This window comes from Simochromis diagramma, unplaced genomic scaffold (genome assembly GCF_900408965.1).
Source record: "Simochromis diagramma unplaced genomic scaffold, fSimDia1.1 OVJJ01000456.1, whole genome shotgun sequence".
NCBI lineage: Eukaryota > Metazoa > Chordata > Actinopteri > Cichliformes > Cichlidae > Simochromis > Simochromis diagramma.
The window spans coordinates 1,027,257-1,094,785 of record NW_024387186.1 but is presented as its reverse complement, the minus strand read 5'-3'; the positions used below and the strand labels follow the sequence as shown (position 1 = coordinate 1,094,785).

Genomic DNA, 67,529 nt, shown 5'->3' with positions numbered 1-67,529 from the left:
CCCACTGTCGCCAAAGTGCTTGCTCATAGGGGGTCATATGATTCTTGGGTTTTTCTCTGTATGTATTATTATACGATCTACTGTACAATATAAAGCGCCTCGAGGCGACTGCTGTTGTGATTTGGCGCCATATAAATAACATTGAACTGAGCTCAGTTTTTCTCTTACTGTGCTCATGTTTTCTTTTATTGAGCTAAGGTGCATGAAGCTGTTTGTCAGTCAGACTGGTTCTGTAACTGCAGAGTCCTCGAGCTGACGACCAATCATACATGTGGGAGCGTTTAATAAAAAAGGAGGTTCTGATTTGGACTCAGGACTGAACAGCTGTGGGAGACGAGGCTCTTAGGTGGTCTGCAGACCTGCAGATGAAATCTGACAGCAGGCGATGAAGAACGAGGTAATGAAAAGCTGTTTCCATCAGACCCGCGGCGCTCGTCTTCTGATTGTGATCTTCTGTGTCCGAAGACTTAGAATAGAATAGAATAGAATAATCCTTTAATTGTCCCACAAGGGGAAATTTGGTTGTAACAGCAGCAAGAAAAACACATACAAACAAACAGGACACAGAACAGAAACATACACAATTTTTTTTAACATATTTACATCAAGGACAATAGTTACCAAAAACAGAGTACTGTACAGTTATTAAATTAATAAGCCGCCCGACCGGAGATATCGCTAGCCCCGGGACGTCAGGCTAGCGATTTTGCGAGCCCTGCTGTGTGTTTGTTCCAGATTCTGCTATAATAACAGTAACAATAATAATAATCATCATTTACCTTATTTTACATTTACACTCATGAGTTAATACTTAGTTAACCAAATACACCAAATTTAAACTCATGGTTTAGTTACAGGGGAATGTGCCTGACCCACATGGAGTCCATGCAACTTTGGCTGAGAAGCCCCACACATGCAACATTGTCACTAGTGGTGTCCCATTGATTAATGCCCCACAACAACAGTGACATGTGGAACCTTGCTGTTAAAAAAAATCAGTTTAAATAATAAATAAATTCATTGTTCACTGCAACTCACTCAATACAGTAAACTTCAGCTCCAATAAGAGTGGGTTATCCCACAGCGCTCATCAGAGAGTTGGGGGACAAACTGGTTTCAGTAAACATTGCTCTGTAGCGCCTCCTGAAGGCAGCGGTGAGAGCAGCAGTGTGCCTGGGGCTAATCCACCCCGGGCCGGTTTCCTGCAGGACAACTTTCTGCAGAACTCATCAAAACTTTGGGGTTAGGGCAAGAACGGGGGGGGGGGCTCCTGTAAACGGTGGAAACAGAAAAAGTGAACGTACAGCAAACCCCCCCCCCCCCCACACACACACAGTTGTTTTCATATCTTAGTGAGGACATCGAATAGACATACCCTAACCATCAAAAACAAATTCATAACCATAACCATAGCCTAACCCAGTGGTTCCCAACTTTTTTCGCTGGGCCCCCCTTTGTTTTACAGAAAAATGTTCGCGCGCGCGCACGCACGAACACATCCTCCAACCACACACACCCATATTTTGCTCAATTGCGGTTTATTTCACACCTCAAACATTTAGTAAACAATTAAGCAAATACAAGTAATCTGCAGGTAGTAAGAAAATAAACTACTAACTCGCTGCGTCCGCACCTAAACGGGTAGTTTTGAACACGCAGCTGTGTCGTCCACACGTAAACGGCGTTTCGAATCACCGAAAACGGAGATTTTTTTTAAACTCATTTTTTGCGTTTCCGTGTGGACGAGGAATACAGAGTTCATCACGCAACGTCAAAGGTATGTGCCTTTTTTCACGTCAGCTGTGCACCACGTTATTGCTTACATGAGAGGAATTGCAGAATAGCAGATAAACAGTATTTTGTCTCTGTCTGCAGGTTTTACAGCTTACATAAACACACAGTTACTGTCCCTCCATTTACAAAGGCAGAGGCGTCACGCTGTGATTATTTTACTGTAGTTGTTTTTTTATGTGTAATAATATTCAACATTGCATCAATACATTTTTCAAAAAATGCCTCTCTGTGCAAAATGGGTTTAAAAACATAAACAGCTGTGGGATCCTGTTTGTCTGTGATTTAGACAGAGGGAACAAATCGTGGCAGGATCAGCCTGATGTTATTTGTAACCTGCTGTAACTTTACTGTATAAAGAGCTAAATGTCAGGAGTAGTTAGTCATTACAACAAGTGTTTGTGAACTAAAAATCAAGAATGTGGGATCCTGTTTGTCCGTGATTTGAACAGCCCAGCGCTGCTCCTGACCAGTGTTGGTCAAGCTACTTGAAAAAAGTAATCAGTAACTAATTACTGATTACTTCCCCAAAAAAGTAATCCCGTTACTTTACTGATTACTTATTTTCAAAAGTAATTAATTACTTAGTTACTTAGTTACTTTTTAAAAACATGATTTACAACCTGAATAGGTGATAAAGCGATAGATCTTTCAGCCCAATTCTACTTTTTCTACATAATCCATCATACAAAATGTAATCAAATGGAAAAGTCTCTTTTTAAAACTTGTTTTATTAGTTTTAATCTTTTAACTTTATGCATCAAGCAAAATTTAAATTATATGTAACATTCTCTGACTGGAAGAAATTTGTTTAACATTTAAACCTAATTTCTACACATTCCAGCACATAATTTTTTTTGTGTTTACACTCAGTCTTTCAAATAAATGCAAGTAAAACACAGCAGAAAATAAATAAAATCAAAGACTAGCGGTCCTGTTGCTCTATTTTCACCTGTAAAGCAGGAGTTGGGTAGGCGGAGGTTTACCCTGGTGCAGGTGTGCCGCAGCGGTCAGTGGAAGAATCCGCGAGTTTCTCTGTGAGTTTCCCATTACGTGGTAGCTACTCGGTGCTTGCTTGGAAGTTTAGGGGGTTTTTTCGCTGTAAAAAGAAGTTTTCTTCCCACGCACAACGGACGCTAATGTTTTTGTCACTTTTTATGGAATCAAACTCAAAGTAAGGTCAGTACTTCCACGCTTTAAACGCTGCACGCTCATACTCTCTCCCGCACTGATATATGATCCATTGTTGATCTGCACACAGCTGTTGTCACGAACGTCGCACTCGCTTACGTCACTGTCATGAGACATTCTCGCAAAACGCAGTAACGCAGTAACGCTGCGTTCCTACGGGAAAGTAACGGTAATCTAATTACCGTTTTTGCAATAGTAATCCCTTACTTTACTCGTTACTTGAAAAAAGTAATCAGATTACTGGGCAGTAACTCGTAACACGTTACTGCCCATCTCTGCTCCTGACGCAGGGAAAACCAATCATGCAGGGAGACCTACCTCAGCACTTGTGCAGGTGAAGCCAAAGGGAAGATTTGCTTCACCATATTTTCTAGTCTTTGTCTTAGAATGAAGTTGGTTTGGAAACATATTCAGCGATGCTTCATCTCCTGCTTTGCGTTTGTGTGGGCGTCCCGTGCTAGCAGTGTCCAAGCGTTGTTTTTTTTCCCTTTTCAGGCCGTGCCCCCCCCCCTACAATGGCTCTGCGCCCCCCTACGGGGCGGGCCCCACACTGTAACCCTGACACTGAACTGAAGCATTTTGTCCCCATAGGTGCTGATGGTCCCCACAAGTATAGTATAATTTTAAGTTTTGGTCCTCACAAAGATATGTAAACGTGGTACACACAAATGTGAGTCTGTAAGTCTTACAGACTGACATTACTCTGCCTGTGTCAGGGCACCTGATCCTTAGGGTGGACAACTGTTTAGGGTTTAAGCCACAGAGACGCGGTGTTTAGAGGAAAAAGCGTTTCAGCTGGCACGTACGGGATCACTGAGGGTTTTCACTCAGGCAGCACTTGTCCTTCTCTCCTGGATAAACACATTTACTCAGGGCCTTCTGGATGTGATGTTCTCCTGCTTCCCTGGCCGCTGTCTCTGTGGGGGCTGTGATCCGCTGGATGTTTAGTGTATGAGCCTGTCAGACAAACCTGCCGTCTGAGGGACCCGTGAAGGACCAGTCTGTAATTTTATTCACACAAATCCAACTGATCCTTTTGTAAATAAAGTTTAAAGAGACAAATGTTCTTTTCTGTAAACGAGGAAACTACTTTGATGCAGCGGTTTCCAGTCAGTGGGTCATGACCCTCAGAGGGTTGCTGGATGAATCCAAGGGGCCTGGGAAGAAGAGAAGATCATTCATGATATTTACCTTAACGTGTGTGATTAAAATCAAGTTTCATGGAAGAAAAGTGGAAATAATTTGGGACAAATTAAAAAAGAGCTTTAAACTTTGGCAAAAAGATCCATGACCCCAATCTGACCTCGGAGATGACGACAAAATAGAAATAACAGAAATAATTGTTGATTTTAAATCGTAAGACATGTTCAGACTGAAGTGAGTCAGACAAACTTTAATACAGACATGGAGATACGGGGTTCCCACCTGACAGCAGTGTGTGGGGTGGAGGCCCCCCCTCCCACCACTGCCTGGTTACCACAGTGACAGGAGACCACTCGTGGTCGTCTTGGGTGGTTTTAATCCGTCGGCCGTTAATCTGCTTGTTCTGAAGAAAGACTCAGTTTGTTGGAGCTCCAACTTCTGACGCCACCCGGGAGAGAGAGAGAGGGTGTGGGTGTGGGTGTGCATGTGTGTGAAAAAATGTAATTTTACTACTTTACTACTTGTGGGGAACAACAGTCCCATCCCCACAAGTTTGAAGGGATTATTAAAATGTAGTTTTAGTGTCAGGTTTACAGTTAGGTTAAGGTTGGGTTATGGTTATGTTTAGGCAGGGTTAGGCATTCAGTTTTGATGGTTAGGGGAAGCAGCTCGGGAAAGGGTTATGTCAATTTCCTATGTCCTCACTAAGACATGAAACGTGTGTGTGTGGTCTCGATCTCTCTCATCTCGTGTTAACTCGGTTCTCTGAGGTCCACCTCCCACAGAGAATCCTGCTCTCTGATTGGCTGTTGGCTCTCTAAACTCCCTTCCTGTTTGTGCGGCAAGTAGAAGTTGGGCGTGTGCTGCAGTTGAACTCGTCAGTAAAGTTTTGATTAGAAGCCTAGTCATCTCTGTGCTGATGCAGAGACTCTGGGTGGATGTGACTGATCAAAGTGTTTGTAGGTGAGGGTGTGGTTACAGCAGGGTGGAAGCACTCCACAGCGCTCTAGCTCAAGGACTGCAGTTCACATACCGTTAGCCAAACGCCACACAGAGACCCTCTCACTCGGAGAAACCAATCACAGAGCTCCAGGTGAAGCCATCACAGGTGTGCAGCAGAGAAGCACCAAACCTGCAGTTCCTCCTCCGTCCAGCAGAGGCTTCACTACTGAGTCGGTCTAGAGCAGGGGTGTCCAACTCCAGGCCTCAAGGGCCGGTGTCCTGCAGGTTTTAGATGTGTCCTTGATCCAACACAGCTGATTTAAATGGCTAAATGACCTCCTCAACATGTCTTGCAGTTCTCCAGAGGCCTGGTAATGAACGAGTCATGTGATTCAGGTGTGTTGACCCTGGGTGATATCTAAAACCTGCAGGACACCGGCCCTCGAGGCCTGAAGTTGCCCACCCCTGGTCTAGAGGGTGAAGCGCAGACATTGTGACGTTATGTCTGCATCGCACACACACCTGCTGATCTGGAGGATCCAATCAAAATCCTTGATTTCAGCCCCTAAACCTGGAGCAGAGACTGGTTGGATGTTTGGGAACGGTAACCTCAGAGCAGCCATGCTATTGGTCAAATAAATGAAAATGCTCCAGCAGCACAAAGCCACAGCCACCTGGAAGTCTAAAAAGCCACGCCCCAACTGCAGATTTTGGGTTCGACTTTCCACCCTGCAGTTTTCTGATTGGTGGGTACTGTTTTAGGAAGATTTCTGTCAGCCAGTCAGGAACAAGCACAAAATGTCTGTGACTTCCTGCATCAACATGCACCTCTGAAGCGGCCTGCAGCTCTGCTGCAGCAACATGGTGATGCAACGATGAGCTGATGCACCTCTTCTTTCAGAATAAAAGCAGACGAGCCCGTTGCCACAGGTGCTTCTGTCTGTGATTGGCTCTGAGCTGGACCCCCCACCGCACACCTCTGCAACCGCCTTACATCCAACTGTGCTGGTTGCAGCAACTTGTGATCAGCCAGTTTCCGTGTGGTGAGACTGTGGACGCCGTCTCTGCATCAGTCGTGTCACTGATCAAATTTATTGATCTAATATAACTGTCCAATCACTGAAATCATCAGTTCACCACTGATCGATCAATAACCAATCAATAGTTGGTTGCTGCTGGCCTGATGATCCACAACCATGTTCATGTTGTTATGTTTAGTTTATGGCGGTTGGGCCTCGGCCCCCTCTCACTGACTCGCGAGCAGTTTGAAGTTTTTACACGATCAATAACAGCTCGATCAGCTGAGTGTTTGAATATTCCAATCAGTGACAGAGATTACTGTATTGATTGATCAGAGGAAGCTGATCTCATGTTTCAGCAGCTGAAACTTTGCTGCTCAGTGATCCGGTTTGAGCTGAACGACCATGAAATCTCTGCCAATTACCCCGCGCCTCCTCCCCCTCCCTCCATCATCTGTAACCCCCCCGCAGGACCACCAACCTCCCGGCTGATCCATATTAGGCCCTCAAAGCTCTAATAAACTTCCTCCGTATCGTTTTAATGGAGAGGCAGCTGCTCTCTCTCTCCCCGCTTTGATCGCCCTCGCCTCCTTTCTTCTTCTATGGTTTTGGAGGGGATTTCTTTGCTCTTTTCGTGGCCCGGCACAATTGTGTTATTGGAGATAATTAATTCTAATCCCCATCAAAAGGCATTAGTGGCCCCGGGGCCCCTGTTCGCGCTTTTCTAGCGGGCGAATGAAAGGCAAGGGGAAGAAAAGGGCCGAAGGCCGCCGCATTGTGGCCGCCATCTCCCTCCATAAGGCGTGAGTGGAGAGAAAAGGAGCGAGAGCTTTAGAGAAATGAGGCCGGGGGCCTCAGGGCCGGGCCCGCCGCCGCCGGAGGGCCCCCCTCCACCCTGCCGAGAACATATGGCCCGTATTACAGCGAGGATTCCGCTCCATCAGGAGACGCGACGGCCTCAGTCTTCACCTCCATCATCACCTCCTCCCACAGTCCTCGGCCAGAGTCGCATCAGCTAAGCGGACAGTCCGAGGATCAGCCCGAGAAAATAAAAGCCCCGACATCTGACCTCTGAAAAATAAACTTTTACTGTGAAATACCTGCAGAAGACCCACTAGTATTTCATTTCATTTAATGTAATTTTACTGCTTATTTTGCATCATCATGATTATTATTATAAATCTTTGTTTAGTGTTTTATTGTGTTTGATTCTCGGGGATGAATACCGATGTTCAGTCTGAATGTTTGCTGTGTCGCCTCAGAGACGACACTCGCCGTTTTCATGTTTGAAATCAAGAGTTTTCAACGTGTTGTTTAAACTCACACATGCTTGGAACATGTTTAAAATCATTAATATTCACGTCACAGTCAGAGGACAGCTGCTCGCGTTTGTTTAAAGATTTATTGCCGATAATCGTTCAGTTTGAAACGATCAGCAGGACGACTTTTGCTCATAATTTTTGATTTATGCCACAAACACGGAAAAAACAAACAAACGTTCACACGACGTTTACACATCATCCTGCTGAGGATGTTCAACATGATCGATAATCAATAATCACGTGTTATAAACTGATGGTGCACGTTTGATTGATCAAATTAATTTTATTAAGTCCAGAAAAAAAGGATTCAAGATAATTGTTATTGATTATTTTGGCCTAAAGAATTCATGATCAATGATTTTTGAATCAAAGGTCTTTGATTTATTTATTTCTGAATAAATCAGATTCTGAGCTCATCCATCAGGTAACTGATCAATAATTAATATTTGATGTGTGACCGCCAGCTTTTAATCTTAAAAAGGTTTCACTTTTAATGTTTCATCACATAAAAATGAACTCGTTTTTAATTTATCTTTTCAAACTCTTATGTTTGATCCCCACGCAGCATGTGCGTGTTTTATTCCAGGTAACACACGTTAATTTAAACGGTTTGTGTTTCTGTCTCATCTCTCTTCATTCTCTCACCGCCTTTGTTTCCTTTCTTGTTTCTGTAAATCACTGTGTTAACACAACAGCTCCTGTCCACTGCACGACAGGGACCTGACACAAGGACCGGTCCTGGTTTTAGGTCAGGTCTCTGCGTACAGGTGTGTGTGTGTGTGTGTGTGTTAACGAACATATAAACTGGTCTACAGTCAGCTCTGATCCTCCACAATAAAAGTCTGTGTTAAATCATGACACATGAAGGTCAGTGTTTGAAAAACGGCAGCAAATGAAATGCCCCCCCCCCCCCACACACACACACACACACACACACACACACACACAGAGCGCTGTTCTTCATATCAGAAGTCAGACTTTTCTGATGCTCAAAAACAAAGAAACAATCAAAGAGCTCCACTGTAAACAAGCTCAAATCATTTAATTGCTTTGATTTGTTTGTGGATTAAAAATAAAAACTGAATAAAAATAAGATAAATTCTCTGTCACCATTTTGAATTTTGTTTTACTTTCAACATAAATGTTTTTCATTATTTTTAGAAGTTTTATTTTGAAAGACGTGCGTCCTCCTCTCTGTGTTTTTATTTCTTGTTTTTATTTATTCCTACTTTTCATTTCTAATTTCTTACGTTTATTGTTTCGTCGTTTGTTTGTTTGTCCTTCCGAAGCGGCCTTCGGCTCCTCTCGGCCCAGCTCGACTGTCCGGGCTCTGTGCGCGTCTCCGCTGCGGGTTCATGTCTGCGGATAATTGGCGGGTAATTCCGGGATCACTGGAGACATTTTGCGGCAAAAAGGGGAAAAAGCTTGAGATCAAAGTGAAATCTGTCGGCTCGTGTTCAGGTTCACGGCCCGCAAACAGCCGCGAAATCCGCACCGCGAGACCGCGGGAGGCGGACCGAGGCCGGCCTGAGCCCGAGACACGAGCCGAGCGGAGCCGAAACACCGGGGGCACAACAATAATAACACATAAAGAAACTAAAACAAAGCGGTGAAAATAAACCGGGAATAAAACCAAAATTAAAAAATAAATAAAGGAGAATTAAATAAAAATAATTAAAGAAACACAAACACGGCGACAGAAAGACGTGAAGATAAAATCAACAAACAAATAAACAATAAAAAACATTAAAACTGTAAATGAAACAAAAACAGGACAAAATAAAAGAAACGAAATATAAAAACGGAAAAAATAATAAATCAGCTGTTTCCGGTGTTTACACTAAAAACAAACAAACAAACAAAAACGCGGTCACAGAGACGCCTGGAGATACGAGCTTTCTGTCCACCAGAACTAACAAAAAAATAAAATAAAACAAATACACATTTTATTTTAATCGTTTATTTTATGTATCTATTTATTTGATTGTACTTTTTCAGTGAGTCTTGAAGAATCACAGCGAGTGACGGACGAGTTTTCGAGTCACTCGTGCTCTTTGTTTTTGCTGAAATTGACGATTATTGGAAACAATTTTCTCGATTAAATGAAATCAAAGAGACAAAATTAAAACCAGTAAAAATCAGATCGTTCTTCTCAATGTTCTCAATGAAAATGTTCTTTTGTCCTCAGCTTATCGAAGATAAATGAATTTACTGATACTTGATCGATCAGTTCTGATTATTCTGCTGTTATCAGCTGACTGCTGCATGTGATTGATTAGTCATAAGTGATCAGTAATTTTGTTCTCCTGATAAATAAATTAGTTCTCTGAGCGAGATACGTGGTTTTCACAGGGCAGCAGAGACATTTATTGATCGGTTATCAGCTGATTCCAACATCGGTCTGTTTGTTTTGTAATCAGTAACGTAAATGGTCGATAAATGAAACACGTCTGAATCGATCAACAATCAATAACCCGATCAGCCTGCAGCGTTCCATGTTTTTATTTGAAAATGACAGAATAAGTTAAAACATGCATCAAAACCAACGAAGGACAAACTCACAACGAGGACGCGACAGAAGGAGAAGAAGAAGACCTCCCACTTCATTCATGCACATGGTAATAATCAATAATTAATAATTGTGATGGGTTAAATACACAGACAGGAAGTGATGTTGCTTCTACACACAGAGTCACCGATCGATCAGATCATCGATCGACTGATTGGAGGATGAACCCAACGCTCGATCCGTTGTTGATTATTGAGTCTCTCTGCTTCCTGTTTATGTGTCAGAGGTCATGTGAAGTCATGCTCTGCTGCAGGTGCTGTCAAGTGGTTAAACTCGCGAGCAGGAAGTGACCGGCACACCTCAGCGACAGAACGCCACGCCCTTCATCCCAGGCTGTGATGTTACAACTGCTCTCCTCACAGTCTGGCATGGAGGGCACCGCTGGCAGACTTCCTGCGGCCTCGTGTCTCCGGTCACGTCGGGGGGAGCGCTAAAACACAGGTCAGGCCAAGAAAGAGCTACAGAGCATGCTCAGAAGCAGGAAGTGCTCCAACACTCCACGCTCCTATTTTGAAGCTTCTTGCAATGAACTAATTTTGAAAGTTTAACTCCAGTTTGAAACTAAGTGAAAGACGATGAACTGGCAATGAATTAAAATTTAATAAAGGTTATTCCACCCCAAACACACCTTTAAATAACAATAATGATGAGTTATGATGTAATTCAGGTTTATGTGGTTAGTTTGTGATTGGATAAAATGGATCAGGTGCTTTTCTGCCAGTCACGTGACTCAGGTGCTTTAACCCTGTGAGAAGAAGTTTACTGTCATTAACGATTCTTTTTTTTCATTCAGCTCGAACTCGTTTGATTTTATATCTGAAAATCATAACCGGTTTGAGTTACACTGAATACTAACAGTAATCAGAGTAAAAATACTCTCTAATTATTGATATATATCATCGGGTTTGTTTCTTGTTTCTGTCGAGCTTGTTTTAAAGTGCTGCTGTTGTTTGGTTTTTAAAATAGTTCCTCAAACGTAAAAAGAAAAGCAGCAAACATTTTTCAGTGAAAAACATAAATCATCAAATCACTGATCGATCGTCTCAGCTGCACGTCTATAAATTGTTAGATCAATAAAAAAAAAGTTCCAGTAACAAACTGCAGCAGCATATAAACGTCTGAAGTTTGTCAAGTAAAAGTACTCAGAATGAAGTTACTTGAGTAAAAGTACTGAAACCCTGAAAGCAGCTTCAGCCTCACCTGTGTGTGAATGCTGAGTGTTGTGTCAATGTTGTGTGACCCTCACTCTGGTTCTGCGATCTCGAAGTTTCAGCTTCACAGGAAGTCAAATGAACTTGTTTGCATTCGATTTGAAAATCAGACATGTCCTCGTGCTGTTCCTGCTCCGTGACCCTGTTAAGATGAATCTTTCTTTTAAAACAGAAGCTGCTGTATCAGGACATTTATTTATCTTTATAAACTTTTAATGACTACAAATATTTTAATTTTCTCTGTTAGTAACAGCTACGTCAGAGTACTTTAACTTCAATATTCTGAACACTTTTCCTGACTGAGTGCTTCCTCCAGCCCAAACGGCGGCGAGGAACGTGTGGTGAGAATGGCAGAGCGGGACTGTTTTTGGGGTGAAATGATCCTTTAAATGAAAAGCCTTTCATCTGAGCGGCAGGTTCTCATGCTGGGCCGCGCGACCCTGCCAGAGGTCAGCAGAGGAGCAGACAAGGTCGTGGGAGAAATAAATCCTGATCAGAAAGACGAGTCCTGATCATCAATGTGTTTGTAAACATCTGCAGTGTGACCTTTGACCTTGCTCTAAGCAGGACTCCAAACCACTGTGGCTCAACCTGCGGCTCATGGCCCTCTGAGGGACACCAACAGTTTCACAGATGCCTGAGCCGAAAGAGCCATGCTCGGTCACACTTGAGGGTGAAAGGTCAATGTTAATGTGTGCTGCTGGCCAGGATCTCAGAGACAGCAGAGAGTTCTGACCGAGTCCTTAAAGAACCGAGTCTCTGACCTGGATCAGAGAAACCTAAAGGTCTTCACACTTTAAACTTACAGAACTGTTTGGTGTTTTATAAGTTAGCTAATGCAGCTTTACCTGCAACAGCCACTGATTCAAACCACACGTCTGTGTGTTAAATTCACTGATATTTGAATGGAGTTTGGTCACAACTCATGCTACATGCAGACTAATGTTAAACTAGCCGCAGTACCCACACTAACTGCGGATATTCATGCTTACATACAGAGCTTGTCTTGGATTTGCCTACATGAAAACTAACATTAAATTACTTAAAACTTGAATGAAGTTTGGTATGGCTTTGCCTACATGCAGACTGACATTGCTGAAGGGAGTCTGGTTACACCGGTGGGAACTGAGTATTGAACGGGTCCGATGACACTGGTTTTGCAGTACTGGGTTTCTCTGTGTCCCCAACCAAAGCAGGATCAGACTCAGAACCAGGACTCCCAGGCTCCACCTCCTAGCAGAACCCTGTGGTTTACCTTCCAGGGTTCTTCAGGTGGATCACAATCTGGACTCTGGTTCAAGTCTGACCCGGTTGTTGTTTTTGTACCTCAGATCATTTGTGACTCGTGTGTAAAAGCAGATCACAGACCTGGGGTCAGTCTCATCATGTCTGTTGGCGTCCCGGTTCGGTCACAGTGCAGGAGTTCAGAAGTCCGTCTCAGTCCAACAGGATGTCTATGACAGCTGCATGCAGAGAGTCCAGCAGGAGGCGCAGCAGCTACTATGAGGTGTTGAGGAGTGGTCTGGGGTAGACCCCTTGGTAGTAGGAAGCCTCCAGCGGCTCCATGGTCCTCCCCCCGAGGCCGGACCCCACCCCGGTGTTGTAGGAGGAATACTGCAGGGCCTCGTAGGCCTTCAGGTCCAGTTTGTGCTGCTGCTCCGAGGACGACATCAGGTTGTTGATGGAGAACGGGTGGTTGAAGGAGTAGTGCGGGTCTCCTTTGATATGGAGCTGCGACTCGTGAGCCATGGAGTGGGGGGGCAGTGACAGCGAGGAAAGGAGCTGGGCACTGGACACCTTCAGGTCGGATGGCCCGCCCACGCCTCCCCGCAGGTCCAGCCCGGGGGGCGAAGCAGCCTGGCTGGAGGAGGGCAGCGAGGAGTCTAGGAGTCCTGGAGTTTTGAGAGCATCCCCTGTGGGAGACGCAGCCCCGCCTCCGCTGCTGCCCACCTGCTCTTTCCTGCCGTCTGACTTGGTCGACATCTTCTTCTCGCACTTGAACCTCTTCTGGCGACGTAGGTAGCAGCCGTTCTCAAACATGTTCCCGGAGTCCGGGTGCAGGGTCCAGTACGAGCCCTTCCCCGGTTTGTCCGGCGAGCGCGACACTTTCACGAAGCAGTCGTTGAAGGACAGCGAGTGGCGGATGGAGTTCTGCCAACGCTGCTGGTTCTGTCGGTAGTATGGGAACAGGTCCATGATCCACTGGTAGATTTCGCTTAGCGTCAGCATCTTACTGGGCGCCTGCTGGATCGCCATGGTGATGAGGGAGATGTAGGAGTATGGTGGCTTGGCATGTGGGTAACTCCGTCTGAACGCTTTGTTGTCCCGGGCTCGGTTTAGTCCGCCTCCGCCATACGCCATGCCGGGACTCATGCTGGGGCTCATGGGGCCGTACGGGTTTAGGCCCATCGAGGCCTGCTGGGCCGACACCGAACCCATCCCGGATGGGCTCAAGGCCCCGCCCATCGATGCCACTCCCCCACCCAGCCCCGTCATGGCCGCCGGAGCAGAGCTCGCCATTGCTCCTACGGGGGCAGGGCTGAGACCAGTGCCGCTATAGGACATGTTGAAGGAACCTGACGTGGTCCCAGTGCTCGACATGTAGCCGGACATGGAGCCCATCCCCAGACCAGAACCCATCCCAGCGCTGGCCATTGGGGAGTACACCTGCAGAGAGAGACCAGAACCAGTCAGAACCAGGACCAAGACGCTGACCAATCGGACTAAATACAGAAAAGTTTGAAACCAGAACCAGGTCTAAGACCCAGTTTGTTCTGTTGGACTGTCCTTTTGCAGTGCCCCCTGCTGGTTGTTTGCCTGTAAAAATGTGAAACTTGATTAAGTCTCCTCAGATTTTATTCCAGAATCATGTGGACAGTCAGGTCTGCAGAGGAGGGTTAAGCCTGGTCCAGAGATCTTAGCCCAGGACCGGAGGAGGAGGAAGACCGGGTCGCCGACCAAAGGAAAAGTCAGCGGCGCGATGCCCAGCTCCTCCAATCTTGAAGTGTATGTGTGTGAGCGCTCAGTAAGAAATAAAGAGCAGTCCATTAATGATACATGCCTGGGAACCTGGTTTAAAAACCATTTAAAGAACGTTTTCTGTGTATTTGATGAACAGTTTGAAGTGACAGGATCTGATTTTCATTCTTAAAGCGTCCTATTATTGATAACAATGATGATACTTTATACTTGTATGTAGGGTCCGAGTTTCTCCTCCACATTCACATTTTAAAAGTTTTAATTAGCTGAGGAGAACTAATTTAATTTAATTTAATTTTTTTATTTTGCAGTTTATTTTGAGATTATTAAACTTTATTGTTTCTGACTGAGGCTCGGTCAGCAGCGGCCTCCTGCTCTTTGTTCCAACTTCAGTTTGATTTTCATTTTCAGATTTTTTATTATACGGGTTTAAAATAAATAAATTAAAAAAATAAAAATAAAACCACAGCTTCGTTTTTCCCATTAAATAAAATGATTGATTATCAGTTTATTATCGGAAGATTTTCATCCTCATTCAGAATCTAATTTAAAATATTCATGATTTTTTTTTTGTTCTGGTTTATTTTGATTGTTTATTTTGATTGTTTTTCTTGACGGAGTAACGATTAAATAAAGTTAAAATAAATCAGTTTATTTAAACTTTCACGTCGTGAAGGTGAAATAAACGCAGTTTGTTTAGATTTCACTGAAACATTAAAAACGTTACTGCTGTCTGTGATTATTATTGTTTATATTTCTTTAATATAATTGTGACTTTCTGCGGTGAAACAGAACTGAGATAATTAAAAATGAAACGGATGAAATGAATCAATGATTAAATAAAAGTTTTCACATCAGAGAGATTAACAAATAGTTTCTGTTACAATCCTTGGAAAATTAACTCGGGTTTATCCGGTAATAGCGGCTCTTCTTCTTATTATTATTATTATTATTATTATTATTATTATTATTTCCGATAATCAGTGATCAATACCCGCAGCGAAGGAGCGGATTCGTGTCTGCGCCAGAGTCAGTTTGAAAAAGACCCGATTTTAGAGTCTCAGCTTCTTTGTTCTGATTTTCTCTGAAACTCTGAAACTTTTTTTTATCTTTGTTATTTTAATTTGAATAAAATCGCCGCAGATTTTTTTTCTGTTATATTAAGTGTATTTATTTAATATTAAATATTATAGAGTTAATATAAGATATATTATCCGGAACCAAACGCTCTGATTTTGCTGCTCGTGTTTGAAGAAAGATTTAAAGCTGATTAAACAGATTTTTAAATCTCTCGCTTTCTCTCTGATAAAGTTCATTTTTACTTGCTTTGGATTTTCTGATAAATAAAAGATAAATAAAAAAACACAGTTTTAAAACCAAACCGGAACCCGAACTTTAACCGGAGAACTTTCGCGCAGTTTTCCCGTTAAACGCTTTAATCCGGCCGGGCTCTTATCCCGGCTCTTGGCCCGGGTCTAACGCCGTGGGCGCGGCAGTGACCGACCTCCTCGCTGTAGTATCCGCTCCAGTCCGGAGCTTCGTGGCCTTCCATCTTCACCGTGCCCAGCATGTCGGGAGCCCGCGGCCGGATCGCGGATCCTGCAGGTCCCGCTCCGGGTCTCCTGGCCTCCCGGTCCTGTTCCCGTCTGAGTGTCTGCGCGCTGCTCCAGGTGGAAGCGTGCCGTGCCGAGCCGAGAGTTAGTGAGGAGGAGGAGGAGGTGATGGTGACCTGCGGACTGATGTGAGCCTCCTCCTCCTCCCCGTGCAGGTCCGGCCCTCCGCTGCTCCCCCCCCCCTCCTCCTCCAGTCATTCCTCCACTCAGCCTCCACCTGCGGCTTCACCGAACCGGAGCCGGGCCCGTTTCTTTATAAACTTTTGAAAATGTTTGATTTTTGTTTTTGTTTAAACTCCCCATATAATAAAAACTAAATATTATATATTTTTTTAACATTTTAAAAATATTTCAATAGACAAACATAAAAGTGCACGTGCCGCGCATACAAAGGTCCGTCTAAAAAGGATTTTTCGCTCCATTTCTGCTGAAGACTGATATTAAATCACCTGTCCAGGATTATTTCAAAACGTCATGAAATAATCCTGCACACGCGGATTAAGGTGAAAGATTCATTATTTCTCATTATCCTCAAAACACAGTTCGAGTTTTATTTAATGCCGTCTCAGGCTTTCACACTTCTGTACAAACGTCCCTTTAAAAACAGTTTTTAGTCTCACATTGAACACCTCGTTAAAGAGTTCACATTGTGTCTAAATAAAAGAGGCATCGTCCTTCACAATAAGAGTTTCAATTATAGTCAAACCCTAAAAAATAAGCACGAGCTTTTAATGTGAAAAACCATAGGAGCTGATTGGGTTTCTTGAAGGCAGGCTTGCTGTTTAAAGTTTAATAAGCACAAATCATCTTTAACGTGTTTGAAATGCAGGAAACACATCAGTGTTAAACAGCTGGTTTGTGGCTTCATGAAGCTCCAGATGTTTCAGCACTGATGGTCTGACTGCACTCAGGTCAGTGAATGAGACCTGCACACGCACAGAGGCAGACCCACAGCAAAGCCCTAAAAAGGACTTCTCCTCCATACAAAAGAGACCCGACAGCCACAAAGAAACATATTCATGGTGATTATTATTATTATTATTATTAATATTATTATTATTATTATTATTATTATTATACTGGCTGGTCCCAGATCAGCCTCTGCTCCAGCTGACGGCCCGGTATGGAGCTTTAATGAGTGAGCGCAGCGGCAGATTATCGGACTGGATTAAGAGGACGAGCTGCTGGATTTAAGGACACTTACACCAAACACTGAGCGGAGACACAGAGGGGGAGGCCCGGGAGGACACCTCCTCACTGAGGTGCAGCTAAGGTGAGGATGGAAGTCCAGGTAAGACCCTCAGACCTGTGCAGCACCTGTTTGTATGGAAGAGCCAGATTTTGTGATGCTTTCAGAGCCGCTAAGCACAGATGAAACGTTCCAGAGGTGAAAGCACACCTTTAACTTCTGATAGAAACTGCACCCAGATGTTACCCCACTGCAGGGGTCAGGGGTCACAGTCTGCAGGTAAACCTGACTTCAGGTGTGATAATCAGGACAGGTGAGAGCGGGTCTCCTTTTACCTGCATTTAGAGACCAGATCATCTTCGTGTGTGCGTCCCGCAGGGTCAGAGCAAGTTCATGCAGTAGCAGACGGGGTCATGTGACTCACGCAGTACCTGCTCCTCCTCCTACCTGCCGGCGTGGCTGTGTGAACTGTGAACACACCTGTGTGACATGAGGTATGAATATTTCATGCAGAGAATTTTCAGCCTCTGATGTCACGCTGCACCTTTCGCTCCTGTTTCCAGTTTTTTATTCACTCCTGCCTTGTGTTTCACATGGCGCCGATGACAGCGTGGAGATCGGCGCCGAGGAGGCTTCGTTGTGACTCACGAGGCTGTAAATCTCACTAAAAGCTCCTCACTAACTCACCTGTCACCTGCACGCCTACGCACAGACACAGCGGCTCCAGGAGCGGCGGAGCCAAAGACCCGGACCTCACCGCTTTGTGGGACCCACTGAGGAGGACGAGGGTCTCCAGCTTCATCTTCATATCACGCTAACACCAAACATCCACCAATCAAAAGACTGCTGTAGACCACACACATTAACAGTAAGTGTGTGTGTGTGTGTGTGTGTGTGTTTATTACTGTGTGTGTGTGTGTTGCTGTGTGTGTGTGTGTTACTGTGTTTGTGTTACTGTGTGTGTGTGTTTGTGTTACTGTGTGTGTGTGTGTGTGTGTTACTGTGTGTGTGTGTTTGTGTGTGTGTGTGTGTGTTACAGTGTGTGTGTGTGTGTGTTACTTTGTGTTACTGTGTGTGTGTGTGTGTGTGTGTGTGTGTTACTGTGTGTGCGTGTGTGTTTGTGTTACTGTGTGTGTGTGTGTTACTGTGTGTGTGTGTGTGTTTATTACTGTGTGTGTGTGTGTGTGTGTTACTGTGTGTGTGTGTGTGTGTGTGTGTTACTGTGTGTGTGTGTGTGTTTGTGTTACTGTGTGTGTGTGTTTGTGTTACTGTGTGTGTGTTACTGTGTGTGCGCGCGTGTGTGTGTGTTTGTGTTACTGTGTGTGTGTTACTGTGTGTGCGCGCGTGTGTGTGTGTTTGTGTTACTGTGTGTGTGTGTGTGTGTGTGTGTGTGTGTGTGTTACTGTGTGTGTGTGTGTGTGTGTTTGTGTTACTGTGTGTGTGTGTGTGTGTGTGTGTGTGTGTGTGTGTGTGTGTTTGTGTTACTGTGTGTGTGTTTGTTTCTGTGTGTGTGTTTGTGTTACTGTGTCTGTGTGTGTTACTGTGTGTGTGTTTGTGTTGCTGTGTGTGTGTTTGTGTTGCTGTGTGTGTGTGTGTGTGTGTTACTGTGTGTGTGTGTGTGTGTGTTACTGTGTGTGTGTGTGTGTGTGTGTTACTGTGTGTGTGTGTGCGTGTGTGTGTGTGTTTACTCTGTGTGTGTTTTACTGTGTGTTGTGGTGTGTGTTTTGTGTGTGTGTGTGTGTGTGTGTGTGTGTGTGTGTGTGTTTCTGTGTGTGTGTTTGTGTTACTGTGTGTGTGTGTGTTACTGTGTGTGTGTTTTTGTGTTACTGTGTCTGTGTGTGTTTTACTGTGTGTGTGTGTGTGTCTGTGTGTGTGTGTGTGTGTGTTACTGTGTGTGTGTGTGTGTGTGTGTGTGTGTGTTTATTACTGTGTGTGTGTTACAGTGTGTGTGTGTTACAGTGTGTGTGTCTGTGTGTGTTTATTACTGTGTCTGTGTGTGTGTGTGTATGTTACTGTTTGTGTGTGTGTGTGTTACTGTGTGTGTATGTGTTACTGTTTCTGTGTGTGTTACTGTGTGTGTGTGTGTGTCACAGGCTGTTATTAAAGCCCTGTTGTTGCCGTGGTTTCCTGTAAACTCCTCCTCTCTGTGTGGGGGAAATATCTCTCGGCTGTGAGTCATGGCCGAGGATGTCAGGTGAGTTCATCTGCAGGTCAAACAGACAGTGTTGTGCTCACATGAACACCATGTGACCTCTCACCTCCACGCTCACCTGAACTCTCTCTCACACAGGTGTTCTCTCTCCTTTCAGCAGGTTTAGTGTTGTGGAATTATCTTCCTGGCGCTCCTCTGATTGAGCAGAATCAAAACAGCCAATCAGAAGCTGGAGTCTGACACGCTGCAGGTACCGTCAGGTTTCTGTTCATGTGACCTTTGACCTATGATAGCAGCTGGTCTGTGCGGCGCCCTCTGCAGACCACAAGGTCAGGCCAGAGCACGAAGAATCACACGCAGGAGAATAAAGGCACAAAGGAACTTCACACGTGTGAGGGTGCAGATGTGCACAGGCGGTCATCCTGGACACACAGGGAGTCACAGGAAGTGACATAAGCATGGAACTGACTCCAGGTGCGTTGGTGGGGAAAAGGGCGTTACCACGACAATGACTCTGTGCTGGTAATAACTGACTGCATTGTGTATTTATTCATTTATGCATGGAAAAAAAAAGTCATGTACAGATGTTTGACGGCAGCGCTGCTGTCTTCTTTTCCTGTTGAGCAGCTGCTTCCTGTTCCTGCTGTTCCGTTTGAAATTTCAGGTGGATTTGGGTTGGGAGTCCTGGACCTGCACACCTGGTGGAGTTTCCACCTGTAACCCAGCTATGAAAACATCCGTGCACAAGGAAACTTTCTCTGAGTTTAACCTCATCAGGCTGCATTACCCACAATCCACCAGAGAGTCCTGCAGACGGTCCGACCCAGCACAGGTGGACGACTTCACCGCGATCAGGCTCAGGTGATTCTTTGCAGGTGACGCCGGTGTTAGCAGAAATAAATGCAGGGACGTCTGATCTGGTGTTCAGGTCTGTGTCAGGGCTGAAGTTGAAGAGCCAGAGCGAGATTTTGTTGGTCACGCTGATGTTGCAGCTCAGTGACTTTATCCATGCTGTGATTGTTTGAGGTCGAGGTGGCCCAACCCAGGTCCCCCCCCCCCCCGTCAGCTTACGTGTGCTAACACCGGTTTGAAGGCTGAGGGAGCCATCTGGTGGCTGTGTGAAGCAGTGCATGTAAAACCTGCGGGGAAGCAGCCATGACCACTTTCCTGTGCTGTTAACGCTGATGAAGCGTGTACCTGAGCCTGCATCAGCCCCCCAGGTGTGACTGTGCAATCCATCCAGATCGATCATTTTTAATGGGATTATTAGATATTTTAGACATACACAGAAAATCGAATGATTAATGCGCAGTCATCAAAGCTTGCATTGCACAGCTGCACTTTCCACCCAATCACATCAGTCACATGACCTCACCGTTTCTTCATTTCTGTTTCCATTGCAGTATTTTATTTTAGAGCACTTTAACAACACTGTTGTTGTCCACTAGATGGCATCAGTCCAGTGTGTGTGTGCGCGCAGGTTCTCAGGCCGGCGCGTCGATGACACACTAAAGAGGCGAATCTGCTTCAGACTCAGTCTGGTGATCCGACGCTGGACCCTCGAACAGGTGCGCAGGTCTGTGGGAAACAGTCGGACAGCTGATCCAGTGGGTTCAGTCAGCATGAGGAGTGGGTGGACGTCTCCTTCCCAGACCGCCAGGAGTCATTTCCTCTGTATTTAAACGTGCAGCTGCTTTGAGTAAACTGGACTCAGGTGTCTTCACCTTCACATCCAGCAGGTCACTCATGGAGGCTCCACCAAAAACATCAGTAATTTTTGTTTTTGGTGGAGCTTCATTCTGTGTGGTTTCTGAGCGCTGACCTGCTGAAGTTACAGTTGCAGCTTTCCTGTGAGAAGCATCTCCAAACATCTGGCCTCCTTTTCTCCTCGGGCTGGTCCTCATGAACCTGGCTGTGAGGAGGAGACGGAGGTCACATTAGAGACGCTGTTGGGCTTTCTCCCTGCGCAAGAAAGCCCAACAGCGTCTCTTCTTTCTGAGAAGACTGAGAAAGGCCCAGCTTCCACCACCGATCCTGACCACCTTCTATAGAGGAACTATCGAGAGCATCCTGAGCGGCTGCATCACTGTCTGGTGCGCACGCACGCACGCACACACACACACACACACACACACACACACACACACACACACACACACACACACCTTAACTCAACTACCTCAAAACATTGAGACTGAACTGACTAATCAACACAAGCGCAAACACACTGACCTACACCACCAATCTATCGTACACACCAACCTGTAAATGCTCTTTTACACAATATTATTACTGGACTTTTTGCACTAACTTCTTTACTTCCTAATTTCTGCTGCTACACTAAGGAATGCTTACTGTTCCTCCACTACCTCAACTCATCATCACAAAACCTTATTATTATGTTACGTTGTGTTTTTTTTGTCACACTGTCACTTTGCTGCTCTTGTTTGCACATTTGCACGTGCACTTTGTTGTCTGCTGTCTGTTAACAAAAAATAAATAAATAAAAAAGAAAATAAAAAAGTCTTCCTTAGTTAGTTTTTGTTAATTTATGTTGTAATTTATGTTAGGTCAGTCTGTCTTGTCTCTGCTAGCCAGCTAACTAGGCCTCTTAGTTAGCTAGTTTAGTGTTTTCTGTTAATTTATGTTGTAAATTTATGTTGCATGTAGCACCTTGGTCCTGGAGGAACGTTGTTTCGCTTCACTGTGTACTAACTGTATATGGTTGAAGTGACAATAAAGCCAACTTGACTTGACTTGACTTGATTAATGATATAAAATAAGCTTATTACAGCACTACGAGTGGCAGAGCTCTCTGAAGAGGATTCATAGACACAGTCTGCACCTGACTGCATAATCTGAATTTACTTATTTGTCTAAGACCAAATGGAGCTCAGCATCCCTAAGCATCAGCATCATAACACGTGTGCATGTGTCGCAGGAGCGCGTCTGTACAAGCTGAAGATTCGTGTTTGTGGGATTTTCAAAATAAAAGTCATTCAGGTTGGTAGATAAACGCATGTTTTAAATTTTAAAGCTGGACCTTTTTTCTCTATCCTCCACTGAATGTTCACCTGTTCCAACATTGAAGACAGAGAATGACTCTAAACATGATCTGCCTTTAATGGCTTTGAACCAGAGTCCATTTAAAAAAATGAAAATTTTATTTGTGTTGACTTTTCCTCCCACCGCTCACGCTGCTGTGCATTGATCTCGGTACGTTCTGCTTTCCATGGTCTTCGTTTCTTTTGAGTAAAAGAGCTGCGATGACGTCCATAGCACTTGTGTTCCTTATCTGTGCTCTGATCTGAAACCTGAAGTTGGGCTGCAGAATTTCTCTGGAGGAAACCAGCTCGCCGTATCAAGACACAACACACATCCTGTCCTGGAGGAGGAGGAGGGGGAGGCACTGTGTGGTCGAGGGTGAGGCTGGCAGTGTGACTGAAGGAGAACCAGAGATAAAGGAGGACAGAAAGCGGGAGTGACAAACAAGAAGAGGAGAAACTGGAAAGAGCGAGAAAAAGGAGGAAAGAACAGAGCAAAGAGGAGCAGGAGGGAGGAGGAAGGAGGAGAAACTGACTGGACTGGTGAGGAGGACAAGTTAGAAAGTGTCAAATAAACTGAGACGTGATTATTGATTATTGATTTGAATAGAATAAAAACAGAAGAAAATCCGATGCTGAAGCTGAGAACTTTTATTTGTTTAAAAATCTGCTCAGGACATTTAACAAAGACGACAAAAGTTACTCTGCCAGGATCAGCTGTAAAAAGAGTTTTTCTGCAAATTCAGGTCTTTCAGCGTCTCTCAGGACAAACTGCTCTAAAGGTACTTTTTGTAGTTACCCCTTCGGTCAAATGTAACTCAGATATTCACCAGGGGGCAGTGTTTTGCACGAGTGTTTGATTGGAGCTGCTAAGAAACAGAAAAACTGTGAAGCGCTGATTTAATGTGTGTCAACGAAAAGCTGCTTCAGTCGTCGTCTGCTGTAACATTCGGAAGAATCTCCGCACACCAGGAGCAAAGCTGCAAACGAGCCACTATTAATGATCAATTCGCACGGCAGTTAGAGGTTCAGTCCGAGTGAAAGCTGGGATCAGACTGAGTTTAGGTCGTATTTAGGTCAGGTTTAGACAGAGTCTAGATTGGGTTAAGTTCAGCTTAGGTTAGCTTTAGAGTAGGTCAAATCCTGTCTATGACTATGTTAATTTAAAAATAACAAACTGATTTTCTGATCTCTGGACATAGTGACACCATCACCAGAGGGGTGGAGCTAGAGGATATGGCGTTTCAGCTCTGCAGCTGTTGGACTTTGCATCTTTGCATCTTTGTCTTCCTGCTAAGAAATATTTCCTCTGCCCCGTCTTCACAATACACCCTGAACCACAACAAACTCAGCTTCAACAATGCCGCTAAGAAGTGTCCCGGCAGCAGTGTCCTCACCACCATCGCCACCCAACAGGAAGTGGATGAAATCCTCAAGCTCATCTTCAAATCAGAGCCGTTTCAAAACGAGTTCACCTTCTGGGTCGGGCTGAGAATCACCAGCTCAGAGTGTATAGACAGGTCCAAGCCACTGAGGGGATTCAAGTGGTTAGAGAACAACAGCGAGGAGTCAGAGGTGAGCCAATGGGCGGAGGACCCAGAACATACCTGTACCACAGACCGGTGTGCGGCGCTGAAGGGACAGTTTGATGGGTCGAATGTGACCTGGGGTCTGATTCCTTTAAACTGCCATAAGGACAAAAACGCTTTTATCTGCAAAGTGAAGGATGGGGACACCACCATCAAGCTAGGATCAGAACCACCTCCACCTGAGGACACACCTATAAAACCATCAAAACCAAAGCGTGAACCTGGATTTATTAATGACTCCCATTCCGCAGAGCTGCGTTCATGCCAGCGCCCCTCTATCCCCGAGGCTCGCTCACTCAAAATGCTCTCGGGTAACATGAAGATCCAGGTGCAGTGCTGGTCCTCCATTAGCTTTGACCTGGTCTGCTCAGGAGAACCCACCGTGTGGCGATTGGAGAACGGAGCCCTGGCCAACATCACTGCCATCAAAATAGAGTGTGCCAATGCCACACAGAAAGAGGAAGACTCTGTGTTGTGGTCGACCATCCTGCTCCCTGTGCTGATAGCCACGGGTGTGCTGGTCTTTCTGCTGGTGGTCATCGCGGTGACGGTGAAATGCTGCCTGAACAGGCGGTCAAAGAAACGGGCCATAAAGAAGGCGGAGAAGATGGAGATGAAAAGCAAAAACAGGAAAGATTCCTTCTCATTGGCCTAAACAGCCTAATTGACCAATGAGAAGCCAGTGATACGCGGGAACAGAGCTGTGATTGGCTGTGTTTAGTTACAAAATTGTTGATTGTTTTTCAATTATTGGACATTTTGAAGGCTTTTACCTGTCTGTGGACTTAGGCTCAAAATAACCCCTGACCTCTGTCACAAACTGTTCACAGGTAGATGTTCTTGAATTCATTATTGGTTAATTTAGAAAAGATCAATAAATTAAGAACTGAGTTAACATCTGATCAGTTTTATCTAAATGACCCAATAAAATTCACTCGTTCTGCCTAGTAGCAGAACAAATAGTTTAAATACTTTTAAATTCATTTTACTGCTCATTTAAATTCACCTGTTTAAATATTCTTCTTTATTTAAGGACAGAATATACTTAATCTTCATTTCACTTCACTATAAATGTTTAAAGAAAAAGGTAATTTCACTGCTGAATGACATGGAAGTTAAGTTTACTTTGAAAAACTGATGGTTTGGCTCAATCTGCTGATTTCCTGTTTTTGAGTAATCTTTGAATTAAACAGAACTTTATTAAACTTTGTTACCTGATGATGCTGGACTTTTACATGTTCATCAATAAGTTTTTTTAAAATGTTTTACAAAAACAAAAATTTCAGTCTTCCACTTCCCAAAACGTCCCAAAGGTATGTGGACACCAGCCTCTATGATCCTATAGTATCACAGCTGTCCACATATTTTAGTGTCTGTGAAGGTTCTCGGTCATCCAGGTCATCGTAATCTAAGGAGCTCTGAAAAAAAGCATCTTTCTTTTAGATTTCTTTAAGTGTCTTTGAAGACGTTTCATCTGAGAAGCTTTTTCAGTTCTAAGAGCAACTCCCATAGGGCTTAAATCTGGGACTGTCCACCAGTTGCTCTCAGAACTGAAGAAGCTTCTCAGATGAAACGTCTTCAAGAAACTTGCTGTCTCTTTTTAATCAGGATGTGGCCCAAATTATTGGGACATCTGTTGGGATAACTCCAGATCTCTGGAGAGAGGTTAACAGCGAAGTACAGAAGGTCTAAAGTGAATCATAATTACGATGTTTAGCTGTTTCTGGTACAGGAAAGCATCCCTGTGCATCATTATAGGCATAAATTTGTGGACACCCGAAGGCTAACCTATTGCTGCTGCAATGATGGAAACAGTGAACTGTCCACATACTTTTGGCCACATGTACCGGGGTTTCTGCAGGACAGCAAGCAGCCACTTTGTGTTTACAAACTGCTTTTCCTGTTTCCTGAAGAACAGCAAAGTTCAGACAGGAAACTGCCCCCACCCCTGACCCAGGGGGAGGTCATGTGACTGATGATCTGATTAATCACGCCTGTGAACAGGAGCTCTGATTTCAGCCCTGAACCCAGTTTGTTTCTGTTTAAAAAGACACAAACGGATCATTTAGTTCAGTCGGTGCAACCAATCAACACATCTGTCGTCCCCTTCAGTAATCAAGTGCATCATGGGAAGTCTGTATCAATGTTGTTTTACTCGGCTTCTCATCACAAGCCCAGAAACGGCTCGTCAGCAGAGACGAACAGTTCCACTCTATTTCAGATATTTAGATCAGCGCGCACACACACACACACTGGGGCTTGATTGTTGTTATGGTGACTCAGATGCTTCCTGTTTCCTGGAGGAAGTGTATGAAGAATGTCAGGAAGCCAGAGGATGTGGAGGCCGGGGCCATGAGTAATGGACTGCTGTTGTCATAGTAACAGCATGTGAGAGCGTGAGTTGAACTCCGGTCCAGTGTTTAGAAACTTTTATTTTGGAGGGCTTTGTTTTACCACCTGCTCCTGATTGGCTGCTGTGAAACTGAGGCACACCTGCGTGCAGCACAGCGGCGTTAGGCCTGAAGTTTGAACCTGAAGTCCTATGCACCTCACACAGTCTTGTTGTAATCTTGGTTGGTAGTTTGATTCCAAGACTCTGTCCTGCTGGTGCTGCTGCTTCGGGTAACCCCAGCCCTTCATCAGAGATCACAGGTGCTTTTCTCACGCTACAACCTTTCATTGCACTGTTTTGCAGATCTATCTGCCTTTAAAAGCAGGGACAGACCAACTTCAGCTATTATTACGCTGCCTGGATGTCTTTAAATGTTTTAAAATTAAATGAAAACAAAACAGAAGTTGTCATTTTTGGTAACTTCGTTAATAATCACAGTGACAGTGCTCCGGGCCCATTATCCTGCTACTGTAAGACAAATGTTAGAAACCTTGGTGTGCACGTCGATGGTTCCTTCAAACTGTGTAGTCAGGTGAGCGCAGCAGTCCAATCCAGCATTATTCATCGAAGACAGCTGGCCAAGGTTAAGCCACACCTTCCAGCCAATGTCTTTGAACATGTTATTCGTCTCTTCATTACGTGCAGACTGGACTACCGCAATTCTTTGGTTTGGACCAGGCCTCCTTCTGTCGTCTACAGCTGGTCCAAAATGCAGCTGCTAACTGGAGCACGTAACTGCAGTTTTAGCCTCTACACTGGCTCCCTGTTCCTCACAGGATCCAATTTAAACTCTTACTTTTGTTTTTAAGGCACTTACCAGCCGAGCCGCCTCTCACTCGTCTGAGCTCCTGTTTATTTATGCTCCAGAGTTCAAAATGAATGCTATCCATTCCACGGACCAAACCTCAGTCTCGTGGTGACAGAGCCTTCTGTGTGGCAGGTCCCACACTTTGGAATAATCTTCCTCTAAATATCAGATCTGCACAAACTCTAACAGTTTAAATCATTACTAAAGACACATGTTTATGCTCTGCCTTTTAACACACTTTGACCTAAATATTTTGGTTTTGACAGCCTTGGTTGTTATTTTAGTTGTTTTTATTGACTTATTTCATCTACTTGTTTGCTTTTTTTCTATATTTTACTACATCATTGTTTTACTTTTTTGTTTTGTTTTGTTTTAGTGGCATTTTACACTTTGAAGCACTTTGTGCAACATGGACTGTTTGGAAATGTGTTGTATAAATAAACTTGTCCTTGACCTGTACCTTTAATAAATGTACATCTATTTGTGTAGAAATAGAGTAGAAATATTCTTTATTGTCCCTCACTGGGGAAATTGGCATGTTGTGAAGCGCTCCGAGTGTTCCGGGAGAGCAGAAAAGTCCATTTACACAGAAGGAACGAATAAAGAACGAGAACGAACTGGGCAAACTTACAACATGAAAAAATGAATACTTATGAATAGCTTAGTCTGGGCCAAAGAAATGTGAAGCTTTTCTAAAGCGCTTAAAAGCAACAATAACTACTTACAGAAAATGGAAAAACTGCAAATACCAGCAGGATGTAAACAACTTATTGTGTTTGATGGTTATAAAGTCTAACAGGTACTGAGAGGAAGGACCTGCAGTGTGAGTGTCAGGCGTGGGGTGGAGACACTGCCCGACCCCCTGCACTGGGTTGACGGGGCATCAAAGGACAGAGCCGGCCTTCTTATCCAACCGCTTCCTCTCAGCTGTAGACGAGCTGCTGTTCCAACAGACAACACCACGAAGGTAAAAAAGGTCTTCAGGAGCGCCCACTGCAGTCCAAAGATCTCAGTATCCTCAGCAGGTAGAGTCCACTCAACACTTCCTGTAACGAGCATCAGTGTTTTACTCCAGTCCAGTTTGTTGTTCAGGTGAACACCCAGGTACTTATTAGAGTCCACTATCTCAGTGTCAGTTCCCGGGATGTTCCCTGGTGTGGGTGTGGTGGGTCTGCAGAAATCCACCGTCACTAATAAAGCACATTATCAAACAAACAGGCTCATTAAAAAAAGCTTCTGGTGATCTATGAAGTGAACAGCTGATAAATGTTAAAGTCATATAGCTGCTTGCTAACACAAACATGCAATCAGCCAATCGCAGAGCAGCAGCTCAGTGTCACTCCTATAAGAACAGGAACTGAGGCTGAGGTTCACACAGGCTGTGTCTCAATGTGGACCATCACCTCACTACCTGGATTTTGGACTACCTCACTGACCGACCACAGTATGTGAGAACTCAGGGCTGTGTGTCAGACAGGGTCGTCTGCAGCACGCGGGCCCCACAGGGAACGGTTCTGGCACCGTTCCTCTTCACCATCTACACTGCAGACTTCTCCCACAACTCCACCCAGTGCTTCCTGCAGAAGTTCTCTGACGACTCTGCAATGATGGTCCACTCCAGAGTTCTCCAGCTTGTCCTTCAGGACCATGGGAAGAATGGTGTTGAAGGCACTGGAGAAATCAAAGAACATGATTCTCACAGTGCTCCCAGCGGTCTCCAGGTGAGAGAGGGAACGCTGCATGAGGTGAATGACAAGTTTAATGTTCAGAAACCTAAAGTATGTATCAGCAGCAGAATGGAGCTAAAAATAAATGTTTGTTTCAGTTCTATGAAGCTTTGAGTATTTTGGATTAGTAGCACTGCTGTGTTTGTTGCGTCATGTTGCTGTAATTGTTTATATGCTTTATATATTCTGAGGTAAGTTGATCTATAGTGTTACATCATATTCTATAAGGATGTTATGTGTTTGGATACTTTCTACCCAGTTTGACCCATTTAGCAGAAGTCAGCCTGTTTAAGGCTCTGATATCTATTCTGTATGACTTAAAGCAGTTATGACATGGTCTGATTTTCTCACCCAATAAAGGAATATTTCATACATCAGTCTACTCTTCATTCTATCAGACACAGTTATCACAGCTCGTACATTTCCTTTTTACACATATATGTAAGCACTGAGCCAAATTTAGTAATGCCAACATATAAAAAGAACAATATTTGTCTCTTATGAATAATACATCTATACTGTCACAGATACTTGTCTTTAAGTGAAGATTTAAGGTGATAGGAAATATAAATAACTGCAACTTGAATCTTTACTGAAGCTCAGTATTTGACACAGAGTTCAGGCTCACTGCTGTAATATATCATAATAATCTGACAATAACTATAATATTGTCCATATTATATTTACATTACCACAGTGAGATGACTTTAGTCTCATGAACAACATTAGCTAATTGTTATTTACTAGCTAATCTTAAATGACTGTTCAGCACAGAAATGAAGCCCAACTATCATGTTTTACAGTCCTGTGGTCTCAGCCTCAGATACTCAACTAATCAAAGTGATGTCATAAAACATGAAAGAACAACAAAACATTTTGTTCTCCTTCATTTCTGTCACACAAAGCTGTATGAAACGTTTCCAGCTGTTAGTATCATGGTTGCTAGGCAACCTGGGCAGCGCGACGAAGGCCAGACCCATTTCCGCGAAGTGCGCGTACTAGGAAGCGCTGCGGTCGCTGGATTGGGGACACAGCCTGCCTGCCCATCTCATCCTCTGATGTGTCAAAGCTCAGATGGCCCCCGCAGTCACGGATCTCAGCCCAGCAGGATTTGGAGGAACGGGAGAGCCGTATTATTGATGCGGCAGCTCTCTGATGATGTCTGCAAGCAATGTTTCCACGAGTTTCTGGTGCAGGACACGCCCGTTCTCTTTAACGGCGCGCGACCCATTTGGGATCCCCTTTCCGGCGTATTGCTGGCGCTTCGTGAGCTCGCATGCTTGGTGGGACGTCAAGCTTTAACTGAGTTTTTATTAAAAGGAAGTGAAATTCTCCATCAGTAATAATAAAAGGTGTTTCTTTACCAAATAATTTTCTCAGGTGGACCCGGGCGTCTGGTGGGAAGGAGAACCAATCAGCACTCAGGAAAAGAGAAGTTTGACTGCTTCCTAAAGATGGACGAGAGATGTTCATCTGACAGCTGGCACAGGCTGAGCCGTCATTAGGGCGGAGCTTAAACCACAGAGGGATTAACAGCCTTCTGCGTGTTAGTCTTCAGCATTTAAATGGACAGAAGAAGAAGACTTAAGATGAACTTCCTGCCGTGCACTGCACCTCAAAAATCAAACTTTACTGACTTTTCCATTACTGTCAGATCAGCTGGGCCTGTTAACATGAAAGGATCATTCTGTTTATTATTGATCATCTGATTAGGTCCTTCATTAGTAGTTTATATTGATTACAGCTGAGGAAACGGCTACTCAGACACAGAAAACATCTGGAAACTTCCAGCTGTTAACTCTTCACACACACACGTTTTGTTTTAGACGTCTTTAATAGCTGTTAATAATTAATAATCAATCAACAGGCTGCTGACATTTTACAAAGCATGTTTCTACAAGGTTAACTAAACACTTCCACTGTTTTCTCTGTCCATGACTGAGTGAACAATAAAGTTTGATGCAGTCAAACATGGCACCGGTCCTCTTCTTCGGTGTCGTGAAACCTGTCCTGTCTCCATGGTGACCGTTGCTCTGGAGGTTCGGATTTCTGGGGGGGCGCTGTGAGGAGTCCCGGCTGCTGTCGTCTGGTTTCTAGCAGCAGCAGAAGCAGCAGCTGTGGGAAGTGCAGGGGTAAGAGGGGCGGAGCTTCAGCCCACCTCCAGGTGAACCTCACAGATCCAGACTCTGCATCGAGGGTCCTCAGGCAAACTTCTTCTTTGTGGCCGTGAAACGCTCCATGTACTGAGGAGGAAACAGAGAGCGTCATCAGAGACCGCAGGAGGACTCGCAGCCTTGGACTCGATCTGGTCTCAGACCGCAGCACTGACCTGATCGTATCCCTCCAGGTCCCGGAGTTTCTTCACCTCAAACAGGTTTCCCTCCACCGAGAACAGGGACACCTGGGACTCGTTCAGGATGGACTGAGGGATGGAGGAGAGCTCCAGGCAGTTCTCCTCCAGGCGGAGGACCTTCAGACGGGGACAGCGGGAGACCTCCGCCGACACCACCGAGATCTGGACCGAGAATAGAGGACCGGGTTAGTACAGAGGAACAACACCAGACCCGGGCTGGGATTATCAGAACCTCCTTGGAAGTCTGTGGGATAGAAAGCTGTGGGAGACGTCATGGAGTGACCGATCAGTAATTATTGATAACTGATTGATTAAGCACCTTTGGAGAACTGTTGTTGTGGTGCTTTATAAGTAAAACTGATCTTTAATACTGGGTGAATTGACAGCACAGGGTCAGCCCTTCCAGGCTTTCCTCCTGGTTCTGGTTCTTTGGTGGACTTACAGACCTGGTTCTGGTTGAGGTTGATCTCGATGGCCTGCAGCTCGGACACCTCTGCAGGGACGTTCTGGATCTTGTTTCGGGACAGATCCAGCAAGTCCAGCTGCCTCAACGTTCCGAGTCCGGAGGGGAACTCTGAAATCTGGTTCCCGGCCAGGATGAGGGTCCGCAGGGCTTTGAGCTGGCCCAGAGTGGGGGGCAGCTGCTGGATCCGGTTTCCATTCAGACTCAGGGTCTCCAGCTTCTTCAGCTTCCCGATCTCAGAGGGAATCCCAGCTGAAAACAGAACCACAACACAACAGGGTCTCACAGGTCTGAGCATCGGGGTGGATCCGGTTTGTTCTGCAGCTAAACCGGATCTAAAGACACACACAATCTGGGTATTTTTAAATCGTTCCAACCCTAAATTAAACTAAAAAAAGCATCCAAAGAGAACAAATCAAATGCTGAAACAATAATGTGGTTGCTTTTTGCTTAGCTTTAAAACACAGGTGTAAAGGTATGACTGCTGCGGGTCGAACACTCACCGAGCCGGTTAGAGTTCAGCGTCAGACTCTTGAGCTGGGGGAAGTTTCCGATGGTGGCAGAAAGGACCTCTATCTTGTTCCCGGACAGATCCACCGTCCTCAGGTTGGCCGTGAGCCTCTGCAGCTCCTCTGGAAACTGAAAGCAGACCGAGACCAGGACAGGCAACTCAGGACAAGCGGGACAGGCGACTCGGGACGCTGTCTGTTTTGTATAGGTTAAGCTTGCTATGATCAGGCCCTGGGGTGTCACACTCTAATGGTGGCGAGTGTACGTCTACATGCTGCAGCTTTGAGCTCTCCAGTTCTGTGTGGGGTTTTTTTTTGTCATTTTGTGTTTTTTGCTTTGTGATTTAGACAAAAACAAATGAGGAGGTGCCAGATAGCGATCCACAAGATGGACGAAATCGAACCGCAGCTGGCCACCAACAGACTTGTCTGAAACTGCTGTGTATCGATCATAACGGAAACACGGCTCCCGATGCTACCATCCAGCTACTGGACTGGACTCTCCATCATCAGGACCACATAAAGAGTCAGGAAAGAACCGAGCGGAGGACTCTGCATCGTCACACATAACAACTGGTGGACACACAGCCGAGTCCTCGACAGCTTCAGTTGCCCGGACTTATCCTCTGTCAAGTCGGCTGCAGAGCTTTTACAATAGTGCACATAGCTCCTGTTGCTAAGGTCAGCATGGCTCTAAGCTGCACAGTACCAACAGATGCAGATACATCCGGATCGGGCCGTCATCATTGCTGGTGATTTTAACAACTGCTTAAAGACGGTTCCTGACTTCTCACAGTAGGTGGAAAGTGCCACCAAAGGGAAAAACACAGCAGGCCATCTTTTTCAGACCATGTGGACAGGATCCAGGATTCCTGACTCCCAGGAACCCACACAGGAGCATCTCCTGGACTGCCCACACAACCACCACGGTGAAGAAAGCTCAGCAGGCCCGCACTTCCTGAGGAGAAACAGGTTACAGTCGAATCCTTCAACCACTCCGCCATAGAAGGCCTGCTGTCATATTGTATCACAAGCTCCTCATACACGCACAAAAATAGACTCCAATGCATCATAAAGACTGCACAAAAAAGTTACAGGCCCAGCTCCCACCCCTTCAGCAAATCGCAGATAAACACCATCTGGGCAGGTGTAGAAAAGGTGATCACCTGCTGATTTATTCGTTTTTATACATGTGTGAACACGTGTCTGTGTGTGTTTGTTCTGCATCCCGGCGATACCACTCCAGTTTCATGCAATGACAGTAAAGGCTCTGAACTGAAAGGAGAACTGTCCAATCACAGGCTGCCCGGACTGAGACGTCTGACGCGTCAAACGGGTGTTTAAATCTTTCTGTGCATGTGTGAGTCAACTCACCTCCTGCAGACCTTTCCCCGTCAGCTGAAACACTCCCGTCTTCTGGGAGGTTTCAAGGTGAGACTTCAGCGCGCTGTTCCCCATCTGCACCCGCAGCCAGGTACCAGCCCTCCACTTGCAGGGCCACCCGAAGTCCTTCCAGACAGGCTGATGGATCAGCTGACAGCCGTATCAGCGCTCCTCCTCGTCAGCAGGTATTGATGAGATCAGACAGTGAATCCCTGCAGGTGAACAGTCTCTCAGGTGTCCTCGCTCACAGACCTGTGAACATGTTTGTGTTATTTTTTTTTGCCTTAGATACCGAAATAGTATTTTAATTTACATCCGAGTCATAAAGAGAGAATATTTACAACTATAGAAGCAATTGAAACAATCACATAATCCTAAATAAGAAAAACAAACAAAACCAACAAACCTAAAAACAAAACAAAAAAAAAACAACAAACCCCCCCCCCAAAAAAAACAAAAAAAAAAAAAAAAAAACCCCGGATGTGTTGGTAGGGGGTGATCCTATAAATATATACTCTCATACATCACAGTTATTGGTTTGTAAAAATAAAATCTGGCCTATGAGGCGTGATATATTTGTCCCAGTTTTCCCAGTATGATGTAAATTTCTCCAGCTTGTGGTTAACAGAAGCTGTTATCTTTTCCATGTTATAGATTTCCATTGTGAATGTTTGTGTTTATTAGTGAGATTTGAACAGAGGCGGCGTGCAGATGTTTCACTCTGAAACTGAAGAACAAAGTGAATATTCAGAGAAAAGCTCTGCATGGGCTGCTGCTGAGCTCACAGACGTGCTTTGTCTCCACGTCCCGCAGCATCATGCCAACGTAAGGCTCCGAGTTTGGCTTGAAAACCCTGATTCTTTTCTCTAAGCGACCCGTCCTGACCTGAGCTGAGGGAAACAGTATCAATATCCATCTGTGCTGGGCGGCGTAGGATTTAAACTTTTTCCCATGTTGATGCACAGATGAACAGATCAAACACTCCCTGTGGATTAAAGGTGTTTTATAACAGAGAAGGCCTGCAATAACTCATTCACGTTAAAAATCCTCAGCTAACTAACATACAAACCATTAGCATCATTAATAACTGCACTTCACCAAGCACCACGCTGACTCTGGCAGGCAGACTTCCCTAAATTTACAACATTAATCTTCTAAATTTGCCACTTTATCCCAATTTGACCATCAGTGGTCCTGACCCAGCTTTGTCAATAATGAGTGTGAGGGAAGAAACCGGACTTATCATTGGCTTTCTACAGCACACCCCAGTAATGTGTAAAATGCATTAGTGTTGAAGCCTGAGCTCAGTAAACGCACTTGTGGGAAAACCTCCTCCTCTGTAGTGTTAAACACACCTGCAGTTCTCCACGGTCACCACAGGGGCCGCCAAATCCCCCAAACTGAGGCGTTCCAGATCAATGCTGTGGCAGCAGAGAGGGGCTTCAGCTTTAAGGTGGACTTTAAGAGGTATTTAAGGTGGTCAATTTCTTGCAGCGGGGCAACCTGATGCACACCCACACTCACACACCTGTCTCTCTAAAGCAGGCTAACGTTCACCCTTCAGCTGTCACAGGAGGTAAAGGTGAGTCACGTGTTCACCTGAGACCTGAGAGGTGACACACTCACCGTCAGCAGCCTAATCGGCCCCAGTCTCTCCTCACTGTAAACACACTGTAAACATTGATGCCACCGCCACCCTGCTAACAGTTGAGATAACCGGAAACGGCTCTGTTTACATACCGACACAATGTCGCCCTTTGACCCCAGTGTGCAAGTGTCGCGTGTCCAGGTGCTGTGCTTAAATTTATCCGATAAAAGGACAAAAAATAAAGATCAGTAGAAAAGTGAAGCTCGGCAGCCGCCCTGACTCTGCGCTCCTGCTTCTTCTTCTTCTTCTCTAATGAAAATCCCGCTCAGGGCTGCAACGCCGCCACCTGGTGACAGACGTCACTGAAATCCTGAACGACTTTCTTCTTGTCATGTGACCTCAGCAGGGTGTGACGTCAGATTTTGGTCCAGGATTAGGCAGAAAGAGACGTTAGTTAGTTCCATCCAACATGTACATTTCAAGATTCTGCGACATTGATAGAAAATGTACCTTTTGTAAAACTGAACTTGAAAGTGTTACTCATTTGTTTTATGGCTGTTCATATAGTGCTACATTTTGGAGAGAGCTTGAAAATTATATACTGTGCAAGACAACATACGAAATCAAAATTGAAGGGAAAAACATTATCACTTATTTTGAAACTAAAGGAAAAAAATATGTGCCATTGTCAATCTTTATATCTTATTAGGGAAATTCCATATACATAAATGTACATTTCAAAACTCAACCCCATCATTTAATTTGTTTTTGATTGAAATTGAATATTATTTAAAATCTCTTAAATTAACTTCCAATAAAAAAAGGTTTATCATTGATTGAAATTCATTCAGAAATGTTTAACAAATGAGTTGTCACGACTTTCAAGTACTAAATTATGAAGTCTGTCACATTCCCCTCCCCCCCTTTTTTTTCCCTTTATTTATTTGTCCTTCTTATTTCATTGTACTGTATATTGTTACTTTTATTTGCCTTGTATGTCTACTGTTCAGGCTGAACTGGAATGACTGGCTGTTCACTTTGTAATTTCAATAAAGTTTGAGAAAAAAAATAAGAAAGAGACGTTAGTTGTTTTCTGTAACTGTGTGTTGTAGTTCTCTCTGGATCCTGAGGGGTCGCTGTTGCGGTCAGCAGCCGCCAAACGTTTTCGCTGAAGAAGAGAAACAGCAAAAACAAACGGTCGGGCGGGCAGCGGTGAGGTTCGGTTTGGTCGGTTTAGAGCGGAGGTTCTTCGGTTTTAACGGTAAGAAAAAGCTGGTAACCGACACTAGACTGTGTTTAACCGACCGCCAGAGGCAGCTGAACGGTGCCGGTGTGTCCGTTAAAAAAAGCCTTTTAAAGCTGCTTCAAAGTCCGTTTAAAAATGTGGAGATTTAGTTTGATGGCGCTTGCCTTCACAGGCAGAGCTGTGAGCTGGAACCCAACAGGGTTCTGGTTCGGATAGATCCGGTTTCAGGTTTGAACACCTGGTCCAGGTGAATATCAGAGTCTGAGGCTGGTGTGGTTCAGGTGACGTTCCTGTCTTTCAGATGCATCAGTGGGATTTGTCTCCGTTCTCCGTGACTCCAGCTGCCAGCCTGCTTTCTAAGTGTGTCTCCGTGGGAGCACTGTCTCAGGTAAGGATACGAACAAGTGTTTAGGAGGCTGAGGCGGTCTGTCAGAGCAGCTTTACACTAGGGCTGCACGATTTTTTGGCTTAGAATTGAGATCACGATTCTCTCACGATTCTCTTTTCCAGTATAAATATTTATTGCACTTATTAACTGCACATCAACTTCGTAACAGTTGAGACTGAACATAAAAACAATAAATAAACATAAAAACAACAAATGTCTCACGTTTTGTTGTTGCCGCAAAATGTTGTACTGCTTGAAATTCCGTCTCCACCGTTGCTCGACACTGCGTGTATAGAGCAGGTAGTGCAACAATAGAAAAATAGTTGCGGGACGGCACTGTGTAGCGTTTGTCTAGGGTGTTGATCATTTTTCTAAGTCCCTCGTTTTGCACAGTGTTGATGGGAGCCATATCTTTGGTCAGGTGATAAGTAATAGCCTCCGTAATTTCTTTGTGCCTGCGGGAGGTCGACGGGTATAGGGAAGCGCTGTATAAGGTTCCCGTTATTGATGTTTGGGTGGTTGACCGGGACGGATTTTCTCCTGTCACTCTCTCGTCATCCCTGACGTGCTCTCCGTTGTTTTTTCCCTGCTAATTTTAGCATCACACGGTACAGCTTCTGTATCACGTGGTATAAGGCTCCGCCCTTGTCATTTGTTGAGCAGGAAGAGTGAGCGCTTGTTTTCATGCAGATTACGTCCCGGATCAAAATGCGGTACAATCGTCGTCGTCTTTTTTTTTTTTCTTTTTTTTTTTTAATCGTTGTCATTTGGAAATGAGATGCACATAAGTATGAATCGAGATCGCGATTTTCTAACGATTAATCGTGCAGCCCTACTTTACACGGTTCAGAGGTGTCTGAGGACAGGTTCAGATCTGAGTGAGAGTTGACCTGTGTGATCCGGTTCTGATCCAGACTAAAGCTTGTGAGTAAAATCTGAATCTGCTTCTGTCCCACCTGTCCTCAGGAGGAAATAGACTCCGCCTCCAATGCTACAGGCCCTGTCTTTTCCTCTCATCTGCAGGAGGCTGAAGACCAAATCAGAATGCAGAAGCAGCTGGATGAGGTATGTGCGTGCAGCTGTCTCGGGGATGTGCTGGGACGTTATGTCAGAGTGCAGAGCCCCGCCTGCTTCGATGCCTGAGCCGGATGTCGGCCAGATTGGATTTTTTAATTTTCTCAGGAGAAACGTTGTTTTGCTCTCCTGCCTGCAGCTCAGAGTGAATGATGTCATTCCTGAGGGATGACATCATCCGCTCTAAGCTGACTGCAGTCTGTCACGCTCTGTCACCGTGAGAGACAGCCTCTGATTTGGGCCTAGTGCTGATGATGAGCACAGTCGTCATGTTTTTAAAGGCAGACTAAGAACCTCCACGGAGCAGCTTCGTGGATCCTGGTGTCTCTGATTGGCTGCTCACGGCGCCTTCACTTTGTTGTTTTCCTTTTCTAGTCGTGGTTAGCTAATTAAACTTTGGATTGTGTGTCTTCTGCATTTTCTCAAGAAACTGCAGTGTGGATGCTGATAGCTGAATGTTAAGTTAAAAATGTTAAATAAACTGAAAAATACAGAATTTTTCACCTGAAAACAAAAGTTCAGAACTGCTGAAAGCTGACGATCACAGAGAAGAAAAAGTTGAAAAGTAGCCGAACATGTTTAAAATGTGCATTTGAAAAAGCCGAGTAATGACAAAAGAAAATTTAGAGTCAGAAAACATCTGAACGAATGTTAAAAGTTCAAAAAGTTTGAATCTGTTTGTTTTGAGAGTAAGTTGAATGAGAATTTGGAGATTCTCCCATTGAAATAGATTGTAAACTTTTGTTAAATAAAGTTGAATAATTAAACAAATATAAATGTTAAAGATGAGAAAAATACAAGTACACATGGTGGTTGAATGGTTTTTCTAAGTTGAGCGGCGTGAAGGAGATAGACGGCGAAAAACGTATGGAAGATGAAAAGTAGAAGAACAATACCGTGGTGCACTTAGACCCCCACGGATAGTCATTTGGCCATTTTCTACCTTTAAAACCCGGAGAGCAGCCAAATGGCTTTTAGCTAAGCTTTAGCTTCAGCCAAGTGGAAGCTAAATTGTCTAGTCATTCATATGTAAATTGGGTCGTTATCTGGGAATTCTGGAGGGAGGGGAGTGGGGGTGTGTGATTGAGGGCCATCTAAGTTTGCCATCTTAGGGAGAAATCAACACACATGGGTATATGTCCTTTGTTGCTAAGATTTATTGATAAAAACAGTACAAAAAACCAACCATTTGTACACATATTTACAAATAATAATAAAAAGTGAGTGAGTACAAACAATTCAACATTTTCAGCAATCACTCACAATCCTGGCACTGCCATGGTATCTGTAGTCTGCATTTACCACATGTGTATCTTTTGCAGTGAACACATCGCACAGTGGCATGATTGTTCTTGCAGTTGTGTTTGACCTGACACGAGGCTCTTTTTCCAGGGCTAGATGTGGAGGGTTGTGTCCGAAGCAACTGTTCTTTTCTTGCCTTCTTCCCAGCTACATGAGAGCGAGCCAACTCTGTACAAATGGTTGGTTTTTTGTACTGTTTTTATCAATAAATCTTAGCAACAAAGGACATATACCCATGTGTGTTGATTTCTCCCTAAGATGGCAAACTTAGATGGCCCTCAATCACACACCCCCACTCCCCTCCCTCCAGAATTCCCAGATAACGACCCAATTTACATATGAATGACTAGACAATTTAGCTTCCACTTGGCTGAAGCTAAAGCTTAGCTAAAAGCCATTTGGCTGCTCTCTGGGTTTTATAGGTAGAAAGGTAGAAGCCTGGGGGTGCTAGTTTAATCAGCATCCACACTAATTACTAACTAGTCCCCTAACGCGCTGTAACTCCCTCCTCTTGGCTTTGTAACTAATCCTACATTTCTGCAGCTTTCAGACTCATTCACAGGTTAATAAAACCAGTAGCTAGTTTTGTATCTTGTAACTAGTCCTGTGCGTCACAGCGGGTCTATGCTAGCATCTCCACAGCAGCAGTATCGCTTTATTAATAGATTCCTGTTTTGTACGTTGGCGTGCTCGGTGTGTCATTTATGAACACGTCTCACCAAACGCTTCCCATCGCAGAAACTCTGATTTGAGCACTGACGTCTTAAGCGCATCGACTGCGGGCGGTGACAGGTGTGCGCTCGCTGTGGGTCCGGTCAGGTGAATGAGATGCTGTTGTGTGAATGAAACAGCTTTACCTGCAGGAGCTGTGTTAAAAGACAGTGACTGCACCGGGGCTAGAAGTCATGTGACTGTGTCAGCTAACGTAAAGGTGTTTGTTTCCTGTTTGCTTCCTGTTCGTGCAGATGCGGCTGCGGCTGGAGCTGCTGCAGGTCGACGAGCAAAGCGCCGATGTCGCCCACAGCTTCCACCTCGGTGAGTCCAGGTGACGTCATCATCACATTCGAGGGGTCGATGTTTTTAAACCAACCTTCACTCCAGACCTTATTCTGAGCCACGCCCCCTCTGATCAGGTGCTTTTGTGTCCTGCAGCTCAGAGGTTCCAGATGCTGCAGATGCTCGGGGATCATATGCAGGAACTGCTGAGAGAGCAGAACAGTCTGAGGCAGCGACTCATGAAGCCGCTGGCTTGCACCAACCTGCCTGTGCACGCTCACCTGCACAGGTAATGCCTGATGCTCAGTGTGATTAAAGTGGTCCGTGGCACTCTGTAACGGTCTGTGGTGTGTTTCAGGTTCATGGTGGAGTCCCTGAAGCTGATGATGGACTTCATTGAGACTCTGGAGGAGAAGCTAAGCGCTGCCGACAGCAGGACCGCAGCCAGAGACCGTCTCACTCTGCTGGTCAGTCACACGAACTCACTCGTTTGGGGATGGCAGTAGGCCACGCGGTACGCAGACAAACTAAAGCCGTGTGCCACCGTTCATTTTATACACCTGAGAGAATCTGTGTGTACCAGACTCCATTCACAAAAACAGGAAATTTACCTGAGAGAACAGGTGAGCTAGTGTCACCCTGAGGTCTGAACTCATTAGTTTGGATCATCACAGTCGAATGCAAACGTTTGTTTTCTGTGAGCTAAAAACCGATGTTTTATGAATGGAGTCTGGTGGGTTTGACATCAGCAATGTGGGGTATTGTACAGAAATGGGTCAGAGACGGGAGGCGGGGCTTGACTGAAAAAACTCTTTGTGCGATGCAGCATCAAGCTTTATTGATAAAAACAAATTAGTATTGTTGACTGGGCTCGTCTCTTGGCTCCGCCCTTGGCCACCTCCCTGTTCATGGTCATTTCCTGTCAGTCTCTCACACACTGAATAGCATCCTCCGATTGGCTGCAGAGTTCATCCCAGCTCAACTGTTACCTCTCTCTCTCTCTCTCTCTCTCTCTCTCTCTCTCTCTCTCTCTCTCTCTCTCTCTCTCTCTCTCTCTCTCTCTCTCTCTCTCTCTCTCTCTCTCAGGACTCCTCGCTCGCCCAGCTGCTGATCCAGGCCTCAGAGATGGAGACTTTGTCCAGTCAGATTCTTCAGTGGAAGTCAGTTGATGGATGCAGCCTGGTGACCTCTGACCCCTAACCTTCATCATGTGTTGCACTTTGAATTTATTCTAGTAAACGTTTGCAATAAAAATCTTTCACATTTTCCATATGCAGTTTCTGATTGGTTATTCAACACAGAAACAAGGTAACCTTTGACCTCTGCTTTGGTTTCAAAATGAGAGCTGAAACTCTGAGCATGCAGGAAGGTGTGGGAGGATCTGATTGGTTGTAACTGAAATGCATGTTTAAGCTGTGTGAGGTCATTGGGTGTGGGCATGTGATCTTCCTACCTAAAAACAAACAAACAAACAAAACAAAAAAAACCGTGAGGAGGCTGAAGTTTCTCAAAGAGCCTGCACTGATGCTGCATAGGTAAAAGTGGACAGGTGAGGCATTTGTGGTGCAGACAGGTGTGTTCAGAGGGCTGCACTGATGAAATCATGATGCAATGATGAGATCATGGAACAGGCTCAGGTGGTTATCCACAGAGCCCCGCCCCCTCCTGTACACGTTTTTAAGTGTGGTTTCTGTCCGTCGTGGGAGCTGCTCACAGATCAGCTGATTTAAACCTTTAACGTCCATGTGGCTCGGTGTTACGCGATGACGCCACTACAGCTGCATTCATTTTAATCAATTTTAAACTAAACCTTTATGGAAGAACTTCTAATAGACAACAAATTAAAGGGAAATGAAACATCTGATGTTCTGAATAAAGTTGTTTTTTTGTTTGTTTGTTTTTTAAATAAAGCCTGAGTGCTTCCGGTTGGGCTGGTGGGATGACGCGGTGTTTCCGGTGTTTTGGATAACGCTCCTGTGGTGGAGTCTTGGTCCTGCTGCCGTTTAACGAGCATACTCACGGACACGGTAAGACCCGCACCTCTCTCCACTCCCGCGAGGCTCGGTTCTCCGTACCGGGCCCGCTGCCACGGCCGGAAGTACGTCTCTATCCGCGTGAGCGCACCGAGCTAACAGAGCTAATGCTAGCCGCTCGGTCCGTGCTAACTGTAAACAGCTGACGTGTTATTCGATAAACAGGCGATCGATCCGCGCGACTATCGATCACGTGATGAGGAGCTGATCGATGTTCTGATCAGTTCTGTGTGATCGGACAGGCCGAAGGGGTGAGAGGCACCGGTGAGGGCCCGGGGTCCCGCTCGGGTCATCCAGACCTCCACCTGAGTCCAGAGAGCCGACGTGAGGGGCCAAACGGGTCACCGAGAAGCTCCATGGAGGGGTTTCCTTTAATTTGTCACCTCCTGGCTCAAGCGTGAACATCTGTTCAGCTTCACATCTGATTGATCGGTGGCTCCAGGCAGCTCCTTTCAGATATCGGAACACAAAGAAAGGATCGACCCCAAAATCACAGATCGTGCGTCCGTGTACTGAATCAGGTGTGAGGACAGCCAGAGAGCTATGCAGGGGGCTGTTTTCCGCTCTTAGTGCCGGAGTCTCAGAGTTGCTGAGATGATGAAGCCCTCCATCAGCTGTTAGAAGCCATGAGACAGAAGCATTGATTGGACAGGCTGGGCAGCGTCCACGATGATGACATCTCGACCATCTCAGATTTAGCTGCAAATCTTGTGCTCCAGAGTTTGAACGTTTATGAGTGCTTCAAATATCAAAAACTTTCCAGGATGTTTTTAAAAACTTCCAGCAGGTTTCTTCACAACTGTCCTCACGGCTCATTCTCACCATCAGCATGAACAGCATCTGTAATCTGGGAGTTTGGCAGTTTCCAGATGTTTCTATAATTATCACTTAGAGCAGGGGTGTCAAACTGCAGGCCTCGAGGGCCGGTGTCCTGAAACTTTTCCATGTGTCCCTGCTGCAACACACCTGAATAACATTAGTAACAAGACTCTATAGAGCTGCATGCTGAGGTGGCAACCCCACCTCCACTCAAGTGAAGTAGTGCTTGGAAAAATGTACGTCTAAAAGTACTTTAAATGCATAGTGTTCATTCATGAGCGCCTGTCAGGTCTTGCTAATGACCTACTTGTGTCATTCAGGCGTGTTGCAGCAGGGACAGCGGCCCTGAGGACTGGAGTTCGACACCTGTGGCCTACAGCATTATTCTGTTAAATATGTGCATCATTTTCATTTTGAGAGCTGCTGCAGGAGTCTGAGGATTCACTTTAAATCATTTCATGCATTCAGATACATTTAACAAAATCCACAGCTCGTTCAGGGTGAGCGGGCGCAAAGGCCGAGCTCAGAGCCAGTCTGAAGTGAGCAGAAATGATATGAACGAACGATCTGAAGTTTTGCAGTGTCTGATTTTTACAGTGAGCCTCGGGCGCTGGTTCAGATTTCAGAGTGGATGGTCTTCATCAAGGATAAATCTCTCAAATCTGAACAACTTTTATTTTCTCTCCTCTGGACAGGAAGAGTGAGGCTGCCACCACCACCTGTCAGCTGACTTGCTGAGCACGCTCAGTAGGAGGGGTACCCTCCACAAAACTCTGATTAACACAGTAAGTAAGTGACTTGATGCATGCTCAGTCATCCAGGTGAGGAAGTCCCAAAAAGTTGATTCTGTTCATGTGGACGTAGCAGCTGATCCCTACTCTCCATGAATGGTACTGATGGTCACCGATCAATCAGTAGTCATGACAATTCAGGATGATCATTAACATGATTAATGATCATAAACTGACTTCACAGCCTGTTGTTGGTCAGTGGTGCAGATGTGCTGTTTATAAGGTTGGAAACTGACGAAGTCACCTGATGATGATGATGAAACGTTTCTCCCACTGAAAACATCCTGATGAACAGAATCAAGTTTTTGGGAGTAAGTGTGTAAATGTCACTGACTCCTCTGCAAGTAAACCGAGATAAGAAGTGGCAGCGTGCCGCACACAAGCACGCCGTGACCACACTTTTTATTTTCAGGTCTAACTTGGACCGCCATCATGGTGCTCGCCGACCTGGGGAGGAAGATCACTTCGGCGCTGAGGTCACTCAGCAACGCCACCATCATCAATGAAGAGGTGAGTGGGTTGAATCTGAGCGCCCAGCTGACACCGCCATGGTCTGTGACTCACCATATGTGTTTCCAGGTGCTGAACGCCATGCTGAAGGAGGTGTGCGCCGCTCTGCTGGAGGCCGACGTCAACATCAAGCTGGTCAAACAGCTGAGAGAGAACGTCAAGTGAGTGTGATCGTCCTGATCCCGGCGTCCGAGTGTCCCGTCCAGGTGTGCTGAACTCTGCTTGTTTTTGTCCCTGCAGGTCTGCCATAGACCTGGAGGAGATGGCATCGGGTCTGAACAAGAGGAGGATGATCCAGCACGCCGTCTTCAAGGAGCTCGTCAAGGTCAGATCGTCTCGCTGCCAATGCTCGATCAGGTTAAACGCCAACAGGAAGTTGTTGAGTCTAACCATGCAGTGTGTGTGTGTGTCATGTGACCAGCTGGTGGACCCCGGCGTGAAGGCGTGGACCCCCACTAAAGGCAAGAACAATGTCATCATGTTTGTCGGTCTGCAGGGCAGCGGAAAAACTACGACCTGCTCCAAGGTGACCCACACTCACCTGTCATAGACCCCCCCCCTTACACAGGCCCTGCCTCCTGCTGTGTTCTCACTGTGATTGGTGTGTTTCCTGCAGCTGGCGTATTACTACCAGAGGAAAGGCTGGAAGACCTGCCTGATCTGCGCCGACACTTTCAGAGCAGGTTAGCGTCACTTCCTAGACTCACTTCCTGTCAGTCACATGACCGCCATCATCATCTCCTCTCCTCTCTCAGGTGCCTTCGATCAGCTCAAACAGAATGCCACCAAAGCCAGGATCCCCTTCTACGGCAGGTGAGTCTCAGACAGGCGGCGTCCCTGGTGTTACCTCTGGGTGATGAGTTCAGGGATCTGCCGAACGTGTGTATGGTGCATTCACGTACCTCCTGACTGTCCGTGCTCCTCAGTTACACAGAGATGGACCCGGTGGTGATCGCCTCAGAGGGCGTGGAGAAGTTCAAAGCAGAGAACTTTGAGATCATCATCGTGGACACAAGCGGACGACACAAACAGGAGGACTCGCTGTTTGAGGAGATGCTGCAGGTCTCCAACGCTGTGGTGAGTTCCTGAACGCACCACCTCAGGTGCAGTCCCGCTAACTAGAGCAACAGGAAGTGTTTGTGTGTGAAGGTGCCTGCCTGTTCTGGACTCAGGTGTGTCCCTGGTCCTGTTTCCGTAGCAACCCGACAACATCGTGTACGTGATGGACGCCTCGATCGGGCAGGCCTGCGAGTCCCAGGCCAAAGCCTTCAAAGACAAAGTGGACGTGGCGTCGGTCATCGTCACCAAACTGGACGGGCACGCCAAAGGAGGAGGAGCTCTGAGCGCGTAAGCCTAGCGTCCTGTGCTGCATGATGCTGTCATACGACTGTTACGGTTTACCTTCTTCTTCTGCTGTTTCCTGGCAGTGTGGCGGCCACACGTAGTCCCATCATCTTCATCGGAACGGGCGAGCACATTGACGACTTCGAGCCATTTAAGACGCAGCCGTTCATCAGCAAGCTGCTCGGTAAGCACGCGCCAGGGGGAGGGGCATATGCACGGACGCACGCTGAGCAGCTGTCATTGGTGGACTAACTGATTACAGTTAGTCCACCAACTTTTTTTTTTTAATCTGACTGATTCTGGATATTTGAACTGAGCCGTTTCCATGGAAACCTGTCGACTCCTCTTCCTGTCAGGAATGGGCGACATCGAGGGCCTGATCGACCGAGTGAATGAGCTGAAGCTGGATGACAACGAGGAGCTGATCGACAAGCTGAAACACGGTGAGACGGCGAGCACGCCACCCACACTGCACTCTGGGTAACCTCACTAATCTTAACCTTTGACCTCTGACCCGCAGGCCAGTTCACCCTCAGAGACATGTACGAGCAATTCCAGAACATCATGAAGATGGGCCCCTTTGGACAGATCATGGTACACACTCACCTGAAACTCACCTGAAACTCACCTGAGGCTGAGAGACGGCTTGATGACTGTGTGTGCGTGTGTGTGCGTGCGTGCGTGTGTGTGTGTGTGTGATGCGTTCAGGGTATGATTCCAGGCTTCGGGACAGACTTCATGAGTAAAGGCAACGAGCAGGAGTCGATGGCTCGACTGAAGAAACTGATGACTATCATGGACAGCATGAACGACCAGGGTAACGCACGCGCACACACACACACACACACACACACACACACACACACACACACACACACACACACACACGCACACAGCTGGTCCTGATGGATGACCCGATGTCTCTCCACTCTCTTGGGTTCTGCAGAGCTGGACAGCAAAGATGGAGCGAAGCTCTTTAGCAAGCAGCCCAACAGGATCCAGAGGGTGGCCCGGGGGTCAGGGGTCGCCACCAGAGACGTTCAGGAACTCCTCACCCAGTACACCAAGTTTGCCCAGATGGTCAAGAAGATGGGAGGCATCAAAGGACTCTTCAAAGGTACCGACACCTGCTGGGGGGGGTCTGAGAAGGTTTTCAGGAACATGTGAGAGGTCAAAGGGAACTGAGCAGGTCTGCAGGTGTACAGCGTCCTGCCACTGACGTGTTTGTGGCGTGCTCGCTGTGTTTCAGGAGGAGACATGTCCAAGAACGTGAACCCATCTCAGATGGCCAAACTGAACCAGCAGATGGCCAAAATGATGGACCCCAGAGTCCTGCACCACATGGGTAAGACCAGAACCCAGACCCAAACACAGGTTTGCTCGCCTGCACGCGTCCTGGATAGTAACACGTGTGTGTGTGTGTGTGTGTGTGTGTGTGTGTGTGTGCGCGCGCGCAGGTGGGATGGCGGGACTCCAGTCGATGATGCGTCAGTTTCAGCAGGGCGCCGCGGGCAACATGAAAGGCATGATGGGATTCAACAACATGTGACCACCAACCAATCTGCTGCCTTATCTACAGGCTCCGCCTCCAGACAGTCGGAGGGGTGGGGCTTAGAGTTACCTGTTCTCTGCTGCTTTCAAAGAGAGGGGGAGAGGATGTTTCATTAATTTAAAAAATGTGTAGGATGAAAATGGAGTGTCCTGATTGGACGAGCTGATGATGATGATGAAGATTAGTGATGTATTTTTGGTGTTTAATAAACGTTTGTATTTACACCATTTTACACCTGCTGTGTTTTTGTTTGTTTGTTTTTTCACACAGGTAGTAAAGTCTGGGATTTTCAGAATAAAATCGTACTGTTTGCTTTGAGTAAAGCTGTAAAATAAATAAGGTGAGTTGTAAAAGTTTTCAGTAGAAAATAAAATGTGAGGTAAAAGTTTGAGTTTATTCCAGGAACTTTTAATTCAGTGAGAACAGGAAGTGTGTGGGCTGTTCTTCAGCCTGTTTAATGATGATTAATAAAAATATGAAGACTGAACAGAGACATGACTGAAAACGGTATCAGAATTCAGGTAATAACAGGTAATGGCAAGAGGATTAATGGCAAGAAGGCAGCGGGTCCAGATGGCATCAGCTCGAGGGTCGTCAGGTCCTGCGCGGACCAACTGTGTGGGGTGATGGAGCACCTCTTCAACCTGAGCCTGAGGTTGGGAAGAGTCCCACAGCTCTGGAAAACCTCCTGTGTTGTACCAGTGCCAAAGACTTCACGCCCCAAGGACCTCAACAGCTACAGGCCGGTGGCTCTGACATCCCACCTGATGAAGACCCTGGAGCGGTTGGTCCTGGCTCAGCTTCGCCGCCTAATAAGCTCATCACTGGACCCACTTCAGTTTGCCTACCAGCCTGGCATTGGAGCGGATGATGCCGTCATTCACCTCCTACATCGTTCCCTCGCTCACCTGGAGACCGCTGGGAGCACTGTGAGAATCATGTTCTTTGATTTCTCCAGTGCCTTCAACACCATTCTTCCCTCGGTGGACAAGCTGGTGAACTCTGGAGTGGACCATCACCTCACTACCTGGATCCTGGACTACCTCACCGACCGACCACAGTATGTGAGGACTCAGGGCTGTGTGTCGGACAGGGTCGTCTGCAGTATGGGGGCCCCACAGGGAACGGTTCTGGCTCCGTTCCTCTTCACCATCTACACTGCAGACTTCTCCCACAATTCCACCCAGTGCTTCCTGCAGAAGTTCTCTGATGACTCTGCAATAGTCGGCCTCATCACTGATGGGGACGACAAGGAGTACAGAGGTCTGACCCAAGACTTTGTGGACTGGTGCCAGCTGAACTACCTCCAGATCAACGCCAGTAAAACCAAGGAACTGGTGGTAGACTTCCGCAGGAACAAGCATTCTCCACTGCAACCACTGAACATCCAAGGTATGGACATTGAGGCTGTGGACAGCTGCAGGTACCTTGGTGTTCATCTGAACAATAGACTGGACTGGACTCATAACTCAGACGCCCTCTACAGGAAAGGGCAGAGCAGGCTGTACCTGCTGCGGAGACTCAGGTCGTTTGGAGTGGAGGGCCCACTCCTGAAGACCTTCTATGACTCTGTTGTGGCTTCTGCTATCTTTTATGGCGTGGTCTGCTGGGGCGGCAGCATCTCTGCTGGGGACAGGAAGAGACTGAACAGGGTGATCCGAAGGGCCAGCTCTGTTCTAGGATGCCCTCTGGACCCAGTGGAGGTGGTGAGTGACAGGAGAACGGCGGCTAAGCTGTCATCCCTGTTGGACAACATCTCCCACCCCATGCAGCAGACTGTGACAGCACTGAGCAGCTCCTTCAGTGGGAGACTGCGGCACCCACGGTGTGGGACGGAGAGATTTCGCAGGTCTTTCCTCCCCACTGCTGTCAGACTCCATAATAAAGACTTTAACTGATCAAGCACACACATCCATACATATGCAATAATACTAAGTGCAATAATCCTTTCTGTCATCGTTGTATTTTTACTCAGTTGTATATAGTATTTGTATTTGTATTCTATTTTTATCTTATTGTATATTTATTTTATTTTATTCTACTGTATATAGTATTTTATTTTATTCTGTACAGTTGTGTACTGTATTTATTCTTATTGTATTCTAATTTTTGCCTCATAACTTTTGCACTGTCCACTTCCTGCTGTGACAAAACAAATTTCCCACGTGTGGGACTAATAAAGGTTATCTTATCTTATCTTATCTTATCTTAATAAATAACGGGTAATAAACAGAAGAGTGGCATCTGGTTTGATTAGTTTGGGTGTGAAGAGTGCAGACCCTGAGAGGTTAGAGTTTCTCAGGTTAAAGGTTGTCACAGTGAGATGAAACGGATGAGTCCTCCGGGCTGGAGCTTCATTGCGCCGCCCCTCTTGGGTCTGGTTCCGGGATTTCTGTCGGAGTGAGCCCTCTGCCTGCGTTTTTCCTCTCTGGGTCTTGACGTGGCGGCCGCCATATTGTTTTGCTGTGTTGTCAGTGGAGAGCGGCGGCAGCTTCAGCGGCGGTGAGTCTCGTTTACCTGGAGCACGGACTCACCTGGGCCTGGCAGAGCTCCAACCTCAGCTGGCCTCTGTCGAGCCACCTGTGCGCGCGTCCCGTAACTGTCACCCGTGTGACGTCAGTGTCGCAGTTAGCCGTTAGCTTGAGTTAGCTGCTGTGTGATGTTGAGAAAACGGGGCTGACTTGGTGTTTGAGTCCTCGGGTTCGGCTCCAGGTGTGCCGACGCCAGCAGCTACCTGTGCCACACGGTTCCTGCTGTCACACACCTGCAGGTGTCCCACAGGTAGCTGCTGACGTCAGTTTTTTTTTTTAAGTGTCGCAGGCGCAGCATCTCTGACCTGCTGGACTTTAAATCCTGCAAAGGTCGCGCAGAGTCGGTGGGTGCCGGTGAGGTCACGTGTTTAAGAGTGGCACTGTCTTGATGATGATGATGATTCTGGGATGAAGCCTCAGATTCAGGTGTGACGTTAGAAACTCTCCCATAGTGAGACCAGAGCATCCAGCAGGACCACAGGGACCCGCAGCCCGCCCACCAGACTCTGTTCGGTTTTTGTAGGATTTTGTGTTCGGCTCGTTTTCGCGGGTCTCTGCTGGAGCAGCAGCTGGGGGTTCATTTCTCGGAGTTTCCTGCGAAGTTCGGCCTGAGCTGGACTCCATTGTGAGCATCAGGACTCGGGGCTGGTAGCTCAGTGTGCATTTTCTGCAGTTTTTACAAGAAATGAAGGCTTTCTGGAGCTTTTTCAGTTTAAGAGTGAAGTCTCACTGACCTTTGACCCCATATCAGCCTGTTTGTGTCAGCATCAACCAGACTAGGGAGAAACTTTTTTTTCTGATTTTAATTCTTTCTGTTGGTTCGTTCTTATTATTGTTATTGTTTTTGTTGTTGTTTGTGCTTTATGAAGGTTTAGCAGTGACTCGTTTTTCTGCCACGTGTTCAAAGAACATAAAATCATTTCAACGTCACCATAAAAATCCATCTCGCAGGTTCAGGCGCTGCCTGCTGTTTTTCTCTTTTAGTAACTGCTCACCTGGAGCTGTGCCTGTCTTTGAGTGTGATTTTTCTTACCTTTGAGACTCACCTGTGTTTATGTCTAGAAAGTAGAACCAGTGAGAATGTGGGTTGGGGGCACGACAAGTAAAATTGCTACCTGGTCACATATAAACACGGACACCTGTTTGAGATAAACACCAGGATGACATCGCCTCTCACAGGTGTGTCAGTCTGGTGAGAGATAAAGCCTCACCTTTGAAACGGTGACGCAGGTGTTTGCACGAAAACATCACTTCAATCCGAACCAACGTAACTTTAGAAGAAAGTGGGCGGGGCTTATTCCCACGCTGCCAATATCACTGCACTACCCTCACACTGCCCACCCCCCACCCTCTCCTCCTCTCATCAGCTTATACCCAACAGTGTGACCCCCCCCTCCCACTTCCTGGTGGTTCCATGGCGACCTTTCCAGAGTACATCGCTCAGAATGAGGAGCGCGACGGCGTCCGTTTCAGCTGGAACGTGTGGCCGTCGAGCCGGCTGGAGGCGACCCGGATGGTGGTGCCGGTGGCGGCTCTGTTCACTCCGCTGAAGGAGAGGACCGACCTGCCCCCGATCCAGTACGAGCCGGTTCTCTGTAGTCGCGCCACCTGCCGCGCTGTACTCAACCCACTCTGGTACGCATCACAGCCTCCAACACTCACCTGTCCGCCCACCCTTTACCTGTGTGCCCCGCACTCATCTGTCTGTGTGTCTGTAACTTTCAGCCAGGTGGACTACAGAGCCAAGCTGTGGGCCTGTAACTTCTGCTACCAGAGGAACCAGGTGAGTGCCGCAAGCCCCGCCTACCTGTCAGGTGTTCCGGGTGTCACGGGTGGAGTCTGACCTTGTCTCTGTCTCAGTTTCCTCCGTCCTACGCCGGGATCTCTGAGGTGAACCAGCCTGCCGAGCTACTGCCTCTGTTCTCCACCATCGAGTATGTGGTTCAGGTGAGTCCTGAGGACAGGTGAGACAGGTAACGACCGTGCCGTCAGGTGTGTGAGCCGCTGTGCTCTTTGTCCCCAGAGGGGCCCTCAGATGCCGCTGGTGTTCCTGTATGTGGTGGACACCTGCATGGAGGACGAGGACCTGCAGGCACTGAAGGAGTCTCTGCAGATGTCGCTGTCTCTGCTCCCGCCCACCGCGCTCGTCGGACTCATCACCTTCGGACGCATGGTTCAGGTGCACGAGCTCGGCTGCGAGGGTATCTCCAAGAGCTACGTCTTTAGGGGGACCAAGGATCTGAACGCCAAACAGCTGCAGGTACGTCACCTGCACGTCCCTCTGGGGTGGGGCTGGGGGCTTCCCGAGCGTCAGAACTCAGGTGAGTTAACAACACCTGTGCTTCCTGTAGGAGATGCTGGGTCTCACCAAACCTTCGGCCGCTCAGGGACGAGGACCGCAGGCGGCGCCACAGCAGTCATTCAACAGGTGAGCCTCCTGTGAGCCTGAGTGGGTGTGGTTTAAGTAAAGGTGCTGTCACAGCAGTGGCATTCCTCACTGTGAATTTTCCTGCAGGTTTCTGCAGCCGGTGCAGAAGATTGACATGAACCTCACCGACCTGCTGGGGGAGCTGCAGCGCGACCCCTGGCCTGTGACGCAGGGCAAGAGACCGCTGCGCTCACTGGGCGTCGCCATGTCCATCGCCGTGGGGCTTCTGGAGGTGAGGGGGCGGGGCTTTAGGCAGACAGAACATGGTGTGGATGTCTCAAAGACTTTGATCATTGGTTTTGTTTGTGTTCTTTTACCCACAGTGCACCTTTCCCAATACTGGCGCACGCATCATGACCTTCATAGGCGGCCCGGCGACACAGGGGCCCGGCATGGTGGTGGGAGACGAGCTGAAGACGCCGATCAGGTCCTGGCACGACATCGAGAAGGACAACGCCAAGTTCATGAAGAAGGCCACCAAAGTGAGTGCACGCCATTTACAGACCATGTGACCCGTTTTTTTTACCTGATTATTTTCATCATTACTTTATCATTCTTTAAGACTTTTAATGGTTGTTGTGAGCTTTGTTCTCGTTGTTCTGATCGCTGGCTCACAGCACTACGAGTCTCTGGCCAATCGAGCGTCCAGCAACGGTCACATCATCGACATCTACGCCTGTGCCCTAGATCAGACCGGCCTGTTGGAGATGAAGTGCTGCACCAACTACACCGGGTACACACACACACACACACTCACTCCTGAACCCTGTCAAAGGCTGGTGGGCTGTGTAGCGCCCTCTGTGGTCGTATTCGTGCGTGACGTGTGTCTCTGTGTCGCAGCGGTTACATGGTGATGGCCGACTCCTTCAACACGTCTCTGTTCAAGCAGACCTTCCAGAGGGTTTTCACCAAAGATGTCCAGGGATCCTTTAAGATGGCCTTCGCCGCCACGCTGGAGATCAAGGTATGAAGGAAAAGCACAGAAGAACAGGGAGGCGCCGCCCCCAGCACATCTCTATCACAGGTTAATGACCCCTGCTGTGTTTTTCCCATGCAGACGTCCAGAGAGATCAAAGTGTCCGGTGCCATTGGCCCCTGCGTGTCTCTGAACGCTAAAGGACCCTGCGTCTCCGAGAACGTACGTGAAACTAAGACAGCGCCACTAACGATGCCCCCTGCAGGCAGAGACAAAGGGGGTGTCCAAATTCACGGGCTGCATCCTCCTGAGGCCGCATTTGTAGACCGATTACGTCACAGTGGCGCGATGAAGGCTGTCCAAATTCGTAGACTCCTCCGAATGCAGCCGACAAATGCGTCCTCCTTTTCCCCGAATTTGAAGGATGGGTCGGGTGTGTCCTTCGTTGCCCACCATATCCCAGAATTCATAGCACGGCCCAGCCAAATTCCAGTTTTCAACAATGGCGGCCGCTACTAAGTCTTTAATATTACTCTTACTAATCTTTCTGGGTCACAAAATAAACTTTTAACATATTTTCAGGCGAGAAAGTAGCTGTGTAAACATCAAATATCTGCTCGGTTTATCAAGACATCGCATATTTGCAAAAGTGCTCCGACGTTTTCGGAGACGTCTGTTACCCACCAGCTCGATAGCTAGCCGGGAGCTCGAGGGTCACTAGAGCCGCCAAGAACGGCACAACACATCATTTTCAGATCACTGCGGTCTTTTGCTACTCGGGTTACACGTAATGTATAAGTCACTTAGACAACCTAAAAATGTTATTGTTTGGCTTTTTTCAGTGTTTTGTTTGTTCGTGAGTAAATTGGTTTGGCTGAGATTAAAGTTATTAGATTAGATTAGATAAAATAAAACTTTATTAATCCCCCGGGTGGGTTCCTCCTTGGTTTTCACACAGCTGAATAAACATCAAACAGAAAACTGATTAAACAGAAGTGTGAGATGGTCGAGAATTTACAATAGTGTCCTGTTATATTTTAGTTCAATTCAATTCAGTTTTATTTATATAGCACCAAATCACAACAGCAGTCCCCTCAAGGCACTTTATATTGTACAGTAGATCCTACAATAATAGATACAGGATGAAAACCCAACAATCATATGACCCCCTATGAGCAGCACTTTGGCGACAGTGGGAAGGAAAAACTCCCTTTTAACAGGAAGAAACCGGCAGAACCAGGCTCAGGAAGGGGCGGGGCCATCTGCTGTGACCGGTTGGGGTGAGAGAAGGAAGACAGGATAAAGACATGCTGTGGAAGAGAGACAGAGATTAATAACAGATACGATTCAATGCAGAGAGATAGCAAGGAGCAGACGGCTGAGTTTATTAAACTCCACCGAGACAGCGGTGATGCTAATCTGAAGGCTAGACCGTCCAATTTCACAGCCGTTTACTTCCGGCCTACCCGACCTTCTGAGGACCCGGCCTTCGCGGTCTACATGGGCCGGGTCCTCAGGAGGATGCAGCCCATGAATTTGGACACGACCATAAAGTACACTAACACCGCCCCGTGCAGGCAGAGACAGGAAGTACACTAACACTGCCCCCTGCAGGCAGAGAGAGGTAGTACACTAACACTGCCCCTGCAGGCAGAGACAGGAAGTACACTAACACTGCCCCCTGCAGGCAGAGACACAGGAAGTACACTAACACTGCCCCCTGCAGGCAGAGACAGGAAGTACACTAACACCGCCGCCTCAGAATCTTACTGCTCATATAAATGCTGATTGTGTGTTTTTGTCAGGTACAGGTGAACCCTCAGGTGGGTGTAATTCCTGTGTCCGGCCTGCAGGGGCAGAATTGCTTAGACTGTGACTGTTTGTGTTCCAGGAGATCGGCACGGGAGGAACCTGTCAGTGGAAGGTCTGCGGACTGGATCAGAGTACCACGCTAGCGCTTTACTTTGAGGTCGTCAACCAGGTATAAACACCTGACCTCTGACCTTTGATTCTGTCACCGTCACCATGAAGCTCCTGAATTATTGATATCCACCAATTAAAAGAAAGTTCAGTGATCTGCAGTGATGTCATGGTACAGGATGATGTCATAGATCCTGCTGTTGAGAAAATAAGAGCTCAAGCTGACAAAATAAAAGCCCCACTGATGTTCTGATAGTAAAATGTTGGTGTTTAAAACAACAATTAGACCAGTGATCATCTGTTTGTAGTTTATTTTTTAGTTTTTATTTATTTGCTCTAATTATTTTAAAAGTAATATCATTTTATTTTTGCTGTTTATCGGGACAGCTTTCAAAATGAAAACAGCAAAAAACTAAAGCAGCCAAACTGACACAGTCTTTCTAAGAGGATGCTCAGTCATAATAAGCAGGAAATGAGTTTGAATTTGAAGTGCACACATCAGGGCGGAGATGCTGACTTCTAGGCTCCGCCGAGTTTGTCCATCATCCTCGATCCTGCTGGGCTGCACGAGCCGCTCGTCACTCCCAGAGTCTCCGGCTGTTTCTCAGCTCTGTTCACGTGCAGCACGGCGTCCAGCTCAGAGTTTAAACGCTCAGTGTAACTGAGCCCATGGAACAGTTTAACCTTTGTCCTCCGTCTACTCTGTGCTGATGTGGTCATGTCAGCATAAACACACCTCTGCTGAAATGGAGCTGAAAGAGCTCGGACTGTTTGTGACTCTGAGTGGATCAGGAAATGTTTCGTGTTGTGAGACTGCGGGAGATCATCAGCTGAACATCAGTGTGCGGTCTTCGAACACAACGTCACGTCAGAACTCGTCCACGCTGAAGAAGAAGATGAGAAGTATGGCCTACATTTCCCAGAGTGCACAGGTCCAGTGATGGTGATGGGAGGGTCATGGTCTTGTTAGTGTTTTGGGAGAAGATGGAGGTTGTGTTGTGGTCGTACTTGTTGTTGTTGTTGTTGTTGTGCTAGGGCGATTGGTCGCAGGTAAATGGAGGGCGGAGCTCTGGGAGTGGGACTCCAGGAACATCCCGGCACAAGGAACGAACCTGCGGAAACTTCGGCACACTGCCGCCCTGTACCTGCTGGAGTCACAGAGAGACAGACAGGAAGTGACGTTCCTGTTTACTATGACATCATGAGCGCGTCATAGTGACGTTTCATTACTGCTTCAAAACTGATCGGAGCCTTCGATAAAGAAAGTCTGACTCACGTCTGCGTCATGCAGGTGATCCACGGGTTGAGCGCGGCACTGGTCAGAACCAGCCAGGAGGAGAGGGCGGCGGTCACGGACGGACTCTGCTGACCGCTCAGCGTCTCGTACAGACACACAGAGATGTAGGGCAGCCAGCAGACCAGCAAACACACTGCCAGGAGACAGGAAACAGAGTCACATGACTTCATCAGCAGCCCCTCTGTGAGTGAGCTGGTGTTTGGAGACTAGTTATCTGTGGACTAGTTAAAGAGGCGTAGGGACTAGAGACGGCCTTGAAGTTGCAGATCTGTCTACCAATCTGAAGGTGGGCGGTTCGATCCCTGGCCGCTCCAGGCTGGAGACTCTCTGCATGAACAGGTGGACGTGGCGTGTAGAGTGGATGAGGGCTGTGTTAGAGCCAGTAGCCATTCACTTGCAGCGCTTTGACCTTATGGCGAAAACATTAACCTGGTTTATCAGTCACTCAGACCGTCTGCAGCTGGCTGTGGTGACCTTTGACCCTGTCTGTGTTTATGATCTCAGTGTTTGTCCCTATAATGAGAGTAATGGCAGTGAGTCACAAAGATAAACATGGACGCTGATCCTCAAAGACGGCCGCTGTGACGCCGAGGTTTTATTTTAGAGGGTAAACGGCTGCGGCCCCGTGGTCACATGTTCCTGCTGTTTGGTTTGAGATTATGAGGACATTGGATCTGCTCGGCTTTATGAACGGGGAAATGTTTTTTGTCGAAGGAACAAAATAATTTCATGCATCAGACTTAATCAGCAGAAATCCGATACTGTTTCCCGTTAGGCAGGATGTTCAGTCCCAGTGGAGAAATACTGGAACTCCATATGAAATCACTGGTAATTACTGGGACTGTTGCACCAATTAAAGAGTCTAGAGGACAAGTTTCAGACTACTTACTGAAGTTTAAGAGACTGCAGAGATTTTTAGACTAGCTGGAGATTTTGATCGTTTAACAGGAGTTGGAGATTAGTTAGTAACATCTGTGTACTGAAGTTTGTTTACTAGCCTGAGCATTACTTTCAGACAGCTGTAAGTTTTTAGCTGATTTGAGGAGTTGCGGAGATGTTTGTGGGCTAGTTACATAGGTTGGAAACTAGTCGTCGGACCTCTGTGTGGGGGAAACTTGGAGTAAAACTCAGAGGACGAAGTTTTCACAAAGAACGCGAGTCGGTGAAGTGGAGGTGTAACCCGTGTCCCTGCAACGTCAAGGAACAGCTTGAGCTCACCTGAGGTGGTGACCATGACGATGGAGCTCCTCAGGTAGTTGTTGGCAGGAACGTAGAAACAGTGCAGCTCGTTGCACATGAAGGTTCCCCTCCTGGCCTGCTTCCTGGCCACGTACACGATGTATCCGTACAGCGAGCACATGGTGAGGATCGGCGCTACGATGCCCGCCCCCATCCACAGCAGCACAAAGTACCTGTTCTCCGGGGTGAAGCTCGGGCAGCAGAGGAACCGTGACTCGCTGTAGGCGTAGCTGCCGAAACCCATCAGTGGCATGGTGGCGTTGGCCAGGCAGAACAGCCAGACTGCGATCAGCACCGCCCGGCTCCGCCCCGCCGTCCAGATGCTGTGGAAGCTGAGTGCAAAGCAGATCTCCGTGAACCTGTAGATCGTGGCCCAGGCGAGCGAGTGCAGGGAGGCGGTCTGCAGCAGGAGGAAGATGAAGCCGCCGCCCTGACAGACGTCGGCCTCACTGGAGTGTCTGACAGGCTGGGAGAGGCTGTTGTACACACTGAAGGGGATGGCGGAGAGTCCGAGAGCGAGGTCGCTAAGGCTAAAGCTCAGGGTGAGGCCCAGCGTGTCGGACCGTAGCTCCTTGTTCAGCAGGAGCACCAGCAGGAGGAGGAGGTTCCCACAGGTGGATGCCACGCTCGTCAGCAGCATGAGAGCGGCGTACAGCGTGCTCAAAACGTCCGCCATCTTCACATGGACTTGCAGGACAGGAACGTGCACCGCGCCGAAGTGATCCAATCACTTGCAGGCTCTCTGATCAGCTGATCGATCAGCTGTTGGTTTCTTCTGAAACGAGGAGCAGAGGACAAGCAGCTTCAGCAGGCTGTCGCAGCAGCTGAGAGCCCGCCGTCACCACGGAGACTGCTGGGATTACCTGAGGCTCTGTGAGTCACACCTGAGCTGCAGTTGAAAACGCAGAGAGAGCCTTTCAAGGACCAATCAAAAACAAGAGCCAAGACCAGAAGAAGAGTCCACCTGAACCTGCAGCTGACCGGACCAATCGGGAGGAAGAACCATGCCGTCACCTTCATCGATTGATTATCAGCGCGGTCTGTGGTCTTCAGAGGTTAAAGGTCACACTGATGTTGGCTGGAGTTGATCAGTCGGTGTGTGAGTCTGATTGCAGTCCAACGAGTCTGATCGGCTCAGTCTGAGCGGGGGAGGGTGGACCGCAGGGGGCGTGTTCTCCTGGGGGTGTGTTGCCATGGCGCACCTGTTTGACACCTGCTGTGAGGATGATGAGCACACACACACACATTTACCTGCTGGCTGTAAAGTAAACAAGATGAACATCCAATTTCCTGCCTGTGTGTGTGTGTGTGTGTGTGTGTGTGTGTGTGTGTGTGTGTGTCAGTCACGCAGCTTGACTCAGGTAATAACAGGTGTACAGGTGTGTAATCACCCTCACCACCTGCTGAACCTCAGACCGCTGAGGACCTCAGGCCGGGGTTGGGTGTGAAGCAGCCAATCACAACTCAGCTTTGTTAAAGAAAGTGACCTCTGAGTCACGTCTGGAGGCAGAAAACGAGCGTCAAACACAGAAAAACACCTGAGCAGGTGCTACGGAAATAAACAGTCCAAGGGGTCGTGACCCTGACAGCGAGGTCTCAGGGGCGGGATAAATGCTGGAGGCGGGGTTAACGTTCTATGATGTTGATACCTGATTAACCTGACCTCTGACCTCTAACTTGCCTGTTTGCGGTCACTTCCTGCAGCACAACGCGCCGATCCCTCAGGGCGGCCGTGGGGCGATCCAGTTCGTCACGCAGTACCAGCACTCGTCAGGCCAGCGACGCATCCGGGTCACCACCACCGCCAGGAAGTACGAACACACCTGCCTCCACCCCATCACTACACACACACACACCTGAATTAATCCCGCCCCCTCTCTTCCCCTCAGCTGGGCCGATGCTCAGACGCAGATTCAAAGCATCGCGGCGTCCTTTGACCAGGAGGCGGCGGCCATCCTCATGGCGAGGTTGGCAGTGTACCGGGCAGAGACGGAGGAGGGGCCGGACGTGCTCAGGTGGTTAGACAGACAGCTGATCAGACTGGTAGGAGAACACACCTGCAGAGTGAGCGCCACGATTGATCCGAACAGGAAGCAATTGATACCTGTGTTTGTGTTCAGTGTCAGAAGTTTGGCGATTACCACAAAGACGACCCGAACTCCTTCCGGTTCTCCGAGACCTTCTCCCTGTATCCCCAGGTGACCCGACTCCTGTAACGCTCTGCGCAGACACACCTGTGACACGCACGGGACGCAGGGCTGACGTGTGTTTGTGTGTTTCAGTTCATGTTCCACCTGCGGCGTTCGCCGTTCCTGCAGGTGTTCAACAACAGTCCTGACGAGAGCTCGTATTACCGACACCACTTCAACCGGCAGGACCTGACGCAGGCGCTCATCATGATCCAGCCGGTGCTCTACGCCTACTCCTTCAACGGCCCGCCTGAGGTACCTGTACACCTGTGTGCACACAGTGCAGAGTAAGCAACTGGATGTGCAGGTGTTTCATGTTTCAGAATCTGAAGCTCTCATTGGGAAATAAACTGTGAGTTATTGATCACTGATCGATTAACTGATCAGATTGTGTGTGTGTTTCTAGCCCGTCCTGTTGGACAGCAGCAGCATCCTGCCCGACCGAATCCTTCTGATGGACACGTTCTTCCAGATCCTCATCTACCACGGAGAGGTACACCCGACACCACCAATCACACCCCAGCACCGCGTGACATCACAGCTGTCTAAGCCAATCAGGGTCCAGTAATTTAATTAGGATAGAGCCACAATTATCATTCAGATGGTTTCTTTAAACGTGATCCAGCTGTTTCCATCACAGATGTGACGCTGAGCTGAGTTCCCACCTGATTTCAGTCCAACTCTCAAACTTGAACGTGCTTCAATCAGCTGTTTGCAGTTTTACCTGCTGAGCTCGTTCATATCCTCTCGTTAACTCAACGATTCACCTCACATGAGCTCAAAACACACAAATCTTTAAAGAACCATGATAATGAGCTGACCCGTGCAGGTGTACAGGTGTGTCTCACTGCGTCTCTCTGTTAGACTGTGGCTCAGTGGAGGAAGGCCGGCTATCAGGACATGCCCGAGTACGAAAATTTCAAACACCTGCTTCAGGCTCCGGTGGACGACGCCCAGGAGCTGTTGCACACGCGCTTCCCCATGCCGAGATACATCGACACGGAGCACGGCGGCAGCCAGGTGAGGGCGCAGGCACACACCTGAGAAACACATCAGCTTTATTTACATCACCTCAGATCACGAGGCGTGACATCAGCACAGCGGCAATGTGACATCGTCAACAATTTCCCGGTGCAAACTCTCCTTTTTGCACCTGTGCCCACACCTATACACACCTGTAGACATGATCAGCAGGTGAAAGGTTTTCTTCTTCTGCTGTTTTCAGGCTCGCTTCCTGCTCTCCAAAGTGAACCCCTCCCAGACCCACAACAACATGTACACCTGGGGGCAGGTAAGACTTTAACCTGTAATCTTTAACCTTTAAATGTGGACCAATCAGACGCTGTGTTTACACAAGTCCGCCCCCCCCCACCGCAGGAGTCCGGTGCTCCGATCCTGACAGACGACGTCAGCCTGCAGGTGTTCATGGACCACCTGAAGAAGCTCGCTGTCTCCAGCGCCGCCTGAGTGTGCCATCGGCTCACCTGTCCTCATCTGTTTGCTTTTTATTTGTTTTCTTGCTGCCTGTGTTTCCATGGCAACAGTTCACAAGCACCATCAACCAATCAGCAGCAGGTTTAGAGTTGTAACCTCACAGTGTAGAGATGCTTTGTTAATTGGCCTTTTTAAAAAAAATTAAGTTGCATTTGATTGGTTGATCCTCTCAGACAGCGGCAGTGATAGCTTTCACAATAAAAGCCACTGTGTAGTTTTAGTCTGTGAAGCTTTTATTGTGAAACAACAGCAGGAAGTGGTGGCCGTCGGGAGTTTTTCCCCCCTAAAAGGTTTCAAATTGATTTTAAAATTTTAACATGTGATTTTTTTTTTTAAATTTAGGAACAGGAAACAGGAAGTGAGGTGTTTTGTTTTTTTTAGAAAGCATGTGATGTCACTGAGCGCGCGAAGCTGTCTGCTTGTGTTTGAACACTAACCGAGAACGAGCGCAGAGGTTCACCTCGCCACTGTTCTCGTCTTTCTAATAAAATCTGCAGAATTTTACAGAGTTTGTCTTCTTCTGAAACGTGAAGCTCTGATGTCATCAGAGACACAGCACCTATGCATGTGTGAGTGAGCCCAGTGTTTTATAAAGCACTGTCTGACACCCTGCAGACGGTCTGTTTGTAACTGTAATCTGCTGTAGACAAGATGATCACAGGACTGCGGTCGCCTCCACCTCTGCTCAGACACCATCAGTCATCCCAGCAAATAGCACCACCCCATATTTAAAAATCCACTTTAGGGTCACACTTTTCCTTTAAAGTGTGAAAAGGAGAAGAAACCTAACAGACCCTCGAGGAGCTTCTGCTGTCAGTCGAACAGAGTCCGACTTTTACCCTGAATTAACCTGAGTGACCCGCCTTACCATCTGAGCATTCCCACTCACACAGGTAAAAACAATAAGCCAAGCTGTGGGGTCCTCAACATGTGCCACACCCACAGAAACAGACACCTCTGCTAAAACGCTGCAGGTGAGCAGGTGGAGTGGAGCTCAGCACTGTCTCAATTCAGGGGCTGCGTCCTCCTAAGGACCCGGCCTTCACAGTCTACGTGGGCCGGGTCTTCCAAAGACCGAGAAGGCCGGAAGTGAGAGGCTGTGAGATGGGACGGTCTAGCCTTCAGATTTGAGCCACCAGTGGAGTTTAATAAACTCGGCCGTCTGCTCCTTGCTATCTAAAATATAACAGGACACTGGAGTAAACTCTCAGGCATCTCACACTTCTGTTTAATCAGTTTTCTGTTTGATGTTTATTCAGCTGTGTGAAAAAAATTGGCTGGGCCGCGCTATGAATTCTGGGTGGGCCACGAAGGACACACCCGACCCATCCTTCAAATTCTGGAAAAAGGAGGATGCATTTGGCTGCATTAGGAGGAGTCCACAGCCTTCGTCATGTTGTCGTTGTTATCGGCCTTCAAATGCGGCCTCCAGAGGATGCAGCCTTGGAATTGGGACACAGCCACTGTCTGGGTCTGAGCTTCCTTTACTCAGGAGAGGAGACACAGCAGCATCCTTCTTGAAAGGAGGGGAGAGGTAAGTATAGTAAATTTGTGGTCCTCTCACCTAAACATGGGACACACACACATACACAGAGGTCTGCTGCTGTGTTTCATAACTGAATCTGACTTCAGATCAGCGGAAAGATGAACAAATGTTTAAAATAAAATCTAAATAAAAAGTTTTTATTATTTGTGAAAATGAAACTTAAACTTTGATAATTGTTTACTACCGTTTTTATTCCAAAGTATCCGAGTACTCTTCATCAGGAGGCAGAGGAGGAAACTACCTGAACTCTGAATCCCACCAGCAGGTGGCGGTCATGCGCAGTGAGTAGACACACAATCCACGTGTCAGTCCAAACGAAACGGCATGAGACTGGAATCACATTTATCCAGTGATGGGATACGTTTGACTTTTAGCGTGTTTGGGGTGTGTAGTTAATGTGCTGTCTTGTGTAGTTAGTGTGTAGTGTTGTGGATAGTTTTGTGTTGTGTGTCAGAACAATGAGGCGGCTGCTGTCTCCAGGTAGAAACAGGAGTGACACACCTGCTGCTGTCAGACCTGCAGGTATCAGGCTGTGATGTTCTCCTTTGGAGTGGCACAAATAATTTGTCTTATTAAATGCAGAACAGCTGATTGTTCTGTAAACAGTTTCAAGTGGTTATAAAAAAGGGTAAAAGGTAAATGGCTGCAAATAACTTTGTTTGCAAAACTTGTGCATAGATTTTAAAACTGACAAATATTTGCATTTAAAGTTATGAAATATGATTCAACGAACTCTCAGATTTTATGTTTTTTGTCTGATTCTAGATCAATGTTGTTAATACAGTTTGTCAAAATGAAAACATGACTGTAAATTCAGACACGTGAGGTTGTGCTGAAAAGGATGAGACCAAACACGGCAAATAAACAGTTTTTAAAGATGAAATGTGGAGGAAACATCAAAGTGGTTAAAATGGCCAATTATACCCTGGACCTCAGAGGGTTAAACGTTTATTTTAAGTAACACAATAGTTACTTTTCAAGTAATTAATTACTTTTAGAATCTTGTAACTCAGTTACTAACTCAGTTACTTTTTTGAAGAAGTAACTAGTAACTATAATTAATTATTTAAGTAACTTGCCCAACACTGGAAGACTTTATTAAAGAGAGCCGAGTTTACACACAGCAGAACCCAGCAGGCTTCCTTTCACACTCCACCTGATGGAGGTGAGCAACTGGAACAGACCAAGTCTGGGGTTCGCAAACCAGATGAAAACAGAAACGTCCACAAACATTAAACCACAATACAACACATGAAACACATATTTATATTTGTCCTATAACTAATTCAATAACACATAGACGTCAACCACACTATTTAAAGTAAAACTCCCCTAACTCGTACTTTGGTTCACTCCAGGAGCTCACGAGCAGGTGATTGGGCTGCAAAGGAAAACACCAGGGAGGCGAGTACTGTTAGCACACTGCTCTTAAAACACAAAGAATTTTGGTTACAGACCAATGATAGAACATGAACCGCTCAGGTTCTTCTTCCTGACACAAGTAGGATGGCCACTCACTCTGTGTATTCATTTAGGCTACGTTCACTCTGCAGGTCTTAATGCTCAATTCCGATTTTTGGATCAAATCCGATTTTTTTTGTCTGCTCGTTCACACTACAAAAAAATGCGACAGCAAACGCGCTCTAGCGTGAACGCTCAAAGCGGCCCGCATGCGCAAAACAAGACGTCACACACAGCGCGCTCTGTTTAGACCCAGAGCAACAGTATGTTTGCTGATGGCCTTAATATAAAGACTTCGGACTTTACGTTTCCCAATTTTTGCTTTAAGGTATAAAGTTATTTTGTTATCTACATACGTCCTAATAATGATCCTTATTGCTGTTTTAGAGGAGCGGTGCTTCAAAGGATAGCTGCAGATTTCTGTCAGAATCTGCAGATTATGCAGTACAAATAAAATGTTGACGTTTCTCCAACGTTGTCTTCCCAACAGTTTCACTGACATCTACACTGGATGGCCAGGAAGCGTTCGTGATGTCTTCTCTGGCGCTGATAATCGGCGTCTGTCTTGTGTCAGTGATGTAAAAGACGGATTTAATGCGACATGACCATCAAACAGCAGCCGCTTTATAAAACATCAGATATGTATCGGATTCAGGACCACATACGAAAGTGACCCAGATCGGATTTGAAAATATCGGATTTGTGCCGCTCACACTGTCACACCATGATCGGATATGGGTCGCAGAGGGTCACAAAAGTCGGGTTGGATGCGCTTTCGCCTGCAGTGTGAACGTAGCCATAGATACCAGCTAATGACCTAATAAAGAATCACTAACCACAAATGTGTGTTTCTTTTTTTTTTATTTAGTTTTTAAAATATCAATCACTCAAACGAATACAAATACAGGTGTGTGATGGAACCCCTGGCCTCCGTTACACACCTGTATCATCTGAGCTTGTATATGAGGAGCAGGATTTTAAACTCAGGATTTAACAGGGAGCCTCAGTAAATCAGTAACAGTCATCCCAGCAACACTTCTCACCCTCCACTGAGGACAATTGCTTATCCAGACTCGTTACTTCCCCCAGGGAGCAACTGCATTAAAGAAAAGTAAGTCATTATATTACTTTGGTGCTACCGTGTCCATCTCTTCACGTCCACACTCCTACAGCTGCTCCACTATCGCCCTGCCCCTGGACACCACCCAAAACCAGCTGAGTACGTACAGATAACTGAAGAGCCTGTAACTGTAATGTGATTACCTCATCCATGCAGTAATCACATTACTGAAAACAGTAATGTGATTACTGTGATGTGTTCTGTTCCAACACTGTATGAGTAATGAAATTAAATTAAATGAATGTGAAACTGAAGTCACTATTTTTTTTAACAGGAGAATAAAATTTGGATGAAAAAGTAAAACTAATGAAACTAAATGGAAATAAAATTAGTAAAAATTATAAGTGACATGAAAACTTTTCCAAAGGAAATTGAAATCATTTAGCAACTATGATGTCAAAGAAAACGGTAAAAAAACAAACAAACCCTGAAACAAAAATATTGCAATGAACTGTCAAAATCAATCGACTGAAACACACTGATCATTGATTAAAGCCGTTATTCCAAAGTATCCGAGTACTCCGCATCAGGTGGAAACTACCTGAACTCTGATGTCACACCAGCAGGTGGCGGTCATGCGCATTAAAAAAAAACCACACACACACCACCGGTATTATCTGTGAAACAACTGAAAGTCAGCTGCACTTCCGGTTTGAATCCCACTGATATGAAAAAATATAATGACGCCCATAAATATTTACTAGAAAAAAAATAAAGAAAACAACAACGAAACAAATGGAAAAATGTGTCATAATAAAAATGTTAAAAGAAATATAAGAAAACATGGAATGGGCTGAAACAAAGTAAAACAAAAATTATTTATAGATTAAAAGCAGAAAATATGAACCAAACTGAAGAAAAAGTAATTCTGGTGTTTTTAAATAACATCTGTAAGAATAATGCAAATAAATGTGTGTTTAACAGAGTTATTGTAGTGCCTAATTAGTGTTTATTCCGTTTTGACTCAGTTTTCAGTCACTTTTAATTTTAGTTCAGTTTTATTTAATCATAATAACACTGCTATTTAATGAAACTGATTATCAAATCAAATCAAATCACTTTTATTGTCACATCACATGTGCAGGTACATTGGTACAGCACATGTGAGTGAAATTCTTGTGTGCGAGCTTCACAAGCAACAGAGTTGTGCAAAATACAATAATGTAAACAAGCAAAATACAAGAATGGCTACATCTGAAACTAATAAATATATGTACAATATATAATAGTATATGCATTTCTGGATGTGTATACTAAATATTTTTCTACGTGTGTGTGTGTGTGTGTGTGTGTGTGTGTGTGTGTACACATATTTTACAAATTAAATAGAGTAAACAATAAATAAAATATATAAAATAAATAAAATAAAATTACAGAGTCAGACATGTGCAAAACAGTGGCATTACTGTACAGTATGGAGTGCATAATGTTAAAGTTCCAGTAGTGAAGCTGAGGTGTCTATGACGTGTTCAGCAGTCTGATGGCCTGATGGAAAAAGCTGTCTCTCAGTCTGCTGGTACGGGACCGGATGCTGCAGAACCTCCTTCCTGATGGAAGCAGTCTGAACAGTTTATGGCTGGGGTGACTGGAGTCCTTGATGATCCTCCCCGCTTTCCTCAGGCAGCGCTTCCTGTAGATGTCTTGGAGGGAGGGAAGCTCACCTCCAATTATCCGTTCAGAGCACCGTACTACTCACTGGAGAGCTTTGCAGTTGTAGGCGGTGCTGTTGCCATACCAGGTGGTGATGCATCCAGTGAGGATGCTCTCAATGGCACAGTGATAGAAGGTCCTGAGGATGCGGGGGCTCATGCCGAATCTTTTCAGTCTCCTGAGAAAGAAGAGGCGCTGCTGCGCCTTCTTCACTGTTTTGTTTGTGTGTACTGACCATGTAAGATCCTCAGCCAGATGTACACCAAGGAACCGGAAGCTGCTCACTCTCTCCACAGCAGCGCCGCTGATGGTGATGGGGGTGTGTACTTCTCTGCACCTCCGGAAGTCCACTATCAACTCCTTTGTCTTTGCGACGTTGAGGGTGAGATGGTTGTCTTGACACCAGTGGGTCAGGGCGCTGACCTCCTCCCTGTAAGCCGTCTCATCACCGTTGGTGATAAGACCCACCACTGTAGTGTCGTCCGCAAACTTCACAATGATATTGGAGTTGTTAGTGGCTGTGCAGTCGTAGGTGTAGAGTGAGTATAGGAGAGGGCTCAGTACACACCCCTGTGGAGCACCAGTGTTCAGTGTGATGGGGGATGAGGTGATGCTGCCCAGTCTGACCACTTGGCATCTGTCAGACAGGAAGCTAAGGATCCAGCTGCAGAGGGAGCTACTCAGTCCTAGATCCTGCAGTTTCCTG

At 46.4% G+C, this 67,529-nt stretch overlaps 7 protein-coding genes across 13 annotated transcripts; 4 read left to right on the top strand and 3 right to left on the bottom strand.

Annotated features, from left to right (window-relative positions):
- Window positions 1-12,414: 12,414 nt before the first annotated feature.
- On the bottom strand, window positions 12,415-15,793 carry foxa1 (forkhead box A1). Its single transcript, XM_040049816.1, has 2 exons — window positions 15,672-15,793; window positions 12,415-13,855 (listed from the first exon to the last, which is right to left on the bottom strand). Exons 1-2 carry the CDS (start codon window positions 15,735-15,737, stop codon window positions 12,689-12,691), a joined length of 1,233 nt encoding a protein of 410 aa, XP_039905750.1. The 5' UTR covers window positions 15,738-15,793; the 3' UTR covers window positions 12,415-12,688.
- A 6,403-nt stretch (window positions 15,794-22,196) lies between these two features.
- clec14a (C-type lectin domain containing 14A) lies at window positions 22,197-24,972 on the top strand. Of its 3 annotated transcripts, XM_040049773.1 has the most exons (3): window positions 22,197-22,708; window positions 22,841-22,947; window positions 23,368-24,972. In XM_040049773.1, the coding sequence occupies exon 3, from the start codon at window positions 23,402-23,404 to the stop codon at window positions 24,407-24,409; it is 1,008 nt and encodes a 335-aa protein (XP_039905707.1). In that variant the 5' UTR covers window positions 22,197-22,708; window positions 22,841-22,947; window positions 23,368-23,401; the 3' UTR covers window positions 24,410-24,972. The 3 variants fall into 3 exon arrangements, with proteins under 3 accessions (XP_039905707.1, XP_039905705.1, XP_039905706.1); XM_040049771.1 differs by lacking the exon at window positions 22,841-22,947 and having other exon boundaries at window positions 22,198-22,708; XM_040049772.1 differs by lacking the exon at window positions 22,197-22,708 and having other exon boundaries at window positions 22,715-22,947.
- Window positions 24,973-30,496: 5,524 nt separating this feature from the next.
- On the bottom strand, window positions 30,497-35,402 carry lrrc57 (leucine rich repeat containing 57). 2 transcript variants are annotated; one of them, XM_040049774.1, is made up of 6 exons: window positions 35,130-35,402; window positions 33,381-33,641; window positions 32,001-32,136; window positions 31,481-31,749; window positions 31,011-31,196; window positions 30,497-30,924 (listed from the first exon to the last, which is right to left on the bottom strand). In XM_040049774.1, the coding sequence occupies exons 2-6, from the start codon at window positions 33,462-33,464 to the stop codon at window positions 30,883-30,885; spliced, it is 717 nt and encodes a 238-aa protein (XP_039905708.1). In that variant the 5' UTR covers window positions 33,465-33,641; window positions 35,130-35,402; the 3' UTR covers window positions 30,497-30,882. The 2 variants fall into 2 exon arrangements, with proteins under 2 accessions (XP_039905708.1, XP_039905709.1); XM_040049775.1 differs by lacking the exon at window positions 35,130-35,402 and adding an exon at window positions 34,745-35,092.
- Window positions 35,403-36,065: 663 nt separating this feature from the next.
- Window positions 36,066-41,255, top strand: haus2 (HAUS augmin like complex subunit 2). Of its 2 annotated transcripts, none has more exons than XM_040049762.1 (7): window positions 36,066-36,238; window positions 36,525-36,611; window positions 37,578-37,676; window positions 39,953-40,022; window positions 40,140-40,272; window positions 40,342-40,497; window positions 41,070-41,180. In XM_040049762.1, the coding sequence occupies exons 2-6, from the start codon at window positions 36,525-36,527 to the stop codon at window positions 40,487-40,489; spliced, it is 537 nt and encodes a 178-aa protein (XP_039905696.1). In that variant the 5' UTR covers window positions 36,066-36,238; the 3' UTR covers window positions 40,490-40,497; window positions 41,070-41,180. The 2 variants fall into 2 exon arrangements, with proteins under 2 accessions (XP_039905696.1, XP_039905695.1); XM_040049761.1 differs by having other exon boundaries at window positions 36,070-36,238; window positions 40,342-40,450; window positions 41,070-41,255.
- Window positions 41,256-41,882: 627 nt separating this feature from the next.
- On the top strand, window positions 41,883-47,264 carry srp54 (signal recognition particle 54). 2 transcript variants are annotated; one of them, XM_040049759.1, is made up of 17 exons: window positions 41,883-42,010; window positions 43,531-43,620; window positions 44,039-44,136; window positions 44,206-44,297; window positions 44,377-44,461; window positions 44,558-44,662; window positions 44,753-44,819; window positions 44,892-44,949; window positions 45,063-45,213; window positions 45,335-45,483; window positions 45,564-45,664; window positions 45,837-45,923; window positions 46,001-46,074; window positions 46,189-46,297; window positions 46,427-46,597; window positions 46,730-46,825; window positions 46,938-47,264. In XM_040049759.1, exons 3-17 carry the CDS (start codon window positions 44,059-44,061, stop codon window positions 47,027-47,029), a joined length of 1,515 nt encoding a protein of 504 aa, XP_039905693.1. In that variant the 5' UTR covers window positions 41,883-42,010; window positions 43,531-43,620; window positions 44,039-44,058; the 3' UTR covers window positions 47,030-47,264. The 2 variants fall into 2 exon arrangements, with proteins under 2 accessions (XP_039905693.1, XP_039905694.1); XM_040049760.1 differs by having other exon boundaries at window positions 43,531-43,624.
- A 2,138-nt stretch (window positions 47,265-49,402) lies between these two features.
- On the top strand, window positions 49,403-61,550 carry sec23a (Sec23 homolog A, coat complex II component). Of its 2 annotated transcripts, none has more exons than XM_040049749.1 (20): window positions 49,403-49,534; window positions 50,931-51,198; window positions 51,289-51,346; window positions 51,424-51,510; window positions 51,587-51,823; window positions 51,915-51,991; window positions 52,079-52,223; window positions 52,315-52,473; window positions 52,609-52,724; window positions 52,832-52,955; window positions 53,049-53,129; window positions 54,799-54,888; window positions 59,068-59,174; window positions 59,253-59,406; window positions 59,484-59,561; window positions 59,646-59,807; window positions 59,959-60,045; window positions 60,417-60,572; window positions 60,778-60,843; window positions 60,930-61,550. In XM_040049749.1, exons 2-20 carry the CDS (start codon window positions 50,978-50,980, stop codon window positions 61,017-61,019), a joined length of 2,295 nt encoding a protein of 764 aa, XP_039905683.1. In that variant the 5' UTR covers window positions 49,403-49,534; window positions 50,931-50,977; the 3' UTR covers window positions 61,020-61,550. The 2 variants fall into 2 exon arrangements, with proteins under 2 accessions (XP_039905683.1, XP_039905684.1); XM_040049750.1 differs by having other exon boundaries at window positions 49,417-49,534; window positions 50,945-51,198.
- LOC120745100 (histamine H2 receptor) lies at window positions 55,618-59,068 on the bottom strand. Its single transcript, XM_040049751.1, has 3 exons — window positions 57,343-59,068; window positions 56,104-56,257; window positions 55,618-55,975 (listed from the first exon to the last, which is right to left on the bottom strand). Exons 1-3 carry the CDS (start codon window positions 58,037-58,039, stop codon window positions 55,783-55,785), a joined length of 1,044 nt encoding a protein of 347 aa, XP_039905685.1. The 5' UTR covers window positions 58,040-59,068; the 3' UTR covers window positions 55,618-55,782.
- Window positions 61,551-67,529: the final 5,979 nt, after the last annotated feature.

Bases quoted from the DNA above. Each gene is read 5' to 3' on its own strand.
- lrrc57 (XM_040049774.1), bottom strand. From the start codon at position 33,464: ATGGGGAACAGCGCGCTGAAGTCTCACCTTGAAACCTCCCAGAAGACG. The intron at 31,750-32,000 runs GTGAGTGTTCGA...TTCTGTTTTCAG, and splicing joins GCTGAACTCTAACCGGCTCG to CTGGGATTCCCTCTGAGATC. The intron at 31,197-31,480 runs GTCTGTAAGTCC...TTCTCGGTCCAG, and splicing joins TCAACCTCAACCAGAACCAG to ATCTCGGTGGTGTCGGCGGA.
- LOC120745100 (XM_040049751.1), bottom strand. From the start codon at position 58,039: ATGGCGGACGTTTTGAGCACGCTGTACGCCGCTCTCATGCTGCTGACG. The intron at 56,258-57,342 runs GTGAGCTCAAGC...GTCTCCTGGCAG, and splicing joins CGTCATGGTCACCACCTCAG to TGTGTTTGCTGGTCTGCTGG. The intron at 55,976-56,103 runs GTGAGTCAGACT...CTGTGACTCCAG, and splicing joins ATCACCTGCATGACGCAGAC to CAGGTACAGGGCGGCAGTGT.
- clec14a (XM_040049773.1), top strand. From the start codon at position 23,402: ATGGCGTTTCAGCTCTGCAGCTGTTGGACTTTGCATCTTTGCATCTTT.
- srp54 (XM_040049759.1), top strand. From the start codon at position 44,059: ATGGTGCTCGCCGACCTGGGGAGGAAGATCACTTCGGCGCTGAGGTCA. The intron at 44,137-44,205 runs GTGAGTGGGTTG...ATGTGTTTCCAG, and splicing joins CCACCATCATCAATGAAGAG to GTGCTGAACGCCATGCTGAA. The intron at 45,665-45,836 runs GTAAGCACGCGC...TCTTCCTGTCAG, and splicing joins GTTCATCAGCAAGCTGCTCG to GAATGGGCGACATCGAGGGC.
- haus2 (XM_040049761.1), top strand. From the start codon at position 36,525: ATGCATCAGTGGGATTTGTCTCCGTTCTCCGTGACTCCAGCTGCCAGC. The intron at 40,023-40,139 runs GTGAGTCCAGGT...TGTGTCCTGCAG, and splicing joins CGCCCACAGCTTCCACCTCG to CTCAGAGGTTCCAGATGCTG. The intron at 40,451-41,069 runs GTCAGTCACACG...TCTCTCTCTCAG, and splicing joins GAGACCGTCTCACTCTGCTG to GACTCCTCGCTCGCCCAGCT.
- sec23a (XM_040049749.1), top strand. From the start codon at position 50,978: ATGGCGACCTTTCCAGAGTACATCGCTCAGAATGAGGAGCGCGACGGC. The intron at 52,224-52,314 runs GTGAGGGGGCGG...TTTTACCCACAG, and splicing joins TCGCCGTGGGGCTTCTGGAG to TGCACCTTTCCCAATACTGG. The intron at 52,474-52,608 runs GTGAGTGCACGC...GCTGGCTCACAG, and splicing joins TCATGAAGAAGGCCACCAAA to CACTACGAGTCTCTGGCCAA.
- foxa1 (XM_040049816.1), bottom strand. From the start codon at position 15,737: ATGCTGGGCACGGTGAAGATGGAAGGCCACGAAGCTCCGGACTGGAGC. The intron at 13,856-15,671 runs GTCGGTCACTGC...CTCTCTCTGCAG, and splicing joins GCGGATACTACAGCGAGGAG to GTGTACTCCCCAATGGCCAG.